The 72,089-nt window shown below is 35.1% G+C and overlaps 1 protein-coding gene across 1 annotated transcript; it reads right to left on the bottom strand.

Annotated features, from left to right (window-relative positions):
* Nucleotides 1–39,261: 39,261 nt before the first annotated feature.
* LOC129903244 (uncharacterized) lies at nt 39,262–46,326 on the bottom strand. Its single transcript, XM_055978749.1, has 7 exons — nt 46,012–46,326; nt 45,768–45,914; nt 43,504–43,602; nt 43,061–43,252; nt 42,702–42,821; nt 40,127–40,198; nt 39,262–39,652 (listed from the first exon to the last, which is right to left on the bottom strand). Exons 1-7 carry the CDS (start codon nt 46,282–46,284, stop codon nt 39,428–39,430), a joined length of 1,128 nt encoding a protein of 375 aa, XP_055834724.1. The 5' UTR covers nt 46,285–46,326; the 3' UTR covers nt 39,262–39,427.
* Between the last annotated feature and the right edge of the window lie 25,763 nt (nt 46,327–72,089).

Below are 72,089 nucleotides of genomic sequence, written 5' to 3'. Positions count from 1 at the left end.
TTCCAGCAGGAGTCCTCTTATAACGAGCTTGTCCACAAAACTTACAATTTTCTAATTCACTATTAGTCTTGTAGAACAACATGCAGCCATTAACACAACAATGAATTCTATCATACGACAATCCTAACTTGGAAACCAATCTCTTTGCCTGATAGAAGTTCTTAGGTATGTTAAACTCAGGATTAACTAGTTCGCCCAAAAGATAAACCATTGAGTCCATAGCCGCATGAGGAACACTCCAATCTAATTTAGTATTCATTAACCTGACTGCAACTGACAAAGCAGAATGCAGACTCCCTTCACATAGTGGACGACTAGCCTCTTCTAAATGTTGATAGAAGCGGCTTGCTTCTTCATTAGGAGTTTCATCAAAATATTGTTCGGGTTCCATCCCACCTTGAACCCCGAACGCATCATTAACCATTTCATGAACTCTATCATGTTGAAATGTATAATGTTGAACTCTATCATGTAGAACCCTATCATGTTCAACACTAATTTGACCATGTGGTGCAAGCATATTATATTCATCCACGGGCAGCAGATTATAAAATATATTATTCAATAATCTATCTATTTCTCCATGATCAACCCATACAAAATATCTAGGCTTAAATCAATTACCATACAAATGAATCATAACTATATCTGGATTAAAAAATTTCAAGCACCTACATTCACGACAAGGACACCTAACCAATCCATTTCGCTTAAAAACATCAAGTGTCATGGCATGATCGATTAAACTTCTTACACCGTTAATAAATTCAGGTTTCAAACCACCACCAACTTCATAATGCATGTTATACATCCACAAACGATGATCCATCTACAAAATTACATATATTTAAGCGTAATTAGTTCATAAGGACTACAATTCATCGAGACTACAACTGACATTAATTCAAGTTATAATTAATTAATTCATATAATAATTCATTTCAAGTTATAATTAATTTAAGTTATAATTAATTAATTCATATAATAATTAAGTTCAAGCTCTACTTAATTCAAGTTATAATTAATTAATTTATATAATAATTAATTCAATTTATAATTAAGTTCAAGTTCTAATTAATTCAAGTTATAATTAAGTTCAAGTCCGAATTAATTCAAGTTATAATTAAGTTCAAGTTCTAATTAATTCAAGTTATAAATAAGTTCAAAATCAATAATTCAAGCAAGCAAATCCCAGCTATAGATTACCATTTAGGAGAATTCCAGCCAAAAATACCTTCAATCCAACAAACCCCATATAAAAAAAACAAGACGCTAAAACATAAAGGGAAATCAAGAATTCCAAAAATTCACAACTAAAGATTCCAATTTTGAGGGATTTCTACCATTAATAACTTCAATCGAGCAAAGCCCGTATCAAAAACTACAAGCTAAAACATCAAGGTAAATCAAGAATCTCAAAAAAAAACACAGCTAAAGATTTCAAATTTGAGGAATTCCAACCAATAATCAAGCAAAACCCATATCCAAAACTACAAGCCAAACCATAAAAGGAAATCAAAAATCTCAAAAACTTAAAGCTAAAGATTCCAACTTTAAGGAATTCCAACCAATAATATCTTCAATCCAACAAAACCCATATCATAAACAGCAAGCTAAACCATAAAAGTAAATCAAAAATCTCAAAAAATCACAGCAAAAGATTCCAACTTTAAAGAATGCAACCAATTATAACTTCAATCCAACAAAACCAATATAAAAAAACTACAAGCTAAACCATAAAAGGAAATGAACTACAACAAACTAAATGTAATCACCTAATTAACAAATAACAAATAAAAAAAATTAAAATTTAGTTTTAGGTTTAAGCCCTAACCTCTTGAAAATGAATAATAGTCCAAAAGCTCCACAAGACGGAGACGGCGGCGGTTGACTAATGGAGGACTGAGAGACGGTGGTGGGACGATGGTGGGACGGTGGTGGGATGGATGGATTTAGAGAGAAGGCAGAGAGAAATAGAGAGTTTAGAGAGAGAGAGAGAGAAAACTGAAAAAAATACGTTCTGTGTTGAACATATTTAACAAAAAGCGATGGACAGAGTCTTTAAGTCTGTCGTTTTTTTAAAAATATTTGACCGCCATTTTGACCAAAAAGCGACGGACAAAGCGACACCGTCCGTCGCTATTTTAAATATGTTGACCAAATATTTTGACCAATAGCGACGGACTTAGCTGTGACACCCCGGAAATAGTTTTTGCAAATAATCAAACATTTCTTCACGTGTGGGTAGACTCGGGCCGGAGGACTTGTAATTATACATGTGAGTTAGGATTAATTCCTAAGTATTTGAAGTGTGTTAGATGTGTTTAGGGGTCATAAGGGATCTCTAACACCAAGTAGAGTCCAAAGAACTCCAGTCGATTATGTTTTCGGACGAGTTAGTATAAGGGTCAACTTCAAACGACCATATCTCCTAGGATATAAAGAACTGGGTGGACCACGACCTACCAAATTAAATGTCTTTGAGTCTTCTTTCCAACTCCACCAAGATTGTAATTTTTGGAGTTTGGAGTCAAACGTTATGGCCATTTTACTACGGACTAGTACTGCAGGAATATTCAGGCCTGGGCGAAATTCAGGCTTGGCGCTCCAGTGGCGCCCCACGCCACTATAGCGCCAGAAAACAGCCTCAGTAGTTTGGGGATTGGCGCGATGCGCCACTATTAGGTGTGCAGGGTTTTAAGCCTATTTTTGGCTTGGCGCTGCAGTGGCGCGACGTGCCACTATAGCGCCAGCAAGACTTTTGCCCAAATTTCTAGATTTTTGGAAGAGGGGCAACTTGGACTTTTTCCAAATTATATATACACCATCCTTGAGCATTTTGGACCATTATTTTCAGCTTCTCTCTCTCTCTAAAAAGCCCTAAATATTTTCCCTCTTTTCTTCTTCTTCTTCTCCAAATCCATCTCCAACAAAGGGTGTCTTCAAGAGTTTCAAGGATTCAAGTCTTCCATTGAAGACCTAACATCAATTTCCTTCAAAGTCTTCAAACAAGGTATGTAAGGCTAACCTAAAATATGGATTTAGTTCTTCCATATGCCCATAGATGTGTTGGATAGAAGCTGTGAAAGAGTTGAACCTTCTAAGAAGGTTTTCTTGAAAGTTTTCCTAAACTATAGAATGTTTTTAAGTACTATTAGTTGATTGATGTTTTTAATGAATTGAGTTACTAAATAGTTATTTTTCATATTATTAACTACAAATGTATCTTTGTATATAGATTTATAGGTATTGACGATATTCTTGAGTTGAGTTTTGTTGAGAGTATGGATTCATGTTTCATTCATATGAACCCAAGATGAGATTTCTTTGGTCATAATTTGTCTTGAGTTGAGGTGGATGGTTTTGTGTATATATGTATTGATTGGAATAAAAAGAATGAATTAGATAGTTAAGAATGTCCTTTTTGCTTCTATAAAATGAACATAGAACTAAAATAAGGATTTTGGAGTAGATGTTTGACGATTGATGTGAATGATGATATATAATGATGAAGTGATGATAATGTTTGATGATGATGTGAATGATGATATATGATGATGATGTGATGATGATGTTTGGTGATGATGTGAACGAAGAGGTGATGTCGATGAGGATGGTGTGTGATGAAGTAGGTTGGAGTCTAATGTGATTTTGTGGTAAGTGAGGTGCATAATTTGAGTAGATTGGAGTCTTAGAAATATTTTGAAAATAAATGATCTTTTGAGGAGGATCTTTCAATAAATTATTTGTGAACCTTTTTGCATAAACTATTTATACACTATTTTGAGTCTAAAGAATTATTAGTTTCATCTTTGATTTAGAAAGGAGCTTAAGTATGAGTTGAGTATGAGGAGCCTTTAAATGAGTTGAGTATTTCTACATTAAAGTATCTATTTTGAGTTTGAGTTGAGGAGTTGAAATTATATTTTAATGTACATAATATTTTCTGCATTCATTGAGTTGAGATTGTATAAATGTTTAAAGAGAAGAGTTTGATGATTTGAGATGAGTCGATTTGAAATAAGGTCCAATTAGACTTGTCACTATGAGTTAATTTGAGTTGAAATGAGAACAGAGTTGATGAGGTGGCAATGTTCCATATGAAACTAGCCGTGAGGGCTTGTTTGAGATGATTGGAGGAATTTTATGAGCATGGAGTTATGGGAGGAGTATCGAGCACCGAATTGGGCAAGAGTATAGTCCATACTCGAACCCAATACCTATGTTACCAAACATAGGAGGGATTGAACCGTTAAAGTCGGATGCTTCCCCGAGAGATTTGTCCTGACATTATAGGACTTGGTTGGATTGGATCCATGAGTGTTTGATTCGTTCATACCCTGGCAAGGTATGAACGGGCACGGCAACAACGTCATTTTGTTGTACCTTCACTTGTTCATAAGTGATGGTTGTCGGTTAAGAGAAACTCCCATTTAGGTCTTGATAGTACTCTGAGTCAGTTGAGTTGAGTGAGTTGCTATATGCTTATGAGTTAGTCCTGTCTAAATTATTTCTTGTTAGACTTAGGACACTTGAGTGAGTTGTTACATATTTATTGAGTTGAGTCCTTTGAGTTGAATTGTAAAGCATTGCATAATTTAATTTGCATATTTACTGAGTTGGGTCCTTTGAGCTGATTGTTGAGTTGAATGCTGAGTAGATTGTATATGGTCGAATTAGAATAGATGAATTGTGATTGGATTGAATAGAATGGTATGTGACTAGATTGGATTTGATTATTGAGTTGATTGTTGAGTTGAGTGTATATAATCGGAGTGTACATGATTGAAAGGGATCGAATTGTAAATGATTTGATTGAACTGTATTGTGTATGATTGGATTGGACTGTATGGTATATGATTGGTCTTTGTCTAAAAATGTATAATTACTTTAGACTTATGACGCCTTGTTGAGTCTCTCTCATCTTTCTGAATTGAGATATGTGGACCGATGTTATTCTTCCTTGAGGTATGTTTCATTCTGCCATTTTACATACCAGTACATTCCACGTACTGACGTCCATTTGGACCTGCATCGTTTTATGATGCAGAGACAGGTTTAAGAGATCGTCAATAGGAGCATCATTGGGGATTTATTCGCACTCAGCGTATTGGTGAGTCCTCCCCTACATTCGGAGGACACCGTCTGTGTATTCTCGCATCGAGTTAGCCCTTTTCATTTTGATTTGAGGTAGCCATGAACATGTCATTGGCACCAATTAGATAGTAGTGATAGAGGCTCATAGACTAGATAGTGATGAGTCGATTGAGTATTTCTATCCTTGAGTATTTCTTGTCAAACTATTTTTAAATGACAAATATTTTAGTTGATCTGTCGGCCCATGGCCTTTATTCTTTGAGTTGGATGGGTTATTTGAGTTGCCCGCTAAATTACTCTTTATTTTTAAACTTTCCGCTGAATGAATGAATGAACGGATGTGTGATCAGACTATGTGGTTCGCTTGGGAGCCAGAAATGGTTTCTGAGTGCCGGTTACGTCTAGGGTACCCTCCCGGGGCGTGACATTAGCGACCCAGTCCGTCGCTACGTTAAAAAAAAACAAGCGACGGACGGCGTCTTAATATTTAATTTATAAATAATTATTTTTTAATAAAATATATAAAATATTTATATAAAAATAATATTTAATTTTAGCGGAAAAATCTGCCAAAATAAGCAACGGACTAGGCGTCACTGTCCGTCGCTCCTATTAAAAAAAAATTTTAAAAAAAAAACGACGGACAGCGTCGTTTTATCCGTCGCATTTTATTTGCGACGCAGTCCGTCGCTTTGTGTTCTGTCGTTTTTTGGCAGTTTTTTAGTAGTGTTGGCTTTTTAACTTCAAGAATTGACAATCACAAAAGGCATTTTGTGTTCTCTCACGAAAAGACCACTTCACCAAAGCAGAACGGGACCTGATAGAGTCGTTCAAGAGATATCTTTTCTTGTTGCTTTGTTGTCATGTTGAGTCTTATGTATAACATTGTAAAATTAGTTTATGTCATGTAAAGGAACATTCATTATTTCTCTTTGTATTGTGTCACTTCGACTTGATTGTTAGAGTTAGCTTTGAAGTGGTTAGAAAAGTCTACATTAACTGAGAGGCGGTTGTGTAGTGGGCAATAGACAATTGCTTAGGCTCAAAGTCTTTTAATAGAGGTATTTCAAGCAAAGGGCTGAAGAGGGTTAGTATCTCATTACAATAGGTTGTAACAGATTACTTTGCTCTTGCATCTTAGTGAAGATTGGTTGATAAATCCTGTGGGACAGGTCGTGGTTTTTCCTCCCTTGAGCAAGGAGGTTTTCCACGTAAAATCGTGTGCAATATCTTTACTTCTAAGTCTGTCTTAACATACATAATTCTGTCAAGGAACCAGGTTCATTGACACTGTGGTGGACTCGTATAAAGCTATCAGGGTAAGTATTGAGCATTGTTGGCTTGTGTATCAAGCATTTCTGGAGAAAGTTGGGTAAGTATTGAGCATCCAGTTTCTCTTGATTCATTATTGGCTCTTGAAGGACGGCATATTCTCGAAATATTTACATATTACTTGAAAGATTAGAAGTATGTTACTAAAAATGCACGTAAGTTTGAATACAACAGCTTTGTATTTGTTAATATTTTTTAGGAAGTAAGAAGTGGACTTTTTTTTGGCTTAAGGAATTCTATGAACGATCATGAAGGCTTTCTATGAACCGAAGGATCTTATAAATGAGAATTTAGTAAGACTTGAAAAGTCACTATGACGTGGACTCAAGTAATTTTATGTCTTTAAGGTAGTAATTATATTCCTTTATACACTAATATCTGTAATTTAACTTATGTGGTCGGTGCATTTCTTTGCGTGCAAGTTCAATGACGTAACACATGGCATGGAAGTGAGGATTGATACACAAGTCATTCATAAGAAAGGAAGTTTCAAGTATCTTGGATTTGTTATCCAAGGAAATGGGGAGATTGACGAGGATGTCACTTACCCTACTGGTGCAGGGTAAATAAAATGAATGCTTGAATCCGAAGTCTTGTGTAATAAGAAGGTACCACCTAAACTTAAAGACATGTTCCACAAAGTGGTGGTTAGATCAATCATGTTATATGGGGGAGTGTTGGTCATTCAAGAACTTTCACACTCAAAAGATGAAAGTTGTTAAAATGAGAATGTTGTGATGGATGTATGGACATACTAGGAGAGATAGGATTAAAATGAGGATATTTGATATAAGATGGAAGTGGCTTCGGTAGAGACAAGATGTGAGAAGTGAGGCTGAGATGGTTCGAACATGTGGAAAGGAGATGCATGGATGCCCTAGTGCTGAGGTGCGAGAGGTTGGCTATGGATGATTTGAGGAGAGTTGAAGAAGTATAGGGAGACGTGATTAGACATGACATGATATGACGAAGTTTCATCTTATCGATAACATGACGTTGGATGAGAGGTTGTGGAGGACACAAAGAGATTAGTAGGTAGTAGTGTGTTGTCTTGTTATCTGCTCATGCTAGTAGTTGTAGTATTGCTCCTGTAGTTCCTTGTCCTTTGATTCTATTACTATATGATGCTTTTTGTATTTAGATTATCGTATTATTTGGTCGTGGTTACTGTTCAGTATGTTGTGTGATGCTTTCGCTTCTGTTTATTCTCTTTCTACAATGCTTTAGATTCTTTTTTCTTGAACCGAATGTCTATCTGAAACAACTTTTCTACCTCTGAGAAAGAGGTAAGGTCTGAGCACACTCTACCTTCACAAGACCCCACTTTGTGAGACAATACTGGGTATGTTGTTTCTTTTGTTGGTTGGTGCATTTCTTTAAAGGAGCGAAAATTCTGAAAGAGGCATTCTTATTCAATAACTATGGTAACTTCTATTACTGGTGATTAGTCTAAAACTCGGGGATAATGCTCTGTTGCCTCCTTGTGAATAAGTACTCACAAAGCTATTTTCATAATAACAACTCTGTAATATAAATAAATTTGAATTCATTGTTTTAGAATTACCTCCTGACGTAGAAAAACTTTCCTTCAAGAGTTTGATTTTACCTGTCCTTTAATTTTTCACAATTTTCATCTATTTTTGGCCTTTTTACTTTACGTTTGTGCTTACTGTCCTTTCTATTTTGAAACTATCAATAATCTGCCCATATTAAATTGAGTTTTATTAGTAGATATATTGGTTTTGCTTAGCTACTGGATTAATCTCGAACAATGGTCTATATTGCCTAAGGTCTTATTCCTTTCAAGGAAAAGTTGTTATAGTTACAGCCTTTGTGCTCATCGCCTCGCTGATAACTTAGGCAAGTTGGTTGACAAAATCTTTTTATTTTCAGTATCTAATGGTGAGTGGCATCCATATAAGGCATATATTCTGTAGCTGTCCCAAAGGGAATATGTTGCTATAAAAAGTATTGAAGACATATACGCCAGATACTAGCGTAAGACGCCCAAATTTTGGGAATGATCCTTTATGGCAAGTTCAGTTTTCACAATCCCAAACAGGATTAGTCTTCTTTACCCTCCACTCGACTGTACGATACATCCAGATCTGCATGAAAGAACCAGTTTAGATATGAAATGCAGAAAAGGGGCAATGTGGCATTCAATCAGCAGGTTCCAGAAAAAGTTCTAGATTGGAAGATTTCGATAGAAACAAAAACCGCATATTTAATTTGTGTTTTTTTTTCTACACATTGCATTCTGTAGTCCCATATAGGAGGATTTGTATCTCTTCAATAAGAAGACCGCGATGGGAGACATCTTTGTTTGTGCAATTAATACTAAAAGAAATTAGCAGCACTAACGTCTAAAAATGATCAAAGCTTCGATTAAGACGACTGACTCAATTTAAGCCAGACCATAGACGGATAATCTAATTACCAAACACCCCTATAAATCTCATCCCATTTGTGTTGTTTAAGGCACACAATCCACCTTAGTTATCCTCAAACACTACCTCTATAAAGAAGATGGCAAATGCTCGTATTGCTAGGTTTGTTACGGAGGTAGCACCACCACAGTTTGTAAATGTCATGAGACACCGCGCCTCTAAGATGCTAGATACCATCAAAGAGGAGGAAAGAGAAGCTAGCACAAGCGAGTTACTTTCTCTAAAGAGTTCTTCGCCTTCGCCTTCTAATGCAAAAAATTCTAAATATTTTCTCAAACAAATTGAGAGGTCTTTTTCTGTATTTGGCAGATAAAGTCACTACTCAAGCTTGCTTAGAGGAGTGCTTTCAAGTTTTCAATTTCCTGACCAGTCTACTGATTGTTCACATTTTATCTCTTTTTGTAAATACTACCAAATTAGTTACTTCAGTACGGATATGAATTTGGTTTTTTTCTATCTGCATCTTTTATATATATTATTCTACAAAACAAGCATTAAGGAAGGGATATGATAAGCCACTATACATATAGATATAGGTCAGTATATTTCCACATATATTAGGAATTGTTCAGATGCAACTGACTCACTCTCTTACCTTCTTCGTCCATTGAACCAACATGAATTTATTGGAATCTGGTAGCTTCATAAATTACCAGCCAGAGCAGCACTAGATGAACAATATAATTAAGATTAAAATGCCATTAACTAAAGGTTCTTCATCATACAAACAAGTTAAGACATGGATGTTGACATTAGGTTATAACGGTGATAAGTAGAATTAGAAGTTTTATGGCCTTCCTAGTCATTCATCTTTGTTGTCTTCCAAAAGTTGCTCAACTTTGGGTACTTGGCTTTCATAGTCTCAGTTTCATGGTCTTGAAAATATAATTTTGGATTGATCCAGAAACCTGATTTATTTATATCTAAAGTCCAAAAACCGAGTAAATCGGAACAAAGTAGAAACCAAGTCTGGAAAAAAATTTAAAAAATTCAAGAGACTGGGCCCCAAAAATGATCTGATCCGAAAGAATGGTATGTATCAATTGTTGAGACCTCAAAAGCGCATCCAACACACTACTCTTGAGCTCAATTTTTTACTTAATGACATGCAACTATAAATTTTCAGAAATGTTTTTAAAAATATTTAAATTAATACTTAATTATTGAGTTCTCACTTCTCAGTTAATTTTTTTTAATCATATTTTCTTATTCTTTAATTTATTTCTGATTTTCTTTTTAATCTTGGTTAATCGAATTTAACATGCATGATTTTATATTGAGTATGAATATTTTACAAATATTACGAGATATACTCAAATAGTTAAATTCGTATTTTCTATAACTATTATATTATCTTATGTTAAATTTTTTTAGCCCTTCCTAGGAGCTCCCACCTTTTTGCTCCATCGGTGACTCGAATTCACAACCTTCGGATTGAAAGTGAGGAGTGTTTACCATCCAAATAATTCCCTCTTGTCATTATCTTATCTTAACAGTTCCCTAATTTTTGATTTTGTTTTTCTCTTAAGTTATATTAAAAGCAATATCTTATTAATTTAATTAATGAAGAATAACATGAGAAAAAATAAAATAAAAATTACGGAATTGTTAAGATAAGATGATATATTCAGCTATAGTGTTACGACCCAACCCCTTAGGCCGTGACTAGTGTCCGAGCTGGGCACTGGTATACATATCTGTTAGACATCGTCAAACTGAAATCAAACACAATATGGAGGCTTTGTAAAAACAGGACGTCATCTCAAGCGTTACATACATATATCAGGGTAACCTGTCTCCTGGGGAATCACAATCAAATTAACACATCATAATACACGAGCCGACAAGGCTGTCATTACATACAACATCCCAAGATATGTACGTACGCAAGCCGACAAGGTTGCCACTACAAATGGGAACGTCCCAACATACAAGTCATATAGGCACAACCGAACACATATACACACAACCCACACATATGTCTATAGGCCTCTAAGAGTACCATCAATATCATAGGGCAGGACAGGACCCCGCCGTACCCCAGAATAAACATATATACACATCAAAAAGGGTCTGTACCAAAAGTCTAGGCTCCGGGACAAAGGAGCACTCCAAGACAGCTGAATAGAAGTCCTAAGCTGATGGATCGCCGAAGCTAGCATCTATACCTACGAGCATGAAAGGCAGACCCTCCTGAAGAAGGGGTGGTCAATACGAGATATGTATTATGTATGTAAAGCATAAAATACAATAAGAAAGATCATAACTGAAGTAGAGAGTCTAGGAGACAAGTATGATAATCAAGAACTCATTGTACCTGTGTCTTACGAAACAAATCATGCATATCATTATCACATACCGTACCCGACCCATTATGGGACTCGGTTCCATAATCGTATCATTATATTATCATATCATCATATACATATACCGTACCCAACCTTCTAGTAAGGAACTCGGTGAACAAAGTCGTGCGCATGTATACCGTACCCGTCCCATCGTGGGACTCAGTGCCACAACCATATCATTGTATCATTATATCATCATATAGCATACCCGTCCCCCCTAGTTGTCATGCCCCGGAAGGGTACCCTAGGCATGGCCGGCACTCGAAGGCCATTTCTGACCTCTGAGCGAACCATCTGGTCCAGTCACACATTCAATCAATCACATTCTCTTAGCAGATAAGTCAATTAAAGAAATAATATTCATATATAGGGCCGAAGGCCAAACATTTACAACCCAACAAGGCAATAAAATAAGACTCCTCAAAATAATCGTTCGACCTCCTCACACTCCAGTCTATGAAGCCTCTATCACAGTCTAAGAGGTGCCAATGACAAGTCCATGGCTACCAACAATCAACGTAAAGGAAATGTCAACAAAACTGTACATGAAGGCTCAACATCCTCCGAAAACTAGGAGGACTCATCAGCTAGCTGAGAGTGTATGTGGATCTTCAACGGAGCGCCGGTTGATGACCTCTGGTACCTGTCTCTGCATCATGAAACGATGCAGGCCAAATGGCGTTAGTACATGGAATGTACGAGTACGTAAAATGGCCGAATACAACGAACATCAAGGGAGAATCAATCAACTCGGAAGCTCAACTCAAGAGGAATACCAACTCAATCAAATATCCTAAGTCTAAACAATAATATGAGTTAGACGGGACCAATCACATACAATTCAACTCAATCTGACTCAGAGTACTATCAATCTTATTTGGGAGTTTCTCTTATTCGACAACCATCACTTATGAGCCAGTGAAAGTACAACAAACCGACGTTGTTGCCGCGTCCGTTCATACTTTGCCAAGGTATGAACAAATCAACAAATCATGGATCCAATCCAACCAGGTCCTATAATGTCAGGATAAATCTCTTGGAGAAGCATCCTACTTTAACGGTTCCATCCCCCCTACGTTTGGCGACGCAGTTATTGGGTTCGAGTATGGACTATACTCTTGCCCAATTCGGTGCTCGATACTCCTCCCAAGACTCAATGCTCATAAAACTCCATCCAATCAACTCAATCAAATCACATCAATAAGTCTTATTACAACCTTGTCAACTCATCAACTCTATCACAATCGAATCTCTTCTAATCATACTATCCGATCAATCTCAATCATATCTTCAAAAGAAATTTAAATGCACATATATATCAACATCTAGATATAATCAATCATTTCCTCCATCCATATGAGAAATCTTTGAGACTCATCACAATTTCAAGACTTTAAATTTACATTTTTATAATAAGCAACATTTTTAAGAAACTAGCATCCTTTATCAAAATCTACATAGTCAAGAAGATCAATAGAATATATTTAACAACCCATTTTCATCAACTCATACTCACATAGAGGCTTATTTTGGGAACTTTTTAACTCAACAACATCAGTACAGATAGAATCAATTAAATAGGGGACAAAACTCATTTTAACTTAGACCATACCAAGAAACTCCATTTTTCATGAACATCTAACCTCAAAGCAAGAATAGGGCACATGGGTGGACTTAACATATGTTTTGGATAGACTTACATACCTTAGTGAAGACTTGAAGAAATCCTTGTGGTTGGGTCTTCAATGGAAACTCAAACCTTGAAGCTCTTGGAACTCTTCTTGTTGGGAAAGGATTTGGAGAGGAAGAAGAGAGAGAGAGAGAGAAGAGGTTTCTAGGGCTTTTAGAGAGAGAGTGGGGGCTGAAGAAATGATCCCAAAATAGTCTAGGGTGATACATATATAATTTGGGGCAATTCCTAAATTGCCCCTTCTCAAAAGTTCTGAAAAATAGACAAAAATGCACCTGGCGCGATAGTGGCGCATCGCGCCATTGCAGCGCCAGGCTGAAACACGCCTAAAACCTGCACACCTAGTAGTGGCGCGCCGCGCCAGAGACCAAACTACTGATGCATGTTTCTGGCGTGATAGTGGCGCATCGCGCCCTTACAGCGCCAAGGCCAAATTTTCTGGGTTCTGGAAATTTAGCCTGAAAAACCCTGCACAACTTTTAGTGGCGCATCGCGCCAAGGACCAAACTACTGAGGCATGTTTCTGGCGCTATAGTGGCATGTCGTGCCCTTACAGCGCCAAGGCCATTTCCCCAGCAGTTGCAACCCAGGCTAAAATGAAATTCCTGTCGTGCTAGTTCATCTTAAGATCGTCATATCTTTTGACTCCGAACTCCAAAATTTATGTTCTTAGTGGTGTTGGAAAGAAGACTCGACGACCCTTACTTTGATAGGTCGTGGGCCACCTAGATTGACGTCCTTCAAAAGATAGGGTCATCAAAAGTCGACCCTTATATGAACTCATCCTAAACTTAGCCATGACGGATCTTTTGGGCTTAGCTCGGTCCTAGGGGTCCTTGGTGACCCCACATCACCTCTAACCCTGCTCAGTCCCTTAGAGACTCCTCTTAACTCACGAATATATTTCAAGACACTGAGTTCGACCCCTCCCGAACACAAAAAGGGTTCGAATCTTTGGAAACATTTGAGGGGTGTTACACTAGTGAGGGACTCGGTGGATAATGTAGTAAAATGTGTGTGATAACATACCCGGCCTGGGACTTGATGAGAGATGTAATAACAGTATGCATGAGCAGAATAGTTAGTAACCATATGCATTTAGATCATCATTTGACACCTAATAGATAAGTAGACTAATCAATACTTGAGTATAAGGGCGATAGACATGTTCAGTACTCTTTGAATATCATTATGAACTATATTAAATAAAGCCTCGGGGATCATAGATACGTATCAAGATAATGCGTGACAGCCTATGAAAGTTAAGGACATTAATCATTATAGAGTCTTAAGAATAGGAAATTTCACATACCAACTACTGTCCAATGTATAGAAGACTCAAAGGTAGTAGCTCAACTACTTTAAGAGTTTTAACGTCAAGAAGTGAATAAGAATCATGAATCATACTCGGAACCTATGAACGGAATTACTCCAAAGCTCATATCATATATCACTTATATCTAAGACATGCCAAAAGAAAGAAGGGATAACTTTACATACCTTCAATCCTTATCCGTAACACAATACTTATACATTGCCTGCAGTGTCTCAACCTATATTGAGATGTCAAGAACTGTGGTTAAGCTATGAGAAGGTTTCAAAATGTACTCCAATGTTAGCAGCCCATTTCTAGAAAATTATGCGACATTTCCCTTATATTCAAACCAACTACGTAACAACCAAGTCAACATCAACAACCACGCGTTCATGTTCTATATCAAAGTTAGCCAAGGAGTAATTCAAGAATGTTCCGAAATAGTCCGCACAATATGATGTTCCATAATTTTTAACATAACGACTACGACGTAATCAAGTTACACTTAATAATCTATAGCCACAATACTTCATCGAATGAACTTATAATAGTCCAATAATTACAACAATATTATAGCCTTAACTACTCTTAGTCCTTCAATTCAACAAGAAGAACAACACACCCAAAACAGTCCCTAACTAGCAATGTAAAGAGATGCCCGATACTCTCACGAACACCTACGAACATGCCAAATAGACCATCTACATTCATTACACATTACTTAATATATTCTTTCTGTCTAAGTTCATAAACTACACCAGCAACCACCTGTTAACAACATCACCTTCTTATGTGCAAGAAAATTACATTAACATCATATAAACTTCTACAACAGCCCACACAACAATTACAACTTCCACTTTAACTATTTAATTCCTTCATTCTCATTACATAACCCATGATAATAACAACAAAATATTAATCCAATTCAACTCACCGACTTCAATTAAAACAGCCCATACAGCTTCAACAACATTCCAACGCCTACATACATAATTTCATACATCCAATTCAGTTTTACACATTCACAACACGTCTAAATTCATCCTAAAATATATAAAAAATGACTAACTCTTACCTTAACAAGTTGGCTTTTTAAGTTGGCTAAAACTTGTGGATTACACGTTAGGCCTTATTGCTACTCCAATGATTAGTTCACGTTGTTAATCACTTTCAATTGATCAAAAACTACCTTAGAAAATTTATGTGGGGATCGGAATTTGGGAGCTTGATTTGCTCAGCCATGGCCTTGAGTTGCCATGGATTGAACTCTCCTTCTTTTTCTCTATATTTCCAATGGTTGAAGATGAAAAAAATGAGCTTCTTAGTCATCAAATTGGGTATATATAGGTTGTTTAGGTGTTGGACATATGTCCACCCTTATGACATGTGTTCATTGTTGATATGTGTCCCATTATCATCCACACACCAATTAGATTCTGTACATGTCTTGGTGAGGCCCACTTAGTGGTCTAATTAAGTTAATTAATCATAATTAATCACTAATCCCCACTTAATTCTTGCCACAAGTTTGTAAGTAGTTGCATCACCTACTTGACCTTTTATTTAAAATACAGCCCACATATTCCAAGTAGGTGCATCACCTACTTGTTATTTTCGTAGGTTAGAAATTAGTCTTACCTTAAAAACCTATGTTATACTTGCTACTTAAGCTAGACGTTTAATTAAGTAGCTTAATTATGTAAGACATCCAAACTAGTAGCTTAAGCAAGTAGGTCGATTACTATGACAAATTATTTGTCCTCGAACCCTTTTTAAATCCTTCCAAACTTATTTCAAACCATCACTACCTACATAGAACTAGTCTACGCAAAATATGAGGCATTACATCCTCCTCTCCTTAGGATTATTTTGATAACGTCATGGATAACATGGATCACATGGCAACTTTAGAAAAGCTTAAAAACGTTCCAATGTACAAAAGTATGGAATATAACATCCCTCCCCCCTTTAGAACATTCGTCCTCGAATGTTAACTAGCCTTATAAGGTCTTACAAGTATTCTGGAAAGTCTTTGTAATAGTTATCTCATATAGTTTTCTTATTAATCAATATAACCAATGTAGGGGTTTAGAGTACCTGTGGGTATAGGGAACAAGTGAGGATATTTGTTCTTTATCTTCTCTTCGGCTTCCCAGGTCATCTCTTCTCTATTCTTGTTTTGCCACAATACTTTGACGAAATTCACATCCTTGGTACGCAACCTTCTGACTTAGCAATCAAGTATAGCCATAGGGTTTTCCTCGTAGGATAGTTCCTCCATCACTTGGACATCATCCACAGGGAATACTTAAGAGGGATTACCAATAGATTTGCGAAGTATCGACACATGAAAGACTGGGTGCACTACTTCTAAATTAGATGGTAGGTCCAACTCATAGGCAACCTTGCCCACCCTACGAATAATATGATAAGGCCCAATGTACCGCGGGCTAAGTTTTCCTTTCTTGCTGAATCTCATTACCCCCTTCATCAGTTACAATTTTAAGAACACCCAATCCCCAACTTCAAACTCTAAGTATCGATGTCGATTATATGCGTATGACTTCTATCGACTCTGGGCTGCTAATAGTCTCTCTTGAATAAGTTTTACTTTATCCACAGCTTGCTAAATTATGTCTGGGCCTATTAGTTTAGTCTCACCAACATTAAACCAACCAATAGGTGACCTGCATTTCTAGCCATACATAGCTTCATACGGTTCCATCTGGAAGCTAGAATGATAGTTATTATTATAGGCAAACTCGATAAGTGGCAAATGATCGTTACCCCTGAAGTCAATAACATAGGCCCACAACATATCTTCTAATGTCTAGATAGTACGTCCATCCTGCCCATCAATCTGAGGATGAAATGTGGTGCTAAGACTCACCTATGTCCCCAATCCTTCCTGAAATGATTTGTAGAAGTTAGTTGTAAATTGAGCTCCTCTGTCTGATATAATAGATATGGGGACCCTATGAAGTCTTACTGTATCCTTGATATATAACTTTGCATAATCCTTGGCTGAATAAGTCATCCTGACTGGAAGAAAATGGGTTGATTTTGTCAGCCTATCTACAATAACCCATATAGAATCATACCTCTGTGGAGTGAGAGATAGGCCTGTAATAAAATCCATATTAATTGATTCCCATTTCCAAGTCGGGATTTCCATCTCCTGTAATAGTCCACCAGGCTTCTGATGCTCGATCTTAACCTATTGGCAATTCGGGCACTGGGCTACGAACTCGGCTATGTCTTTCTTTATGCCATCCCACCAATATAAACATCTAAGATCATGATAAATTTTTGTTGACCCTAGATGAAAAGAATAACGGGCATAGTATGCTTCCCCATAACTTGTTGTCATAGCCCTGCAATCTCAGGTACCATAATTTTCCCCTATACCTCATCACTCTGTTAGGTGTGATCTCAAATGGGTTCTTTTCCTTTCGAAGGGCTACATCCCTATACTGTGCCAGAATAGGGTCCTCGTATTGGTGTCACTTTACTTCTCCCATAATAGAGGATTCAGCATCTCCTCTAATAGAAACTCCACCATTATCGAAATCAGCCAAACAGACTCCAAGGTTAGCTAATTGGCAAATCTCACAGACTATCTCCTTCCATTCTGGTTGTACATCTGCCAAGCTACCCATAGATTTATGGCTAAGTGTATCTTCTACAACATTTGCTTTCCCTAGGTTGTATAGAATGTCAATATCATAATCTTTCAGCAATTCTAGCCACCTTCTCTACCGTAAATTCAGCTCCTTCTGCTTAAAGATGTAGTGGAGACTTTTGTAATCCATGTATATATCAACATGTATGCCATATAAATAATGCCTTCATATTTTCAAAGAATGAATTATTGTTACTAACTCCAGATCATGAGTTAGATAATTTCTTTCGTGCTTTCTGAGCTGCCGGAAGGCATAGGCTATAACTCTACCATGTTGCATCAATACATAGCCTAGACCAACACCGAAAGCATCATAATAAATGACATAGCCATCTGATCCTTTAGGAAGAGTTAGAACAGGGGTCGTAGTCAACTTATCTTTCAGCAACTGAAGCTTCATTCATAAGCATGGGTCCACTGGAACTTAGCCGCCTGGTTAAAGGTGCTGAAATCAAAGCAATCTTCTCTATGAATATCCAGTAATATCCTGCTAGCCCTAGAAAATGACGTACCTCAGTAGGTGTCGTAGGTCTAGGACAAATCTTTACGGCCTCAATTTTCTATGTATGTACTCGAATACCATCTGCTCTAATAATATGCCCGAAGAATGCTATTGAAGTCAACTAGAATTCACATTTTAGAGAACTTAGCGTACAACTTCTGGTGTTGGAGCTCCTCGAGTAATGATCTGTATGATCCTCTTATGATCGTGAATAGACTAGGATATCATCAATAAATACAATTACGAACACCTCTAGGAATAGCTTGAATACTCGGTCCATTAGATCCATAAACACTGCTGGAGCATTTGTCAGCCCAAAAGACATCACCCTAAATTCATAATACATGTATCGGGTCTTAAATGCAGTCATTGAAATATCTACTTCCTTTACCCATACCTGATGATAGCCTGACCACAGGTCTATCTTTGAAAAATAATTAGCACCCTGCAGCTGGTCAAATAGATCATCAATCCTGGGGAGGGGATATCTATTCCTTATTGTCATTTTGTTCAGCTGCCTATAATTAATACACATTCGCAGCGACCCATCTTTCTTTCTTACGAATAGTACAAGTGCTCCCTAAGGTGACGAGCTAGGCCTAATGAAACCTTTTTCTAACAAGTCTCTCAGCTGCTCCTTTAATTCATTCAATTCTGCAAGTGCCATTCTAAGAATAGATATGGGTTGAGTATCTAGCAACACATCTATAGTGAACTCTATCTCCTGCTCAGGAAGAAGACCTGGAAGTTCATCTGGGAATACATCTGGAAATTTGTTAACTACTGGCCCTTTCTAAATCATCTCTTAGTGTCACAAACCCTTCCAAATTATCCTAGTATTTCTTTTTACCATATTGATATCCTCATAATTACTATTACTATCAATTCATCGGTTAATCTTTATCTCTTAAAGTCAGACATACTTGTGACTTAGTCAAATCTTATCGTTACTGTTGGCGCAACTTTTGCAAAAATATTATGAACTTATATGTCATTTTCTTGTTAATCCTCAGAGAATTTTGGTAGAGTTTTCTTTGTATTTTTTACTATCTGAAAACTTACATGCAAAAAATACCAACAACTCCTCACAGGGCCAATGTACATATATTATATCATATCGTAGCTGCACCGGGCTTCCTATATCAATCACAATATGAAAATGATGAAATTGCCCTGTATATCCAACACAAACTGTACTTGTCACTCTTTCCTGTTTATTTGCCCTTTCCATCTTTAATTGCAGGTTTCAAACATACTGCAGCATTCGTACTATGTCTAACATATATTCCGTTTATAGTTGTTGGTTCCTTTAGCTTCTTCTATGCACACTTTCTAACTGGACTTATTTGTGATATATACACTCAACCCGTTTCCTTACTATACTTACCATAACTCACCAAAATGATGGCCAATTTGCCATTCCATATATATAAATTCCCATTATGTTCCCTTGTTATCCAATTGTAATATGTATGTGCAATTATTCTCCATCCAAGATTTCAAAATTCCCATGGGTGGGAACGTCTTGGTCACTGTTACTCATAAATACTTGGTTGTTGACTCTTTTGATTTCCCCTTGCCGCTATTAGGTAATAATCTATAACAAATGCACATACATAGGAAATTTTGATAAGCTCTCCTATACCTGTAGTCGATCAGTCTCTAGTCTGATCCGGTGATCTAGAAAGTGAAGTGTGCTCATCTTCATCGTCTGTCCACTATCTACTCGTCTGACCTTCATCGTCTTCTTCATCTGAATCCAGGGAATGTAGATAACCGGGTAACTCCTAGTTTACCACTGAACAGGACAAGGGGCTAGAATAGTCTGTAATACTTACTGGGGCAGCCGGTCTGACTTGGTTCCCTGGTAGGGCTTTAGGGACTGCCTCCCTAGATATTAAAAACTCTAGAGGAATTTTTGTTGGGTCCTCTAAAGGGTCAATCTCAATAGAATAACTGAGGCTCCTCCTACTCAATCCTGGAGCCTGAGGTCCCAAATTTACCCTAAGGGCATTCTTAGCACCCCTATTATCTAAATCTGGCCTCTTCATCACTCATAAATATGCACCTACATACAGAAAAAGATGTCAGAAACAATCTTTCCTAGGTTCAGGATCTATAGCACGATCTAAAACAAAAGGAAAGGTAAAATCATAAATGTCTTGTAGCCTTCAGTTTATTGATTTGGTGCACAACACACCGATAAACAAGACTCTACTAGACATGACTTATAGATACTCTGAGGATGAACTACTTTGATACTACTTTTGTCATGACCCAACCCATAGGCCGTGACTAGTGCTCGAGTTGGGCCCTTGTATACATATCTGTTAGACATCGTCAAACTGAAACCAAACACAATATGGAGGCTTTGTGAAAATAGGACATCATCTCAAGCGTTACATACATGTATCAGGGTAACTCCTGGAAAATCACAATCAAATTAACACATCATAATACATGAGCCAAAAAAGCTGTCACTATATACAATATCTCAAGATATGTACGTACGCAAGCTGACAAGGCTGCCACTACGAATGGGAACATCCCAACATACAAGTCATATAGGCACAACCGAACACATATACACACAACCCACACATATGTCTATAGGCCTCTAAGAGTACCATCAGTATCATATGACAGGACAGGACCCTGTCGTACCCCAAAATAAACATATATACACATCAAAAAGGGTTTGTATCAAAAGTCTACGCTCCAGGACAAAGGAGCACTCCAAGACAGCTGAATAGAAGTCCTAAGCTGGTGGATCACCAAAGCTAGCATCTATACCTGCAAGTATGAAACGCAGCCCTCCCCCCTAAAGAAGGAGTGGTCAGTACGAGATGTGTATTGTGTATGTAAAGCATGAAATATAATAAGAAAGATCATAACCGAAGTAGAGAGTCTAGGAGACAAGTATGATAATCAAGAACTCACTGTATCTGTGCCTTATGAAACAAATCATGCATATTATTATCACATACCATACCCAGCCCATTATGATACTCGGTGCCATAATCGTATCATTATATTATCATATCATTATATACATATATCGTACCCAACCCTCTAGTAAGGGACTTGGTGAACAAAGTTGTGCGCACATATATTGTACCCGGCCCATTGTAGGACTCAGTGCCACAACTATATCATTGTATCACTATATCATCATATAGTGTACCCGCCCCTCTAATGAAGGACTCGGTGGATAATATAGTAAAATGTGCGTGATAAGATACCCAGCTCGAGACTCGGTGAGAGATGTAATAAAACTATGCACGAACAGAGCAGTGAGTAACCATATGCATTTAGATCATCATTTGAGACTCAATAGATAAGTAGACTAATCAATACTTGAGTATCAAGGCGATAGTCATGTTCAGTACTCTTTGAATGTCATTATGAACTATATTAAATAAAGCCTCAGGGATCATAGTCACGTATCAAGATAATGCGAGACATCTCATGAAAGTTAAGGAGATTAATCATTATAGAGTCTTTAAGAATAGGGAATTTCACATACCAACTACTGTCTAATGTATAGAAGACTCAAGGGTAGTAGCTCAACTACTTTTAAAGTTTTAATGCCAAGAAGTAAATAAGAATCATGAATTATACTCGGAACCTATGAACAGAATTACTCCAAAGCTCATATTATATATCACTTATGTCTAAGACATGCCAAAAGAAAGAAGGGATAGCTTTACATACCTTCAATCCTTATCCGTAACACAATACTTATACGTTGCCTGCAGTGTCTCAACCTATATTGAGACGTCAAGAACTGTGGTTAAGCTATGAGAAAGTTTCAAAATGTACTCCAATGTTAGCAGCCCATTTCTAGAAAATTATGCGACATTTCCCTTATATTCAAACCAACTACGTAACAACTAAGTCAACATCAAAAACCACACGTTCAAGTGCTTTATCAAAGTTAGCCAAGGCAAGATTCAAGAGTGTTCCAAAATAGTCCACACAATATGACGTTCCATAATTTTTAACATAATGACTACAACGTAATCAAGTTACTCTTAATGATCTATAGCCACAACACTTCATCGAATGACCTTATAATAGTCTAATAATTACAACAACGCTATAGCCTTAACTACTCTTAGTCCTTCAATTCAACAAGAATTTACTCCTACAATTCAACAAGAAAAACAACACACCCAAAATAGCCCCTAACTAACAACGTAAAGAGATGCCCGATACTCTCATGAATACCTACGAACATGCCAAATGGACCATCTAAGTTCATTATACATTACTTAATACATTCATTTCGTCTAAGTTCATGAACTACACCAGCAACCACACTTTAACAACATCACCTTCTTATGTGCAAGAAAATTACGTTAACATCATATAAACTTCTACAACAGCCCACACAACAATTACAACTTCCACTTTAACCATTTAATTCCTTCATTCTCATTACATAACCCATGAAAATAACAATCAAAATATTAATGAAATTCAACTCACCAACATCAATTAAAATAGCTCCTACGGCTTCAACAACACTCCAACGCCCACATACATAATTTCACTTTTACACAGTCACAACACGTCCAAATTTATCCTAAAACATATAGAAAATAATTAACTCTAACCTTAATAAGTTGGCTTCTTAAGTTGGCTGAAACTTGTGAATTACACGTTAGGCCTTCTTGCTACTCCGATGATTAGTTCACTTTATTAATCACCTCCAATTGATAGAAAACTACCTTGGAAAATTTATGTGGGGATCAAAATTTGGGAGCTTGATATGTTCAGCCATGGTCGTGAGTTGCCATGGCTTGGACTCTCCTTGTTTTTCTCTATATTTCCAATGGTTGAAAATAAAAGAAATGATCTTATTAGTCATCAAATTGGGTATATATAGGCTACCTAGGGGTTGGACATGTGTCCACCCTAATGATATGTGTCCATTGTTAACATGTGTCCCATTATCATCCACACACTAATCAGATTGTACCACATGTCTTGGTGGGTCCACTTAGTGGTCTAATTAAGTTAATTAGTCATAATTAATCTCTAATCCCCACTTAATTTCTTCCACAAGTTTGCAAGTAGTTGCATCACTTACTTGCCATTTTCATTTAAAATACAGCCCGCATATTCCAAGTAGGTGCATCAACTACTTGTTCTTTTCGTAGGTTAGCAATTAGTCTTACCTTAAGAAACTGTGTGATCCTTGCTACTTAAACTAGTCGTGTAATCAAGTAGCTTAATTATGTAAGACATCTAAACTAGTAGCTTAAGCAAGTAGGTCGATTAGTCTATGCAAAATATGAGGCGTGACATCCTCCTCTCCTTAGGATCATTTTGATAACGTCATGGATACATGGATCACATGGCAGCTTTAGAAGAGCTTAAAAATGTTCCAATGTATAAAATTATGGGATATAACATATAAAAAATACGTATTTGATTATAACTCATAATATATCTAAAATATTCATACTCGAACCCATATTAAAATAAATTAATGAAGAACAATAAAAACAAAAATTGACTAAGAACTCAATAATTAAATATTGATTTTACAATATTTTTTCTAAAAATTTATATTGTCACATTATTATATAGGTATTGAAAACTCTATATTTTTGAGAATAATGTCCATGGAAGCTAACTACTTAGCGAAGTTTAGTAACTTTAGAAGATAAAACAAAGTAGGGTGACTTTTTGGTAGACAAAACAAAGTTGAGTGACTATGAAGGCCATTTGCTAAAAATTGGGTGACCATCTAAGCTTGTAAATCATGATGATAAGCAGTGGCGGAGCCACCTTGTGCCGAGGGGTTCATCCAAACCCTCTTCAGCAGAAAATTATATTATTTATACATGATTAATATAATTTTTCTTATGTATATAAAGTAGAATGTCGAACCCCCTTCGACTAGCTCATGTGTCTACTTATTCAGATTTTGAACCCTCTTATTTAAAATTCTGGCTCCACCACTGATGATAAGTAATATAGTCAAACATCTATATAATGACAGACTTTTTCTGAAAATTCTATGGCCATAATAAGGTGATGTTATATATGTATACTAACATTTGATGTTTAGATTTTATTTAGCTATTATAGACTAAGATATGCAACTCATTTAGTTATTATAAACAAAGTGTGCAAAATAAGAAAGAATATGAATGTAAAAAAAAAAACATCTGTAGTTTTTCCTCATAAAGTTGTAGCCATAACTTATGGGCACTATTTAAATATAATTCATTTACTTTTAGATATTCGTACTTGAAATTTACTATATGCATGATATTGATTACCATAAATATTTCTATATATTATTTTATACATAATATATTTCTTACCAAAATATTTTAACATAACATTTAATTTAGTATGATTGTTATAGAGGGATAATTTTTAAAAAAGTGTACTGCTATAATGAAAGACATTATATAACATGAAAAAAAACTTTTGGAGAAAATCAGACTATTATATATAGTTATAACGAATGACCGTAATAACGAGTTTTGATTGTATCTGAAATATAGATTTTATAAATATTTTATACGAAATAAACAAGTCTCTAGCAGATAACACACATAGAAGGATTAAGAGATCATGCTAAACAAATTAAGTTGCCAACAACAATTCTAGAAAGATATAAATGATCTCTAGTGCAACCCCTTGTTACTAAATGCAGAAAGGGGCATGTGGAATTCAATCAGCAGGTTCCAGTTCAAAATTGGAATCGATGGTAACAAAACCGCATATTTAAGTTATGTTGTGTGCTTTTTCTTCTACACATTGCATTCTGAGGTCCCACAAAGGAGGATGTATATCTCTTCAGTAAAGATGACCATGATAGGAGACATCTTTGTCTGTTCAATAAATAGTAAAAGTAAGTGGAGGCACTAACAACTAACTTCAGATTAAGACGACTGATTCAATTTACGCTAGAACATAGAAGGATAATTTAATGCAAAACCCTAAATATATTGAAAATCTGATGAAAAATATTTGATCACGAAATTTGTAGAAAATTTTCATAGCTTGAAGCATGTTAAAGATATTTTCATTAAGCATATTTCATTCGATGTAGATGTACTCAATAAAATTCAAAAATCTCTTCTAAAATATAATTAGGAGCACTAGAAACTAACAAATTTCAACTCTTTTTATTAAAAAAAAAAGAAAAGAAGTGAAAGAGTATCTCCATTATCCTTCTAACAAAAGTGAAGTTGAAGCATAATATATAGGCCATCAAATAAGGGGCTAAATGTCACATCCTTAATCTTGAATTAAACGCATGTGTGACACTTGACAACTTGCTAACATTCTTGTACTACTTGCTCAAAATTGTGATATGTCAATAGCCTAAGACACTAGGAATAGCTAAGACAGGGATAGAGAGAACACAAGATAATCGCAATGAAGGATAGTATTGGAGATAACTAGAATTATTTGCTTCATGATTTTACAAATGAATATCCCTCTATTTATACTAATCACTTACTGGCTAATATGTAAATAATAATTATTGTGCAAGTCCCTACATATTTATAAATAAGTTCTCTTTGTACAATACTCTAAATGTTTAGAATATTTCAAGGACTTTCAATGTAAATCTATGATATTCTATGATCTACCATGAAAAATTTTCACATTTCTCTAGAACCTTCCACTAAGGACTAGTCTTCTTCCTATGCAAGTCTTCCATATGGATAACTTTATGCCACGTGAAACATATGTGTCATAATGACGTAGTAGGTCATCATTCCCTCCCCTCAGTTGATATTGCAACGATCGCAACGCATTGGTACTGCTTTAACCTTTGGATCTTGTCTTTAAATTTCCACAATTTTTCATATTTCTCCATGTGGCTTCTTCTGGTGATTTTCCCTTTCAATGGAAGAGGAACACGACAATAGATTTGTTTCCTTATTTTTTTAGTGATCTGGTAATCAATCATAGCCTCAATCTCCCAATCATGTGAGGTGGTGATAATAATAGATGCATGAGTCGATTGGACTTTATTTGGATCATACTTGTCTTTGAGGTATGGCTTAAGAATACTGGCATGGAATACAAGATAGATCTTAAAATGCAGAGGTATGTCAAGCTTGTATGGGATCTTGCCCAGTTTAGCAAGGATCTTAAATGGACCCTTGTACTTGTGAAATAGATTTTGGTGCATTGCCCTATAGTGCCTTGAATAGTCTACGATTAAACTTCACCATGATCATATCCCTAATAACTATCAAGATGCTCATGATGTGGTTAAAAATGTGACCGATGTTAAAGGCAAAGAGGCATGTCAAAGCATAATGAGTTACCTCTCAGACCAATACTCAAAATGGAACTTTTTGATGTTTGTGGGATTGATTTCAGGGGACCTTTCATAAGCTCATACAGAAACATCTATATTTTGGTAGCAGTACACTATGTGTCCAAATGGGTCAAAGTTGTACTGTTGCATTTCCTAATAACGACGGAAAAATTGCCATTGTCTTTCTGAAGAAACACATTTTTTCTAGATTTAGTACCCCCGAGAGCCATCATAAATGACGGAGGCTCACATTTTCACAACAAAGAATTACGCAGCTTACTAGCCAAATATGGGGTGAAGCACAAGAAATCCATTCCCTATCACCCTCAAAAAAGTGGGCAAGTCGAGGTGTCTAACCGAGAGATCAAATCAATTCTTGCTAAGACCGTCTAATTACACAGATTGGGCAAGGAAGTTAGACGATGCCTTGTGGACATAAAGAATAGAGTTCACGACTCCTATAGGGATATCCCCATATCAGATGATTTTTAGGAAAGCTTGTCACTTGCCATTTAAGCTAGAACTCAAATCTACGTAGGCCTTGAAGAATATAAATAAGAATTGGTCAAAAGTGGCACGCGCAAGAGTAGATGTTCTTAATAAAATTGATGAGTTCCTATTAACAGCTTACGAGAGTGAAACAATCTACAAAATACGAATAAAGCATTTTCATGATCAAAAGGTTTTTAAGAGAGAATTTACCCCATGTGATTGGGTCTTATTGTTTAACTCAAGATTGAGGCTATTTTTTAGAAAGTTGAAATCAAAATGGTCAGGACCATTCAAGATATCAGAAGCTCATAATAATGGAGCGGTTGACCTTATGGGAAAGAATGACAATATTTTTAAAGTTAATGGTAGAGTGTCAAACACTACTTGGGTATTAGAAGAGATTCCCTCAATTAAAATGCTCTATCTAGAAGAACATTGGATGTAGATCCATATCATCGTATTGCGACGTTAAACTAGGTGCTTCCTGGGAGGCAACCCATGTCAAGAGTCCACTATTTTCCTTTTCCCCCAACGAAAATATATGTATGCATGCCTTTTGAAAGGTGATAAAGAAGAAGTAGGTATCAATCTAGAAGGTGCACTGAAAAGGCTAACACATTATTTCAATTGTGAGGTGCCCAAGCAATCGCACTCCCTCAAAAGATTACTGCAAGGAAATATTAGTGACTGGTGTTTCAGTTGTGATCCCTCTGGAGTGATACCAGTTGGGTCCATTCACACGCAGTCTCAATCCAGATTCACCAAAAAAAGGAGAGATATGTCAAGAGAAATATATGTTTAACTTGCGAATCACTAGCTTGAAGATGGAAGCCGCCCATCTTAACATCGATCCCATACAGACCACTGAAGGTTCTTCTGAAATAATTCACCAGAATCAGCATCCCTAGAGTCGCCGATCAGGCATTGTGAACTCCAATCTAATCCCAGACATGAACTAGAACACTAAAACTTCACAACCTTATTTCCCTTGCATTCTACGCTTAAGCAGTTAACACGGATAGATAATTGGCGTCTCGCCAATCGCTGCAAACTCAATACACTTTGTTTACGGTGTATTCACTATGAGGGAATAACGTATTTTGAGTTTGGGGGATAAAAATATTTTAGTTATCTTTAGTTAAATAGTAGTAAGTCAAATGTTTCTAAGGGTTTTCTTTATACCGTAGTTCTTTTCCAAGGAGCAAACTATTTTATATTCATTTCCTTTTATTTATTTTATCTTCCAAGTCTTTTTGTATCAAAACGAATTGGTGTTTCCCAATGATAGATTGTGAGGAAAATTTCTTTAGATAAATGCCAAGTTTTTGTGTTGAGTCGATCTTGTGTCACACCACCACCAAAAAGTTTGATTGGTAAAGGAAAAAATTTCAAATGATTTAGAAATGAGAAAAGTAAACTAAAGGGCAATCTCTTGTCATGGCTCGTACATTCTTACTTTTGCTTTACGACATACAAGTGGGCATCCCCATTGTAGTTTGTCAAAAGTCATTTGATTCAATTGATTTTGAGACTAGCTTGTGAATTTGTTGGAATGAAATACCTTGTGCGGAAAGGATTGATTCATTCTTGTATATATATGTTGTCTAGACTTTCCCCAAAATGTATTTTAAGTCCAAATTCTATATTTGACTTGGTTTGAAAGATGAACCTAGGCCCTTTTTGAATAGTTACTCGATCCCAAAATTTTCCTCCAAATGATATGATCTTAGTGATCCCCTTGAGCCTAAATCAAATTCTTTGGCCACCTTATCACATACTTTGAACCATTACAATACTTTGTCTTGATACCCTCATGCCTCCCTATGTACCAAACAAATTGTGAAATAGGTTAAAAATCTAAGTTTGGGGGAGAGAAAGAGAAAAGATGAATGATGAAAAATGTAGGCAAAAGCCTAAATTTTGGGAGTTGTGCGAAAAGAAAAACAAAGAGGTTCGAGCTAAAAAATAGAAGGCACCACAAGCTTCAAAAAACAAGTGTTGAAATTAATTCATGGATGAAAGAATGCAAGAAAGAAACAAAAATAAATAGGTGTTAGCATGCATATACCTCAAGTGGAAAGAAAAAGGAAAGTTGAAAGTAGTGATCATTAAAAGGGAGAAATAAGGTGGATGAAAAAGCCAAAAATATGAGTGGGTGTTCAAAGTGAGAAATTAAAGCATTAGGGAGGCATCTTAGTCACTTGACCAAATGATACCCTACCTTTTTTCCAAGCCTAAGCTAAACCAGCAAGTTCTTGGGAATTTTGAGACTTGTCAATCTACATTAGTGGCAATCCACATATAGGTAAAGCCTATGGGTTGATGTGTGTATACCTGAATTCATTTACGAAAGTGAGTGTTTTCTCATAATCTATAATCCCCTGAAATCATATTCTCAATTGTGTGTAGGATTCTCTTTTGTGTTAGTGGCATTTCATCATTTATATGAATAGTGATGTATTGATTTCAATTAAGTTGCATGAATGTGATAAGTTCGTGTGAATCTTTAGGAAAACTAAGAAGGTTGATGTTAATGATCTGAGGTGTTCTTAAATTGTGCTTGAATGAAAAAGTATCCCAAAATGATGCTTTAAAATATTTTGTTGACCTTTGCCTAACGAATAGTGGTGAAACCAATAGTGAGTGGTGCTTATTTTATAGTCATTTTATTTTGAGTCTTTTGTTTTTTGTTTTTTTCGAGGTAAGTATATGATTGTGCAAATCCTATCTTGGGTACAGCTTAGCTTTAATCCTATGCTTAGTGAGCGTTTTGCTTGAGGACAAGCAATAGTTCAAGTTTAAGGGTTTGATGAGTTGGTATTTTACCAATTTATTGGACTTAAATTCATGAATTATTACCTGTTTTAATGTTAATTGAAGGGGTTTTAGGCCCTAGTTCTCTTATGTGCAGGCATTCCTTAGAAAAATCAAGTTCAAAGAATTTGGAGCTAAAAACTACTGAAGCGCACCGGCAAAGGAATTGGCGCCTCATAGAAGCTGACAGGTGTCTCACCGACTAGACTAGAGCAATCTATCTTAGTACCTGCACTACAATCGGTGCATTATAATAGATGATTGGCGGTTTGCCTGTCGAAATGCAAAATCTCCTGAAAATACTAAAGGTTGAAGTGAGGCAACGAATGTCGTCTTACAATGATGGATCATCGTTATGCCCGTCCAACGCAAGTCTCGATGCAGAAACTGATGGGCCAAAATACAGTTATGAAAATTAGTGCGTTCATTGGAAAGTTGTAAGAACCAAAATCGAAATTTATGAAATTATGCACCATTATTCTCATAATTTAATTTACCAATTGGAGAGAGTTGAGAGAATTTTCTAGAGAGATAGAACCTTCAAAACCATAATGAAGAGGTCTTAGCTTGTAGGCAAAGTGTAGCTTAGACTAAATGCTATCCATGTACCAAACTCATTTTTTGGAACTAATCTTAGCCTATTCGAGTTGAAATCCCAATCGATATACCCACACCCCTAGTCCTTTAAAATATTGATAGACAAAGTTGTTATAAATCTCTATGTTTAGTACTTGATAGTGATAAATTGTAGTTGATAGCTAAAAGCTCCACTTTTATATATACATTTTTGTTGAGAACTATGATTGCTAATTTATTTGAGTTGTTTAATAAATCAAAGAGAAGTCCCATCTGCCAGTCCTTGTGGATCGACCTTGACTTCATAAGTTGGGCATTATTTTGCAAACTACCGCCTATGCTCTTGTAAGACCCCGAAAGTTGAAAAGTTGAAACAAAAAAAATCCCTCCATGTGTGACTGTCTCTGAGTCTATGACTCCCCATACGACTCATTTATACTCCTATGACTCATAGGGAACAAGTCGTAGAGGGAGCTCTGGAGACTTTTTAGGAACCTTCTCAGAAGAAGCCCAAGGAATCAACTGGCCGAGTCATAGTCCTGTTGACGATTCATAATATTGACTCATATCAAAACTTCAGAGATAGGGATTTTGCAGGTTTTTAGAACCTGCAGGACGACTAGGGCCTATGACTCATAATCACTTTGATGATTCATAACCACGACTCGTAGGAAGAGATCAAAGACCCCAAATCTCAAGATCTCCTCAGGCCTGCAGCATGACTCAAGTCTACGATTCGTAGACTTGAGGACGAATCGTAGAAACAAACTCGTAGGTCCAAATTCAGTTTTAATGAAGGGTAACATTGTCTTTTGCCAAGTTTGGTTCAATGACACTATTATGGTCAAGTTCAAGCCTATAACTACCCAACCCTTCAAAATTCCTCCTATTCTTATTCATTCTTCTAAAAATCTAAGGCAAGATCAATCAAATTCCATCAAGGTTCTCTCAAACTCTCCTACAAATTACAAGTTAGGTTTCCAAGTTTATTAAGTTTCTTCTTCAATTTTGGGTTGATTTCACCAAGGTATGTGGGGATAGAACCATGGATTCCCAATGTTTTCTAACCTTAGTTATGATTAATTTCATTGGATGATTTCAATTTTATTTTTAATTATTATTAATGATCATTCTAAGCATGTTTTTATATTAATTGCATGATTTCAAGTTGAATTATGAATGCCAAAGCATTAAGCTATTTCAATCATGATTATGAAGTTCAAAGATGAGTTACATGAATTTTTATTATGAAGTCCTATGATTTTCAAAGAAAAGCTTTTATGAATGAAGTTGAGATTTATGATGGAGTGATGAAAGTTATAATGATGATGATGATCCAATAAATTTATTATGGTGTAATAAGTACAATTCTTACACAATCATGTTTAGAGGATGATACGGACAATTCTCACCAAATTTATAAATTCATGTGAATCACTAAAGTTAATGAGCTGCTCTAATGATCACTTCCATGATGAAGTTAACGATGATGTTTTGATGTTTCTAATGAATTCCGTTAGAATATTGACTAAGCATCGAGGGGAATTTTAGGTGGGGTTCGATTCGGTAACATAGTTAGTTACCCAAGGGAATCCTAGTAGCAATCTAAAGTCCCAAACTACGTTTTCTCTGTATGTTGCCTTTATGGCCTAGCTAGTGGATCCACATATAACTCTTGAAGTTAAAGTTGTTCTCAAGTAGTCTTTCTCTTCTCGGTGTAGGAGTTACATCAGATTCCACGTTATAGCTCGCATGGTCTTAGTTGTTGGTTAAAGGTCATATCCCACACAAGTTCTATGAAATGATGTAAGTTTTACTATGAAGTTTATGATGCATTGACCATAAGTTTTCATGATATTTCAAATGCTTTTAAGTTGTTTCATGCTCATTATGATTCGTCATGCATACTATGCCATATTGCTCATGTTCTATTCTTTGTCCATGAATATCTCACATACTTAGTACCTTATATGTACTAACCCATATTTTATCCACATTATCTCATAATGTAGGAGCTGACGACCACGTTCATCCTACTCGTGGCTAGAGTTAACTTAGCACTCTCAAGTTGTCATTGGTGAGTCCTCATTTATCGAGGATGGGACTTTCTTTTATGTTGATTACTTTGACTTTCTTCTGTGATTTGGGGGATCTAGGAGCTTGTCCTAAGCCCCCATCAAGTATAGACTTAGAGGCATGTTTAGACGATTAAAGGGGTGTAGTCCATTTTGGACATTGAGTTGATTTTACTTTCTCTTTTGACATCTATGTTGGGTTGTTTTCTTCCGCATATTTCATTATGTTTAATTGTCTTATGTATGCTATGTATGCTATGTATGCTAAAATGGCTTGGTTGGGATCCCTCGGGTTTTCGATCACCGTGTCACGTCTAGGTCCTAGGCTCGTATCGTGATAGCTCTGAAGTATGAGATACATTTGAGCGTTCATTAACATACAACACACAATCACTATTAGCCCGAACAAGCACAAGTTGTCACTAAATACCTTTACCGACTCACTTTCTTGGACTCTAGTGATTATCTGAATTGAATCTTTTGAATTTTTAGGCTCTGTGAATCAATACACCACTTAGACTCTATGGTAAATGTAATTGTTACAATCACTATTAGCCCGAACAAGCACAAGTTGTCACTAAATACCTTTACCGACTCACTTTCTTGGACTCTAGTGATTATCTGAATTGAATCTTTTGAATTTTTAGGCTCTGTGAATCAATACACCACTTAGACTCTATGGTAAATGTAATTGTTGTTTCGTAGGTACAGTCCGCTCGCCTCATAGATATGATCTATCTAACAAGTATGCTCAATGTATTAATCAACCAGTAGGCTCCAAAATCCTATAGTGTTATTGTTTTTTGTGCTAGAACAAGCTCATAGATTGCATTCAGCTGATAAAAATATTACAACAATAGCAAATAATCACAGGAAACCTTAATACAATCATAACATATTTTTCGAGGTTACTAAGTAAGAAATAGATGGTTGTTATTAGACACTATAACATGTTGTGATAGCCAACTCAATAGTATAAGGCCACAAGTTGATAGCGATGAATATAACCCATAACAAGTTTGGGCCTTCAGAGTCATGCCAGAAAAGCAAAAAAGAAGCTTTAACATACCTTTCAACTGAAGCTCAATCAATCAATCGTAGCACAACAAATGCAAGAATCAACAAGATTGTAAGAACGATTCATAGTCAATCGATAAGACATTAGGTTGGCAAACAACCGGCCCACTTTAATTCAACAAATGACATCACAATCTCTACCAACCAACAACTAATAACAGTACTAGAAAATTGTGAATTACATAAGTATTTTCTTGGGGATTAAATATGAAAATTCTCAAGGAAATTTTCTTGGAGATTTTTCTATCAAAAAATCCGATGGTAAAATTTTTGTAGATAATTATTTTCCGTAGATTTCAAAATCCCCAAGTAATTTACCTATGAATTTAAATTTTGCATGTAAATTACTTCCGAATTTTCTTGCAAAACATATTAAAAATACCAGAATTTTTTTTGATAAAAATTAAGAAAAAAGGAATTTTCTTACAAATCTTTTGGTAAGTAAAGCCGCAAGAAGATATTTTAATTAATCTTTAAGAAAAATTCTTGTAAACAATATTAATTATATTATCTCCTAATTATTTATTTTTTCCATTGAACCCAGTTTAACGTAAGTAATTGCTCCTTGAAATTTCATTATGCTAATGTTCTTACTCATAGCATCATAAATGCTAAACTTTTGGTGTCTTCCTCCAGTGTAGAACAAAATGTACCAGTGACACCGCCAATTTTTGGTGTCTTCTTCTAATTTAATTAATTTTAAAGTTATATTAAATTAATTAAATATTTAAAATATAATTTAGATATTCATAAATTAAACAAAAAATACTATAAATTCATTTCATATCAATATCATAACAAAATATATCTTAAAATGTTGACTAAAATTCATATAATTTGACTCTTAAATCTTGGCAAAAGTTTGCTACCAACCAACATATCATGCAAATTTTATGCTTACCCTTCCTATGAGATAAAATCCATAACTAATCATATTAAACGTAGACAAAAATTAAATTATACATAGTTCTTATAAATAAATAATTGAAATACAAATAACTTTATAAGTTTAAAGTGTAAGAAAGTTGTTAGCAATAATTGATAGTATATCTTGTTAGGTTTTTGTGTTATTTATAATTTTAATTCATCTTTTAATAAATATTTTAACATACTTAATTATATTTGCAAATAAATATCAGTTAATAACATACTATAGAGAAGTTATATCATTTTTAATGCTGTAAAAGAAGATATATCAATTGGATATGCTAGTAAAATTTATTTATTTTTCATTTAATACAATTCTATCAACGAGGGGTAATTAAACTTCACCTTAATAATATATACAATCATTTTTTTCTCTTCTGAAAAATAACTAGCCATATAATTTTAATGATTTGTATCTTTCAAATCAAAAAAAATAAAATAGCTTCATTTATTTTTAGTGAGATTAAATATTAATTATATATAAGTTAAAAATATTGAAAAATGTCATGGCATTTGTGGTAATGTTCCAACACCGTATTTGATTGATATATTGTATAGTAATTTACTTAACCTAAAAGTAGAGTAAATATTTAACAATAAAATTTATTCTAATGTAATTGTCATTTTTTTATAATTTTTTAATTTGTTAAATATATTCTTAAGGAAATATTTCTCAAAGACTCCAAATAAAAAAAAACCTTAGATTCCAATAGAAAACTTCCAGTTAAATTATATCTATTTTTAAAAAAATTTATCAAGATATCAAAAAACAAATTCAAGTGCATATTTCCAAGTAAATCCCTCAAAAATCTCTAACCAAATTCACAACAATTCCCAAATAATTCTTCAAGTAAGAAAAAACTTAAGTAAATCCTCGAGAAAAAAATCCCCAATAATATTTGTAGAACACGAATTCCTAGGTAATACTACATATAAACTTATTTCTAAATAAATTCTCAAAGTAATTATTTCTAGCTAAGTTTGCAAATAAGTTTATTTAGGGATCTTCTTATAAATAGACAAACAAAAAAATCATTACTTGCGAATAATCTAGGAAAATGGTACTTGCAAAATTTTGCCCCAAATAATTTCCTAGGTAATAATTTTGCGAAAATGGCGCCAAATTTACCTACCAATTTTTCTGGGAAAATATTTCCGCATATAAAAAAATTTAGAATTTAGGATTTTCATATTTTCACTTGAAAATTTGTAGGAATTTTCTACTGAAATAATCCCCAAGTAAATTCCCCAGGTAACTTACAGTTTTCAGGTAGTAAACAAAAACAAGAAGCTATCAACATCTCAGAAGAACAGTGAGCTCTTAAGGCAATATAACAAGGCGTACTTTACATCATTCAATCAGACAATCATCATACGCGAATCTGAAGAGAAGCACACCAACCTCCTAGTCCTGACCTCCTTACACACAACATTTCAATATAACTAACAAGTTGTCGGAGCCACGGCTTTCTATCACCATCCTGTGGCTAGATAACCGACAAAAATCAATATGATATCTTAAAAATATGATGGGAACATTAAAAAGAAAATTTACTGGATGAAAATAATGCCAGTACCAATCCTCACATTCTGCCTTGAAACCTCCGAGAAAGAACAAGAGCGTAGCATCTACGAAATGACATGCCAACATGGACCCGATGTAAAAATTGCTTCCTCGAATTTAAAATCATAAATTTTTATGAGAGAAACGAGGAATCTTTACCTCAATCAATAGCTAAAAAAATCACAATCTTCACCATCTGCCTCAAGATGGAAACACAGCCACGACGTCCTCGTGAAACCTCCAACGCAAGGAACAACTTTTGAACTTGGGCCCCTTATGTCTCAAGAAATCTGAAAATTTATGAATCTTAAAAGAGTTGAAACCCAATCCGAATGCATTTTCTTTCCAGATAGTTTGCGGTAAAATGATCATAATATTTTATTCTTATGTCTAATCGACGGACGGTTTAATGTTCATGAAAATTAGACTCAAAAAACCTTTAATTTTATATATAATAGGCCCTCTAACTGTTTGTAGACCGGGAGACATGCTCATTCCAAGTCATCCATCAACAAGATTACATAATAATTTTCCTATAATAAACCCGTCAATAAGAATTTTTGTTTCAAAGTTATCTTTCGCCTCTAACTTTCGTCTAAAATTTTCAAGTAATTTGTTACACATATTTCTTGGTACAATCATTCATTTAAACCTTTCACTACATTTTTCTTTTTCAATTTTACCCTAATTTTTTATTCTTATAATTTAAATTATATTTTAAGTTCTTTTTTTTAGGAAAAGTACATTCAAAGAACCAAATATTATTTGCAAAAACTATACAAACACAGTTTCATCTTCAACTCAAACTTAAAATATTTCAAATAAAGTGAAAAGTATTGTAGCAATATGTAGTAGCTTGTATATGACATCTAATCTATGACATTATGTGACTATTTATTTTGAGATATTATTCTTTTAAAGCAAATTTATTATATGTTTGAGGTAAATTAATCAAATTGGGTGATTTTATTAATTTTCAGAAATGGGGTGATATTAAACCATATTTAGAAAAAAAAATCTTTAAAAATCTAATTTTTTTTGCAAAAAATATAACCACAGCTCCAACTAATCCCAAATAAAGTTAAACAAAATTTGTTAGCATAGGCCCCCCGAGCTTAAACCTCAACCAAAACTCTCTTTCCTAGTTCTGTTAAATATCACATATTTCAAAGGTTAAACTCATTAGTGACATTCTAAAATTGGCACCAATTTTCAGTTAGACATTTTAAGTACGTTTTGTTTATTTTAAACAGCTATAGTAGGATTTTGTTGTGTCATTTTGATACTTTTTTGACAATCAGCAAAAGTATTAAGGAGAGTCTAATTCACTTGCTGATGACATATCAAAGTGACGAATTAAATGAAGACATGTGGTATATATATATCAAAAATAATTATTAAAAATAATTGTGAATTATAATTTAATAATCTTAAAACTATTTAGTTAATTACTTTTTTTTCAAAAAAAGAAGAAGAATGATACATTTCAATAATTAAAAAGGAAAAGAAATTACAGCAACATCATCCTTTTTCTTCTCACAATTTTCATACCTCCTCATCTAACTTAATGGCTTCCTCGTCATTTCACTGCAACACCCCCTTCCCCTATCTGTCTCCTCTTTGTTGAACTATCTCCATCTCCGTCATCCCCACCTTTTTTTCTTCTCCAGACACACAGTCCTTCCGCCATCTCCATTTTTGAATTGATGCCAGCATATATATGAAGAAAAATTTATTGAAGATGGTTGAATAGGATTTGAAATTGTGAAGAAAAGAGATGAGGAGAAAGATGGATTTAAAACAATTAAAAAAACAGATTTGAAAGAAAAGTTACAAAATTAAAAATGGAAATGTGAAAAAAGACGTAAAGAAAAAAAAATGACGAATTCATTCTTTGATAATGTTAAAGGTTTCTTCTTCTTTTTTTCTAATACAATTTAATTTTTTATTAGATTAAAACACCAATTTTTTTATTCTATTAATTTTGTCAATTTTTTATGTTAAGGGTTTGTACTTCTTTTTGAAATGTTTTTGTTGTTGTAGTGGGTTGTTTGGGTTATGAAATTTTGGGGTTTCTAAGTGATAATTAAAGGTTTTTTATATGCTTCTTTTGTTTTGGTTCTTGATAATGGAGAGGTTGTCGAGTATTATGATAAAAATGTTGAGATGAATTTTTTGGTGATCGGTGGTGATGAAGTTTGCTAGATTTTATTACGAAAGATGAAGAAGGTAAGAATATATGTTTAACTATTTTTATTTTCTTTTAGTTAAATGAAAAAAATAGCAAAAAATAGTCAAATTTTAGCTTTTCATGTGCTCAAAATAAATGTAAAATACATAATGTGCCAAGACAGCAAAACTCAAAATGACACAACGAAACCCTACTATAAGTGTTTAAAATGAACAAAACGTACTTAAGATATCTAAGTGAAAATTGATGCCAACTTTAGGAAGCATCAATGAATTCAGCCTATTTCAAACCAAGCAGAGAAGACAACACGAATCAATCTCCAGCCCAGCCTGACAATATTAAGTAAAGTGGAAAGATAAACACAAAACATGAGCAAAATGATGAATATTAAGCTAATCTTTCTCCAGGTTTAAATCTGAAAGCCACCAAAAAGGGGTTTGAGCATAAAACAATTGCTTTAGATATGATGTTAAATAAGAGTGTCCATAGTGGGTATGTGACGATGTTAACTAAAAGCCTAAACACACCATGTTGGGAAACTCAAACTAAACATCTCACGTACCAAATTAAGTCTGTACGATCAATGGAACAAAAATATTGCTACCCCTTCCGTAAAACATTTTCCTTGAAGGGAAAACGATGCATATTACAGTTCTCTGGAATCATGACTAGACCCAAACCGCACAACTGATTTTGTGACCAACTTGTAGACACCAAAAATACCAAAAAAATGCTCTTGAACAACAATGAAATCTATTCTCTTTTACTGCAACTGCAAACATAACAATGGGCTGTAAAAGTAAAAAGATATCTTCAGAATATGCAAAACTGTCTGGCTGGTCTTGTATAGTTTTTTTTAACCTTTAGTAAATTCAACGCCAATTTGCTATTTAAATGACAACCTGAAGCCATGAACAGCGATAATGTTAAATCACAAAGAGATGATTCAATTTCTGAAAAAAACAGCTTATAAAATCATTTCTGTGCCTAGAGCTTCAAAGCTGCTTTTGCCATTGCGAGTGCTCCTTCATAAGTTTGATTACCTCCAATAAACCCACTCATATGGACAAAAACACAACCAGGAATTCCTGTTTCCTTGGAGAGTTCATCGTCTCTTAAACCTCGCCACTGAGATGGAAGGGCTTCCCTGCTCTCAAATCTGTCAGGAGCTACAGCCACAGCTTGCACTCGCCAACCTTTGCTCCTATCATCCTACGGATCATGAGGTCAATGTCACTTTATGTTCTAGTAAAATATAGAAAGAACAATGACAGACTTAATTCATTCAGGGAAATGGTCCATGTCTCGAGAAGCTGTAGGGTTATTAGCTACTCTCTTCTAAGACAATAAACACGGGAAAGTGTAGCAACATTATTCCTGAGTATTTTGCCATTTATATGACATTGAAATTTAACAATAAGGCAGATCTTGAGGAACCAATTTAATGTGAAAGCCCACTTATTCGGTCTAACCAACTGATACAAGCAGAAAGTATTCATGGGTGATCAAGTTTCCAGAAGTGAACTAAAAGACAACCCCCACACTATTACCAATCATGCTCCTTATTTTTCCACTCCTCGCATAAAAGAAACCCAAAAATGAAGAATTTAAACAAAAACATGAGACAAAAACTAAATGTGGCATATCAAATGAAAAAAGATTGAAAAAAGAAAAGGATTCAGGCACCTCATATAAAACATATTTGATAGGTGGATCAATCTTCATCTCTTCTTCCAGCTCAAACAAATGAAGCTTCCACTGTTAAACAGAAAGGTCAAGAATAAGTATTCTCAGTAAGGAATCAGGCTAGCAGTGAATATTATTTTTCTCTTTCTTTACAAATCGAACAATTTCATCAATTAAGTACACCATGTGGGTACGAAGTGAGCGACTGGCTAATCAACCCTATCATATATGGAACATCTTTTACACCTAAAAATACATGAAACACGGGAACCTTTCTATACCACTTATGGGATCTCGTTATTCTGGAATAACTATCCATTTCTTCATTCCAAACAATTCAAAAGATGTGTTTCTATCTACATCATTCTATGTGTCCTGCTCATGATTGTCTCCTCCAGTCCTTGATATTGCCCAGCAAGATCGGATGATGAACATGCAAAATTCTGCAACTGCATAGTCATTTTGCAGTGTAATAGGATATGGTCACTTCAGTGTCTTCCCCACTTCCTCTACACAGAATATTAGCTCACTACCGTTCTCTTCCTTGGATTATTCGCAGTCAATATAGCATCCCTCATGGCACACCAAGTGAAGAAAGCTATTCTTTGGTGCTATGCTTCCACAACATTTAATTCCACACATCCCTCCTATTCCCCTCTCCGGCTAACCCCATGTAATATGATTTCACCAATAACAACTTCACCATCTGTAAGACCCCGTAAGGCGAAAAGTCGAAACGAAGGAACAATTTTTGGAAAATGAACTGAATGAACTCAGTCTACGAGTCCTAGAAACTCCTACGAGTTGTAGGAGTGACTCGTAGAACTGAGGTTGAGGTGGACAATTCGGCTAAGGGAAGGAGTGGGTCTACGAGTCCGTGTTACGACTCGTAGAAGAGACGACGAGTCGTAGAAACAACTCGTCAAGAAACTTCGGAGACTCAGTCCTCAGGGGTTTCTCAGAACCGCAGGACGAGTCAATTCTACGAATCGTAGAAGTGTCGTAGAGGATGTCCTGAGGGTCAGTTCTCAGGGTCTTTCTCAGACCAGTCGTAGGGTCAGTTTTAGCCAGTTTTAAGAGGGGTATTTTAGTCTTTCCCTACGTTTTAGTATTAAAGTGAAGTCATTTTGGGGACTGAATCTAGTTTATCTAAGTGACCCTAAGTCTTTCCCAACTCATTATTCTCACACAAAGTTCTAAGACTCAAAACCCTATCCTCTCAAGATCTTCTTCTTCACCAAGGAAAGCAAGGGTTTCAGCCCAAGTCTTCAAGTCTCCATTCTCAAACTTGTTTTAGGGCTGTTTTCCCTAAGGTATGTGGGTCTCATTCATGGGTTCTTCCACCCATGAAGACAAAGTATTTTCTAAAGTTAGTTACGCAATTTCAAATGGTGAATTTTATGGGTATTTATATCATGATTCCAAATGCATAGATTATTGCGTATTTGAAGTTTATCGACCTATCTTAGCTTATATTGGCTCTTAATTTCATGGAATTGATGGTTTATCAAAGGTTCTTATTTGAAGGCATGAAAGGGGTTTTAAAGTGAATTGGTGGGTTGTTTTAAATATGTTTAATTGGTACATTCCATTACTCTCATGCATGCTAGTGTTGATGTAAATGATTTGAAGTTGAATTGGCTAAACTCACCATGTTTTACCATGACTTTTAAAGAATGTTGAATCGATTGAAAGGGGTTCTAACCCAATGTTTACAAAGGTTTACTTACTACGAATGTGAAGGTCTTTAATGAATGATTGAATGATGATGAAAGGGCTTCTTAGCCAAAGAATGGATTCTATGTGATAAGGAAAATTCTCACATTTGAATCATCAAGTTTTAATGAGCTATCCACTGAATGATGAATTGATATCTCAAAGCATATGTATGTTTATGATTCTATGATATTATTATTCCGTGGGATTTGACTTAGCACCGAATAAGGCTTGAGGTGGGGTTCGGTAAAGGAATCCTAGTAGGAGCCCTTGTAGGCTTAGGCTAGTGGATCCACAAATAGCCCTAAATGTTAAAGAAATGAATGAAGTTGACACCATCCCATCCACCATCATCCTTATCCTCTCCGCTCTCTCATACTACCACTGATACATGACTTGGGTTCTTCACAAAATCTTCCATGTATTCCTAGTTTATAAGTGAAAGTGAAATACAAAAAAACTAGAAGGAAATACCTAGTAGAAGGGTTCTTCCTAGTAATGAACTATAATATCTACAACTTAAAAAGATACAGGAGGATCTCTGTTATTTTTAGAAAGTACATAATATTAACAGATTCGAGTAAAACTAGAGAAACTCCACTTTTTCAGGCATACAAGTGACATAAAAAAGCTAATATGACGTTTAAAAAGTTTGTCCATGCATATTAGTCACTGTGAAAGGAAATTGATTAAGAGGTTTTTCTTATAAGGAAAAAAAGGCTAATATGTAGTTCCTAATCTTCATTTACATTAGCCATAAAAGTCAAACTTTTGACCATTAGTCTATAAGCAAAACAATTGTAATGATGTGCACACTACCTGATGCAAAAAGCCTTCAGGCTAAGTATTCAATACTTACTGGACAAAACGTAGACCAAACTACAATCTCTCCACTAGGATCAATCTTGTGCCTTGCAGAAACGCACTCCAATACGATTGAATGCGCTGGTAACCATGATCTTGCATAATAGCGGACACTCTGTGTGTATAAACAAGCATGTTAACTCAGGAAAAAGAAAGTGAACCATACGCTTATTTTAAAACCTATATCTACCAGAATAAAATCAAGCTGATAAATGTATTGTGCAATGGACCAAAGACCGTCAGGTGCCAAAAAGAGCATAATCTGAGAACCAACCATTATGCGGGTAAACTTCATATTACAAGCCAAAGACAACAGTACGAGAAAACTTTTTAGCTCTTTTGAGAAAGTCTTACATCCAAGAACTCACTGCCAGCTAAATCCATTGCACGTTGGAAAGCTTCATTTTCCCTTTCAGAAGACTGATCTGGTTCAGTCCAGTCCAAGTTAAGTTTTCCAACTCGTGGGGACAAGTGGGTATTGTTTACATATCTTGGTGGCTGGTCCGTATCGTACTGATTGATTCCATTATCGATTGCATCAATTGCCTGTGCGCAGTAGGCAAGAATATTAGGCTTACTTCTATTGGAGACATGTTAGCTTGATCCTTAAATTATATCATGAAATTAGCTCCCGGATGCGAGAGTTTAATAAGTAAAACTTGAAAATATTTGTAATAGTATCAACTACTAAAGAAAAATAAGAATCCAATCACAACATAGATTCAGTAGAAACATTAGCTAGCTGGAAATGAAAAGAATCCAAGAAAAATTTATCATTTCTCAGACACAACAATCACCTCCATGAAGCTCTTGTAAACAGCTAGAAACAACTTATGCACGTCCGGATGTTCTTCATCAACTTGGAGCTCCTTTGCAATGATCTCCTTTCCAAAATGCTAAGAAACATGAAAAAGACAAGTAAATTGAAATTAAAAAGTATATATGAACTTAACAAATATAAACTAGATCGAAGTGATTTTCCAGCCAAATCAGACCAGCTTGGATGTTATATATATCTAATCAACCATCAATCTGACATATTTTCTTAAGAACTCAAGGAAATGAGACAGATAATGCATCAGCAGAGTCGATCAGGTCGTGACTAGGATATGCAACATTTGTTGAATTTAAGCTCACTACAGATTAATTGTTGTACATTCAAAGGATTTAAAATATATCTAGCCAATCATCAATCCGACAATTTTTTTCTTAAAAGCTCAAGGAAATGAAATAACTAAAGCATTTCCCTCCGGAACATACCAATTGGTACGAAGGGTGGCTAGTCACCTACAGGATTTGCATTGAAGAGAACAAATCAACAATCCAAGCTCTAAGGATTTAAAATATATTTCCAGCCAATTATTATTTTTTTGAAACTGGTAACTTAAAATCAAGCCAATTATCAATCTACAAAAACGTTTAAGAGCTCAAGGAAAAGAAACTACAAAAGCATCTGCCATCTGAACATAACAGGACTCGGAATAAGGACATCAAAATCTATAATTCAAATAAGTTCAAAGGATATAAAGTATATCCAGCCAATCATCAATCTGACAAAACAAAATTTTAAGAGCTTGAGAAAAATTAAAAAAATAAAGCATATGTCATCTGAACATATGAATAGGTATGAAAGATGGCTAATCACTTACAGGATTCAGAAAAAACAGATCCAAATCTACAATCCAAGTAACATACTGAGAATCCATCATAACAAGCCTGTCAGGTCAAGTAAATCAAGGCAAACATTCCTAGCAAAAAGATCTACACACTTTTGTCTTTTGGATAAAACCAGACTGAAATGTAGGCTAAGTACATTTTCCAGCCTAATGATGTTTTCACAAAATCATTAATCATGGACAGAAATACTTCTTGGAGAAAGATTCAGATTATCTGCTGCAATAAGTTCCTGGTATTTTGAAGAACAGACTCTTACCTAAGCTTACTTGTTTTCTCAACCCCCATGAAACAGATGTGATGTACATAGCAAAATCCTTCTGTTTTAGGATCAAAATGAGTAACCCAGCTACACTTTTTTTTTAGGATGGATGAGTAATCACCTAAATGTTTCCTCTCAAGAGTTTCTTAAGAGTTAGCAAAAGAACCAACTTTAATTTGCAATTAAAATGCTTAGCTCGTACTCAACAAACAATCTCCTTAAAAAGAAAGTGTATGCTTGAGGACACTCACCTAAATGTTTCCTCTCAAAAGTTTCTTAAGAGTTAGCAAAAGAACCAACTTTAATTTGCAATTAAAATGCTTAGCTCGTACTCAACAAACAATCTCCTTAAAAAGAAAGTGTATGCTTGAGGACACTCACCTAAATGTCATGTACTTTTTTGCCCCTGTCCCCCTTAACTCCCAGATATCTACTTTGCAAATAAGCAATTTGCTTCATAATTGCAATGTCAGAGTGAGGACCTTAGTCCATGAGTGTTGCATGGAAATGAAAACCAACCCGATAGTTAAGTAAAGGAATTGAAGCAATTCTACTTACCAATATAGTAATTCATTCGGCTCAATGCATAGGATGCTTGATGTTTAATTAATTTGTTACCCACCTCATTGTTTGATAAAGTGATCTGTCACCAAACTCTTTTTCTGTTACGAGTAAGTTGCTGCTCAGCTCTAATACAGATATAACACTACAAATATATTTTTTCCCTTCTCCCATTCTATTGGGTGTCGGTGAAGGGACTCTTTCTCTCTCTCCCCTTGCGTTGGTTCAATACAGGAAGAAATAAACACAAAAAAGGTCCTTGCTATCAGTCTATATAAATCATATAAGTTCAGTGTAAGAAGGCCAAGAGAATTCTAAAAGAGTGCTAAAATTTATCAAATTCAGTGATCCACCAGGGAGTACTCCTCCATCCCAAAAAAACTGTGAAATTTCCAAAATTAGATCGTCTATACCAATTTTGCTAATCCTTTTATAATTTAAAGGAAATATTGGATTAATTATTACAAACCTCATCTTTTCTTAAAATGCGAAAAAAAAAAGACCAGGTGACAATATTCATACACTAGACAAACGCAATTGAAATTCCAAACAGAAAGACATTACCTTGTAAACAAGACCAGCACTACTAAGCTTAGTAGTAAATCCATGTCCAAAGACTTCTTCAAACCCTTTTTGGTGATGATCATAACGGTCTCGACTAGGATCATAAACTCCACCAACATCAAGCACGGCATCAAGCGTTTCCAAAACCTTTCATTCATTCAAGTATTTCATCATACACATCTAACACATCACCTCCGTATGCCCCAATACTATAAAAATGCAACTTAAGCTATAAATATCTTACCTGTGTATCACGAGTACGTACAATCTGAGCATTGCAGTACTTATTTGTAAGACGAATCATGAAGCATCCAAGAGCTTCATCACAGTGGAAGCTACCATGGTGGGTACCTACTCGCTTTTGGGAAACATGGTTTGAAGGGGACGATACAGGTGAGAAAGACGAAGAGTTAGCAGTAGCCATTAGAGAGAATGCGAGAGGATTTTGGTGTTTAAGAAAGTTGAAGGTGAAGAGTTTAGGGTTTTGGAGTAGTGCTCTCGTCAGAACAGAAAACATTTCTTAAACCCTTTGTTTTAAGAGTGAATCTATGCTTAGTAGTAAGGTACATTTCTTTTTCTGGACAACAGTTACAAAAATATATATATTTTAAAAATTATAATAGAAATTAAATTGTAAAAACAGAAAAAGGCAAGCAAAGTAAAATTAGTCCTCAAAATGACAGCAATGACGATGAATTTTGTAAATAGAAAAAAATGAAAAAATTACCTACAATATTTACACATTTTTATTTATCATATACAATACTTCTCTCTCCTCCAAACTCACGTTTCCCTCTTACTTTTTGCATCCTTTCAATTTCTTCCTATTTTCACTCCCACAATCTTGACAGATAATTACAAATTTGAAATTCAAATTAGTTCTCTCTCTAATAAATCTATATCAACTTCCTCAATAGGTAGTTTTTCTTTTTCTTCAACTTACAATTCATATTTTTTTTTGTATATTCAAAGTCCTGAATACATATGGATGATTCTCCTTCTTTTAGCATTGGTATTACCCAATTAAAAATAGTTAACATTGATCGTATTTATGGTTCTGATGACAATGGTTGGGCTGAAAACATATCCAACCAAGTGCACGATCAATTACATCAATTAACAATGATGAATCTGAATGTTGTTAAGGAGAAGTCGAAGAAGGATACGTCTTCTTCTTCTAAACTAAATGTGGAAGACCCCCTCAAAAAGGGGGTAGAAAAGCTAGATCTATAATTTTATGGAAAAACTCTTCTTTACCAAAGGTTTGATTTCTAATGTATCTAGTGGTTTTTACTTTTTCAATCATGTATAATCTGTACTTTTCAACGTCATGATACACTACAATTTATAATGTAATGTATCGTGTTCAAATATTATTTTTGATACATAACCCTAAGTTTTTGAATCATAAATTTTCATGTATCATGTTGATAGTTTTATACTAGATACATATTTCTTCAAATTTAAGTAAAATTTGGTACTACATACATTCAACTAGTATCATTCACAAACTTAGGGTTATTTTTGATACATAACCCTAAGTTTGTCAATCATGAAATTTGTATCATGCGTATGGTTTTGTACTAGATACATAAATGCTACAAAATTAAGTATAAATTAGTATCAGATACATTCAACTAGTATCATTCACTCACATGGGATTATTCTTAATACATAATCCTAAGTTTGTCAATCATAAAATTATATGTATCATTTTTATGGTTCTTGTAACACCTCCTAAAACGTTGTATGTGGTGTTTTAATTCTCGACGAAAATGATATTGCTTCTGTATTTTGGACATAATTTTTCATAGAATAGTCTAAATTAGGTGATTCAAATTTCTAAATAACCTCAACGGCATTACCTACAACTTTCAGAAAGACCATATCTTAAGATTCGGAGGATACGTAGGTCAAATAAATTAATTTTTGCAAGACATAGTGATGTGATAAAATGGAGTATTTATAGAAGAAAAATTATATCTCACGGTAGGATGCTCCAAATCAGTTTATTCTTGAACGACATGAAAGTATACTTCTATATCTACAATTCGTATGAAGACATCAAATCCTAATTAGAAAGTTATCTTATTCAGACGCAGCTCCGAAAAAGGGTATTCCATTAAAAGAAGGTCCATCTCACCAACCATGGAAAAATCTAGATCCATTTGACATCACCCATGACATCAATAGTCCTCCATTTGACATTATCCATGAGATCACAATCCTCCATTGAATTTTCAAGATTATCTTTTGTAATTATTTTTATTTATTGTTAGGTCCTTCCTCCATACCTATAAATACCCACCTTATTTCCTCATTTTATTCATCAAGCCTTCTTAGGCAACTTTTCTCTCTATACACTTCTTTATTCATTTTTAAATATAGTTTTATTTGTTCGTGGCTACTTTCCCATAAACTCTAATTGATTTGATGTTCATGAATATTTTTTACACGTGTTTTGAGTAAAGATGTTGGCTTTTAATATTTATTGAATAAAAGAGTAATTTGAATTAATACTTTATATATATTTTATTGAGTTTTAAAAGAGCAAAAGAATTGAGTTTAAATGAATTTGAGTAAATGATCTTTTGAGCAAGATGTTTTGATGAGATGTAAATAATGTGTTGAAGTGTAATAATTGATGAAGAGGTAATAAGATGAGTTTGATGTTTTTCCAATAAGGCTAGATGATGATGTTAATATGAGCACATATTTTGGGAGTAGTATTGAGCACCGAGTTGAGTAAGTGTTTAATTGACTCAAACTCCAAAACTACGTAGCCAGCATAGGATGGAGGTTATACCTCTTAAGTCCCAAAAAGAGGACTTTGATGATTGGATCCAAGATGGTGATGTCATTTACCTTGGCAAGGTATTGGATGGATGTGTAAATGACATCGCTTTGTTATATAGTTCATAAGTTATGGTTGTCGATTAGAGAAACTCTCAACTGAGTAAGTATTGCTTATTTTTTAAAAAAAAACTTACATTACATATTGATGTTGAGATGATGTTGAGTTCTGAGCCGAGTCTTAATGAGAGGAGTTTCTTGATATATGTCCTTACTTTCCTGCCATTTTATATACTCGTACATTTCATGTACTGACGTCATTCGATCTGCATTGTTTTATGATGCAGATACAGGTGTTAGAAATCCTCAACAAGCGCAATGTTGAAGATCATTTCTTTCCAGCTATTTGGTGAGTCCTTCTTATATTCGGAAGAACTCTTTATCCTTTTATTATTGGTAAGTATTATGTTTCTTTTGAGATAACCATGGACATGTCATTGGCACCGTCTGATAGTGTTAGAGGCTTCATAGACAGAGTTTAATGATGTAATTGGAGTAGTTCTCCTTCGAAACTACTTCTTCTAAGGATTATTTCTTTCATTTGATGTTGATGATGGCGAGCCCACATAAGTATTCTTATTTTCACTTAAGTCTTCTGCTGATGAACGAATGCGTGATGAGATCAAGTGATTCTCTCGGAGGCCAGAGATGGTTTCTGAGTGCCGGCCACACCTAGGGTACCTTCTCGGGGCGTGACAGTTCAGTACTTGATACATAACTATTTCAAATATAAGTAAAAGTTTGTGACAGATACATTCATCTAGTATCATTCACAAACCTAGAGTTATTTTTTATACATAATCTTAAGTCTGTGAATCATAAAATTTTATGTATCAGGTCTATGGTTCTGTAATTAATACATAACTAATACAAATGTAAGTATAATTTAGTACCAGATATATTTATCTAGTATCATTCACAAACCTAGGGTTATTCTTGATACATAACCCTAGGTCTGTGAATCATAAAATTCTATGTATCATTTATATGATTCAGTACTTGATGCATAACTGCTGCAAATTTGAGTACAAGTTCCGTTAATGCAGAGTATGAAGTATGTGATCAAAAAAATTCCATCTTTTGGGATAGATTGAAAGAAGAGAATTTAGGAAACTGAAAAGAAAAAAATGGATGAAGAAGAAGATGAGAAGAAGAAAATTTGTTATGACTTAGGATAGATTAGGGAGAAGAAAATTTGAAATTTGAATTGATTGAAGTTCCTAAAGTTTTGGGAGAGATTGATATCAATTTTTTTGCATAATTGGTGGAACTCATATTTAATTTTACTTTTAATTTCCTTTTTAAATGTAACAACCAAGTTGTCTAATGTATCAAAATTAATGTATCCGGATGGCTCCTATGTATCCGGATATGACAAATTTGAAGGAATTTTTGTAGATTAAAAAGGGTAGGGATAGGATGTAATTTGCTCATTACACTATGAGATTTATATAAGTTATACAAATAAAATTGACCAAAAAAGGTACGCCAAAACAAATATGAAATATGTTTCCTAAAGTCTTAACAAGTAGTACACAATTCAAAAAAAAAAATTCCATCTTGATACAAAATTGATTTAAGAGGTTGAGCTCCTAAAAGACAAAAATAATTAAGATCATCTAAAAATAAACAAAGCTAAATAGAAATTCAAAAAATAGAATTTTTATAAAGTTAAACAATTAATTTTAGGTAAAAATTATTTACACTCTTCAATTGTAATGATCCGCTCCGTCGTCATTAGAAAGTTTGACAAATAACTCCCAAAAATTAAAATTTTGGGTACAAGTTCTGTCTTGACCCTATTAAATTTCTAAAACTCAAGTGGAAGGATTAAGAGAGTCTACTGTAGTGGACATACATCGCCACAAAAGACTCGTTGCGTCAAAGGTCCACTATTACTGCTGTATACCGTGAGGCAAAATTCAAATTTTAATTATTTTATGAGTATTACTCCTACTTTAGTGAAGGGTTTTCAAAAACAGGGTCCTAAGTTATATTTTGAGAGAAAAGAGTTCAAGTAAGGTGGGAGGAAGGACTTTCCATGAAAAATAGTTTCGTTCTTTCCTTCAGATACTACGTAAGAAATTTGATTTGTAGGCAAAAGCGGAGCTACTTGGGTGTTAGGGCAGCAACGTGGCATTGAGATAGGCTATGATTTACTTATATGTATAGACTTGGTTAGTGATACATATGTATAAATAGAATGGATGGAGACAACATGATTAGACATACGAACATGATGTTTTGGAGGTCAACTTTCAGAATAATATTATCCAGATAGCAGAAATGTGTGTGTCTTGTATGTGGAGATAAATATGAATAGATTTCAACAGGGCTAATATAAATTGTTGATTTGGAGTTACATGTGATTAATTCTTATAAGTAATATGAAAATAAATGTAATAACGGTGGAAGTAAGCTTATGAAGTTTATTGAGTTAAACCATATATGTTTGTGTTGTATTTCATAATTAATAATGTGGTATTGCTAATTATGTGGGGGGGGGGGGGGGGGAATAAAGGGTTGTCTAGTAATTATGATTGGATAAGGTGAACCCAAGAAGAGACTGTACTAGTACTTGATATGTCTCTAAAATACGACATTTACGATGCTCAAAACATGGAATTATTGCAAGTTCGCAAGCGCATTTTGTTAGTTTGATATGTGTTTTTGTTTAAGTTTCAGGAAAATTAAAGTGCGGTTGAGTTGATAATATTTGGATTGGTTTAAGTGGAAATTTGATTGAATTTGGCTTAAGGTGATATGTTGGTATTGAGAAGAGATCATAAGGAAAGCAAAATACTCAAGAAGTTCTAACTTGACTTGATCTTGGTGGGGCTTTGTGACAACTTGCAAGGAGAATTCAAGGAACGAACTTCACCATGCCATAAATTATTTTGTATTAGATGTTTGGAGATGAAATCAACATGTTTTGATCAGGGGTGCAGACCGCGAGACCCTTCAAGGGCCGTGGTTCACACCACTACCTATGAAGGGAAGTCTCCAGTTGTGAAGAAATCTCTCAGGAAGGTAGCCAAAATGTGGCTAAGGCACACATCAAGAAAGCACCACCACGAGCCGTGGTGCTCACCACTGGCCGTGGTGGCGTGACCTACCACCAAAATCCAAGTAAAGGACCACGCTAAACCACCACGAGCCATAATGCTCACCACTGGCCGTGGTGGGTGTCCGTTCAGATGCAATCCGAATCCCAGCAAACTATGTTTTTCTACTTCGTTTAGGACTAGTTTTAGACTTTTATAAATACCCACCTTTGTTATATTTTTAGGTATGCTTTTCTTATTATATTAAGGTTATATTATACGACTTAAACTATATTTTAGAGCTTTGATTCCTTGATCAAAAGCTGCTGGACAGTAGCACAAGAACACAACTTGTGTTTCTTGGCTAGTTTGGAAGATTTGAATAAAGTTTGGATTGCTTGTTTACATTTTTTGGTTCTTGTGTTGATTTTTTATATCTTTGTAAGTATTATTTCATGAGTTATTGTCATGACCCAAGCCTAGGATCTAGACGTGACATGGCAAATGAGTAACCTGAAAGTACCTCAAACAAGCTTCTTAGCATTCTTTTAGCCTTTCATAGGTAATGACAATAAATAAACAAGCGGAAATCATAATAGAAAATCTTCAACTTACATATGTCCAATAATACCTCTAACTTTTAGATTTAATCGGTCTAAGACAAGTCCCTAGCTCACCCTCAATCTTAATAGAAAGAAATACCATAGTAAGTGTCTAAAGATCTCAACATATCATAAGCTAGAAAGATAAAAGAGTATTGTTCCCGGAATATGGAAACTCACAAAAAGTAGTCTTCAAACGAGATCTCAACTAGCCACATGGAGGAGAACGAGGAGAAGCACTGTCCCTACATGGTGATATCATGTAGACAAAAGAGTATACGTTAGTACTTTGAATGTACTAAGTATGTAAGCATGCATGAACATTGAGGAAACATTAAAATATTTATGTAATATGAAATATATTGTAATGCATGCATAATCAATCATAAAGATAACCTTTAAAACATTCATTAGTGGGAAGATGACCATAACCGACATTTAAGACTATGCGAGTTATTACATGGAATCCAACATAACCACCTACGTTGGTCGGAGAGACTACTTGCCGGGTAGAATTCCGTCAACTTCATTCATTTCTTTAACTTTAATTTTAAGGGCTTTCATTGATCCGTTAGACTAAGCCTTCAAGGGCTCCTATGTTGACACATAGTTAATAAGACAAGTGGTTGCTACTAGGATTCCCTTATCGAATCCCACCTCAATGACCCATTCGGTGCTAAGTCAATCCCACAGAATAGTTTAATACTTCAAAATAGTCATAGCATATAGCTTGAGAATTTAAAACATCATATTCGGTAGAATAGCTCATTAAAACATTTGGTAATTCAAATATGCAAGAATTATCCTTATAGCATAAAAAATCTATCATTCATAGCATTTCATTATTCTTTTATTTTATAAAACTCCCTTTTTATCATAGACATTGCTTTCATACATATTCATTTGGAGTCAAAACTTTTAAGTCAAACTTCATTGAAAATATAGTAAAACTAGGTGGGTTCAAATCACTTCAACTTGCAAACATGTATGTAAATAAATATGCATAAATACTTTGAAATCCATTAATTAAAAATCATGCTTTAAACAACCCACCATGAATTTCAAGAACCTTTAAAGAGATAAATAGATAAATTACTTGCAATCCATCAATTCATACATATGAAATCATGTTGCATCAAAATAGACCAATCATCATTAGTTTAACCATGATTCATGCTATTAAGAATAAATAAGAATTACCCATAAGCAAAAATTACTTGAAATCAAGAGATTTAATTGAAAGAAATTTTGGACTACATGGGTGAAAGAACCTATGGATAAACACCACATAACTTAGAGTAACGCTTAAAGAAAATAAATATAATTTATCATATATTTAAAATACTTTAGGCATAAGAGTGAAAGAAATACTTTCATTGAAGCTTTACATACCTAGAATCCGAGTCATTACTCAGAATTGAAGGACTTAATGAACACTCTTGAATCCTAGCCTTTTCTCCTCGTCGGAGCATTTTGTGTACTACCCAAAGTATATTAATCACCGGAATAGTATTTCTACACTACTAAGAACTAAAACTATATTTTCAGAATGAGTAAAGGAGTGTATAGAGAGAAGAGTTACTTGAGAAAGCTTGATGAATAAAATGATGAAATAAGGTGGGTATTTATAGGTGTGAAGGAGGGACCTAACAATAATTAAAATAATTATAAAGAAAAAAAATCTGAAAATTTAATGGAAGATTGTGATATCATGGGTGATGTCAAATGGAGGACTATTGATGTCATGAATGATGTCAAATAGATCTAGATCTTTCCATGGTTGGTGAGATGAACCTTCTTTTAACGGAATACTCTTTTTTAGTGCTGTGTTTGAATAAGATAACTTCCTTATTAGGATTTGGTATATTCATATGAATTGTTTCTCTAGAAGTCTAATTTCATGTCGTTCAAGAATCAACCGATTTGGAATATCTTATAGTGAGATATGATTTTTCTTCTATAAATACTCTATTTCATCACAACACCCTCTCTTACAATAATTAATTTATTTGACCTATTTAACCTTCGAAATGTAAAATATGGTCCATGAAAGTTGTAGGTAGTGATGTTGGGGTTATTAAAAAATTTGAATCCACTAATTTGAACCATTCTATGAAAAGTTATTCCCAAAATACAAAAGATGTATCATTTTCTTCGAGAATTGAAACATCATATACAACGTTTTTAGAGGGTGTTACATTATCTCCCCCTTGGGAATATTCGTCCTTGAATGAGGAAAGACTTAGGTTGAGTAGAGTAAAGTGTAAACCAAAAAACCATCATTATTGCAATAGTGCAATTTAAAACATCGTTCAAAACATATTTCATAATTTTACAAGCATATGAAAAGAAAAGTTGAAATGCAAGGATTTCAAGTAATTGAGCAAGGACAACTTAATACGTTAGGTTTGGGTAGAGGGAAAAAGATGAGAGTATCACTTAATCATATCCGCTTCCGCTTTCCATGTAGCACTTTCGATTTGTTGATTCCTCCAAGGAATTTAACAGATGCAACTTCTTTGTTCTTTAATCTCTTAACTTATCGGTCCAAAATTTCAACCGAAACTTCTTCATAGGTCAAGTTTTCTTTAATATTCACTACTCCTAAAGGTACAATGGAAATAAGATCATCCACACATTTTTTCAACATAGACACATGGAACATCAGATGAACCATGGTCATTGCCAATGGCAACTCCAACTCATATGCAGCCTTGTCAACACGTCTCACAATTTTATAAGGCCCTACATATCTAGGGCTCAATTTCCCTTTCTTAACAAACCGAACCACACCCATTATGGGTGAAACTTTCAGATAAACCCAATCGTCCACATTAAACTCAAGCACATTAAACTCAAGATCCCTTCTTCTAGTGTCAGAGTAGGACTTTTGACGATTTTGAGCCGTCTTCAACCTTTCTCTAATAATCTTCATCTTCTCTAAAGTATCAAGTACCAAATTGGAGCCCAACAAGGTCATCTCACCTATTTCGAACCAACCAATCGGGGATCTATATCATCTCCCATACAAGGCCTCAAACGGCGCCATCTCAATACTTGAGTGGTAACTATTATTATAGGCAAACTCGATGAGCAGTATATGATTATCCCAATATCTTTTAAACTCCAACACACAAGCCCTTAACATATCCTCTAGATTTTGAATCATCCTTTCGGCTTGCCCATCTATTTGAGGATGGAATGCGATGCTCAATTTTACCTTAGTACCGAGGCCCTTTTGAAATGATCTCCAAAAGTGAGAAGTGAATTGGGTACCATGATCCAAAATAATGGATAATGACACACTATGCACCCTCACCAACTCCCGAATATACAATTTGGCATAGTCTTTGGCACTATAGGAAGTCTTAACCGGTAGGAAGTGAGCCGACTTAGTCATTCTATCAACAATTACCCAAATTGAATTATGATACTTCCGGGTATGAGGCAAACCCACTACAAAATCCATTTTCACATCTTCCCACTTCCAAGTAGGGATTTTAATGTCTTGGGCTAGGCCACCCAACCTTTGATGTTCGGCCTTCATTTGTTGGCAATTCGGACATTCGGACACAAACCTTACTATGTCCTTTTTCATGCCACCCCACCAATAGAACTCCTTTAAATCTCAGTACATTTTCATCGAACCAGGATGAATGGAGTATGTAGAATTATAAGCCTCCATCAAGATCAAACTCCTTAGGTGATCAACATCCAGAACACATAGTCGACCTTGGTAGTATAGCACCCCATCTCATCCTTGGGAAAAGACCTCTATCTTCTTTTCCTTCATCAACTTCTTTAACTCGATAAATGTTGGGTCAAGATCTTGCTTTGATTTAACATCCACCACCAAAGAGGATTCAGATCTATTTTGAACAACCATACCACCATCATAAGTACCACACAACTTCACCCCAAATCTAGCCATCTGGTGAACATCTTTCACCAACTCCCTCTTCCCTTCATCCACATAGGCCACACTCCCTATAGACACTCTACTAAGTGCATCGGCAACTACATTGGCTTTACCCGGATGATAGTGCACACTCATGTCATAGTCTTTAAGTAGTTCTAGCCATCTCCTTTGCCTTAGATTAAGGTCCTTTTGGATAAACACATATTGAAGACTTTTATGATCGGTATACACATCTGCATGCACCCCATAGAGGTAATGCCTCCAAATCTTCAAAGCAAAAATAACAGCCGCTAATTCAAGGTTATGGGTAGGGTAGTTATGCTCATGCACCTTTAATTGCCTAGAAGCATAGGCTATGACCTTGCCATTTTGCATTAAGACACAACCTAAACCAATCTTTAAAATATCACAATAAACTACAAACCCTTCTAATCCTTCTGAGAGTGTCAAAATAGGAGTGGAGGTAAGTCGATCTTTCAAGGTCTGGAAACTCTTCTCACACTCATCCATCCATATGAATTTGGCTTTATTTTGGGTCAATTTTATCATAGGAGATGAGATAAAAGAAAAATCTTCGACGAACCTTCTATAGTACCCCTTGCAATTGATCAAACAAGTCATCTATTCTAGAGAGTGGGTACTTATTCTTAATGGTCATCTTGTTTAATTGTCGATAGTCTATTCACATTCCAAGCGACCCATCCTTCTTTCTTACAAATAACACGGGAGCACCTCATGGCGAAATACTTGGTCTTATGAACCCCTTTTCTAACAAGTTCTTTAATTGTTCTTTTAACTCTTTCAATTCTCCTAGGGTCATCCGGTAATGAGGAATAGAGATAGGTTGGGTATCGAGGAGGAGATCGATACCAAAATCAACTTTCCTTTCGGGAGGGACACCGAGAAAGTCATCAGAAAAGACATCGGGGAACTCATTGACTATGAGAACCGACTCAAGAGGAGGAATTTCAGAGTCAACATCCCTAACCCTCACAATATGGTAAATAAAACCTTTAGAAATCATTTTTTGGGCCTTAAGATAAGAAATGAATTTACCCTTCACCACTGAATCACGACCCTCCCATTCAATAATAGGCTCATTTGGAAATTGAAACTTGACTTGATAAGTCCTACAATCTATGGAAGCATAAGATGCATGTAACCAATCCATCCCAAGAATGACATAGAAATCTACCATGTCAAGCTCAATGAGATCACAAGGAATAACTTTATGCAAGATAGACACGGAATAACCCCTATAGACCTTTCTAGCAATAACCGATTCACCCATGAGGGTAGATACCAAATAGGGCTCTAATAACATTTTAAGTTATACATCAAACCTATTAGCAAGGAATGGAGTAACAAATGATAAATTTTCACCCGGATATAATAGTGCATACACATCAAAAGCAAAGACCTTTAATATACTGGTAATGACATTGGGTGCGTCCTTAACCTCTCATCTCCCATGCAAGGGGTAAAAGTTGTTGGTGCGTTGGACACATCCGTGGGCTTGTTGACCATGAGCAAGTTGGCCTCGTGGCCTACCACCACCATCTCTACAATCCCTAGCATGGTGGCCCAGCTTGCCACACTTAAAGCATGCATTGGAGCCGGCTAAGTATTCCCCTTTGTGAGTCCTTTCACACTTCTTGCAAGTGATGAAAGTTTGAGCAACAACATTCTCTTTTGGAACCATTAGTTTACTACCCTTGTCCTTGTTGAACCTTGGAGGAGGAGTATTAGTGGAATCTTGTCCCACAAATCGTTGCCCACCTTGGTGTTTGTCATGGTTACCATAACCGAACCTTTGAGGGTTAAACCCTCCACCATCCACTCTAGCCTTTTTGAATCCCCTTGATCTCTCTCTCAGATTATTTTCTTCAATTTGTTCTGTGTAAGTCATTAACCGAGAGATGTCCATCTCCTTGATCAATATGGCCATTTTTCACTCCTTGGAAACCAAGCTTGAGATACCAAAAATAAACTTGCTCATCCTAGCTCTTGGGTCGGATACCATAAAGGGAGCATACTTTGACAACTTAGTGAATTTGAGAGCATACTCCCTCACGCTCATATTTCCTTGACGGAGGTTGATGAAATCTTAGATTTTGGCCTCCCTTAGCTCCAATGGGAAGAAGTGGTCTAGGAAGACACCTTTGAACTCTTCCCATCCTATCGACCCTATTTCTTCATCTCTCTCAACAACCCATTATTCGTACTATACTCGAGCCACACTTTTGATTGATAGGCTACTAGCTTGGCCTTCTCATTCGGTGGTACACCCATGATAGCTACAATCCGGTACACCTCATCAATGAACTCCATAGGGTCCTCATCTAGTTTAGAACCATTGAACTCGGGCGGATTCATCCTTTGGAAATCCCAAATCCTAGAGGCTAGATTTTATATTTAGGGAGGAAGAACACCGTAATGCCTTTGGTTGGCTACAACTTGAGCCAACAATGTAATAATATTGCAAAACTCGGCATGGGATACCTCTTCCTCATGATGTGGGGCATTAGGAACCGGAGGAGCTTGGTCCTTATTATCAACCCTTGCTATTGGAGGTGCTCTTCCACAAGTCATTATCTAGAAAACACAAAATGAGTTGTTAGTTAAAGGAAAGCTAAGGACACTCTAAGGCACAACATTAATTTGAAAGAAGTGAAAACTTTCCTAAATGTCCCATAGTCTCATATTCATAGTTATGGAGCGCTTCACAACCATGAATAAGATCCTATTTGACGCGGTATGTTGGACTCCAAGGACCATTCAAAACCTTAGGCTCTAATATCAAGATTGTCACGACCCAAGCCTAGTGCCAAGATGTGATATGACGAATGAGTAACCTGAAAGTACCTCAAATAAGCCTCTTAGTATTATTTTAGCCTTTCATAGGTAATGACAATAAATAAACAAGTGGAAATCATAATAGAAAATCTTTAACTTACATATATCCAACAATACCTCTAACTATTAGATTTAACGGGGCTAAGACAAGTCCCTAGCTTACCCTCAATCTTAATAGAAAGAAATACCATAATATGTGTCTAAAGATCTCAATATATCATAAGCTAGAAAGATAAAAGAGTATTGTTCCCAGAACATAGGAACTCACCAAAAGAAGTGTTCAAACGAGATCTCAACTAGCCACGTGGAGGAGAACGAGGGGATGCACTGGTACCTACATGGTGATATCATGTAGACAAAAGAGTATACGTTAGTACTTTGAATGTACTAAGTATGTAAGCATGCATGAACATTGAGGAAACATTAAAATATTTATGTAATATGAAATATATTGTAATGCATGCATAATCAATCATAAAGATAACCTTTAAAACATTCATTTGTGAGAAGATGACCAAAACCGATATTTAAGACCATGCGAGCTATTACATGGAATCAAACATAACCCATTATGTTGGCCAGGTAGAACTCCGTCAACTTCATTCATTTCTTTAACTTTAACTTTAAGGGCTTTCATGGATCCATTAGCCTAAGTCTACAAGGGATCCTATGTTGGCACATAGTTAATGAGACAAGGGGTTGCTACTAGGATTCCCTTATCGAATCCCACCTCAATGACCCATTCGGTGCTAAGTCAATCCCACAGAATAGTTTAATACTTCAAAATAGTCATAGCATATAGCTTGAGAATTTAAAACATCATATTCGGTAGAATAGCTCATTAAAACATTTGGTAATTCAAATATGCAAGAATTATCCTTATAGCATAAAAAATCTATCATTCATAGCATTTCATTATTCTTTTATTTTATAAAACTCCCTTTTTATCATAGACATTGCTTTCATACATATTCATTTGGAGTCAAAACTTTTAAGTCAAACTTCATTGAAAATATAGTAAAACTAGGTGGGTTCAAATCACTTCAACTTGCAAACATGTATGTAAATAAATATGCATAAATACTTTGAAATCCATTAATTAAAAATCATGCTTTAAACAACCCACCATGAATTTCAAGAACCTTTAAAGAGATAAATAGATAAATTACTTGCAATCCATCAATTCATACATATGAAATCATGTTGCATCAAAATAGACCAATCATCATTAGTTTAACCATGATTCATGCTATTAAGAATAAATAAGAATTACCCATAAGCAAAAATTACTTGAAATCAAGAGATTTAATTGAAAGAAATTTTGGACTACATGGGTGAAAGAACCTATGGATAAACACCACATAACTTAGAGTAACGCTTAAAGAAAATAAATATAATTTATCATATATTTAAAATACTTTAGGCATAAGAGTGAAAGAAATACTTTCATTGAAGCTTTACATACCTAGAATCCGAGTCATTACTCAGAATTGAAGGACTTAATGAACACTCTTGAATCCTAGCCTTTTCTCCTCGTCGGAGCATTTTGTGTACTACCCAAAGTATATTAATCACCGGAATAGTATTTCTACACTACTAAGAACTAAAACTATATTTTCAGAATGAGTAAAGGAGTGTATAGAGAGAAGAGTTACTTGAGAAAGCTTGATGAACAAAATGATGAAATAAAGTGGGTATTTATAGGTGTGAAGGAGGGACCTAACAATAATTAAAATAATTATAAAAAAAATCTGAAAATTTAATGGAAGATTATGATATCATGAATGATGTCAAATGGATCTAGATCTATCCATGGTTGGTGAGATGAACCTTCTTTTAACGGAATACTCTTTTTCAGAGCTGTGTTTGAACAAGATAACTTCCTTATTAGGATTTGGTATACATATGAATTATTTCTCTAGAAGTCTACTTTTATGTCGTTCAATAATAAACCAATTTGGAGCATCTTACAGTGAGATATGATTTTTTCTTCTACAAATACTCCATTTCATCACTGCACCCTTTCTTACAATAATTAATTTATTTGACCTACTTAACCTCCGAATTGTAAAATATGGTCTTCATGAAAGTTGTAGGTAATGATTTTGGAGTTATTAAGAAACTTTAATCACCTTATTTGGACCATCCTATGGAAATTTGTATCCAAAATACAGAAGATGTATCATTTACTTCGAGAATTGGAACATCATATTCAACGTTTTTAGGGGGTGTTACATTATCTCCCCCTTGGGAATATTTATCCTCGAATTAGGAAAGACTTAGATTGAGTAGAGTAGAGTGTAAACCAACAACCCATTATCTGGGAAAGGATTGGGTAAAATATCTTAGTTAAAGCTGGTTTTCCTTTTATCCAAGATGTTAAGGAGTTCTTAGGACTTTTCAAAACTAAGTTCGAGTAAGTTGAACTTTTCAAAACTAAGTTCTAGTAGATAATTTTGGGAAAATTTCTGAGATTTTATCCTACGTCAGTCGCTACAGTGGTTAGGACAATTCCCTCTATAGTAGACAATTTCGCTACGACAGCGATGCTATAGTGAGATTAGGCCGCTATGGCGAGATTAGTCGCAGTAAATGCATAAAATTTACCAAAACTGTTCATTATTACTCAAAAACATTTTGGGGAAGTTCAAAGGCTATCTATGGCGCGTTCTTCGAAAGGGTAAGTAATTCATTTCTCCAACTTGGTACTTTAATTCCTATAACAACAACAACAAACAACAATAACAAACCCAGTATAATCCCACAATGTGGGGTCTGGTGGTACTTTAATTCCTATGCCTTAAAAAAATATTTGTGATCCTAGGGGAGGGTTTGGGCTTAACCTAAGGTGGAAAATAATTCTGTGTAGCAAGCATTGTGGGGTGTAAAACCTTGGATTTTGATTATAATTTTGTTCATGATTTTATTAGCATAATTTGCTAGTATAACCATAAAGTTGATAGTTCTAGACAATTTATTTATGGAAAAATCCTAGGTTAGGTGGAATGATCATGAGATTAGCCCGGGGTTTGGGATTAAGATATAAGGGGATTTTTTTGGCTATTTGAGGTTGAATTTGTGTTGTATTATTATTTTTAAGACTGAGAACAATTAAAGCTTCATAAAAGGGGAAGGCTTAGGTTTCGTAGAGCATTTAGGCTTGATTCGAGGTAGGTAATGGTTGAATTATTTCCCAATTTACATTATGTGTGCATGTTAACTGCTTCATTAGTATTGCTTGTACATTACATGTTTAGGGAGTAAAGGGATGAATGTGAAATGATATCTTGTTGTCAATCTCATGCAATGAACTTGTCTTAATTGCTTATGGTCTTACAAGTGGGGTTGCATTCAATTTATTTGTGATTATATGATATCTGTGATTTCCGATTATCTCGGATAACATGCCTGGTATAAAGTATCGATTGGCTCGTGTACTAGGCCTAGTATGGTATATTTATCAGTTGGATAGGTTACTATATAGTTAGTTCGGGTACAACGCTTGATACATGTCTGATTGTTCTCCTATGTGTTGGTTCCATGAGTGAACCGAGTTGTTTTGTTGATGACGTTAGACATGTTTCATGTGGTTGTCAAGTCAGATTGGGACTAAGAGTCATGTTTGTTGCTAACTTGGTTTATAAATGTGTTGTCCTACAATTACTATGTTATAGTTATTTGTTCATATTTTGTATTTTGGAGTTGGCCAATGATTCTACATTACACTGTTGTTCTTGTGATCAGAAATTGCACTTACTCTTTGTTGTTGAGTATAGAGCATATTTTGACGGTTGTTGTGCGACCTCAGTTGTAAGTCCCACATTTTTCGAATCTAAGGGTGAGCTGCTTCTTTTGGACTGCCAAAGATTCGTCTTTCCTTTCTGGTCCATTTTCTAGATTTAGACTCTTTTGTTTTTTGGGTTGCATCCCTAAATTCTAGACTATATAGAGGTTTTGATGCATGACTTTAAAATTTTAGGGAGATTATTTTCGCGAATGTTTTTTTTATCACAACGTTAACTATAAATTTGGCTATTTATTAAAAATAATGTTTTAAAATTGTTAGTTTTCTTTGTGCTGGTTTGGATAATTGGTTCTCCCTTCAGGGGTTCATTGTGGGTGACTCTAACGGTGATTTAGGTTGTGACTAAGATGGTATTAGAGATAGGTTTTTGATTTCATCATACCATAATAGGTTTAGTAGAGTCATGAGGCATGGTACACGGTACAGAGACGTCTATACTTTTTTCGAAAGGCTATCGAAATTTAAAAACTATCTCATCTTTCTTCTTTTGTGCTATAACTTGATTCCAATTTATATTTGGTAATCTAAATTGGTATCTAACCTCCTTAATTCTTCTGTTTGTACATTCTTGACACCACGCAAAATGGGGCTAGGATAGTAGGCAGAGAAAGGGGCAGGGGCAGAGGGAGAGCAATACCCACCATGGGTAGAGCTAAGGAAGCGACTAAGCCAATGTCGAAAACCCTCCCCCACCCTAGGATCATGTTGAGGAGGAGGTTGAGGTACGACGATGGTGCGAATCTAGAAGTTGCGGCATCGGGTGAAGATATAGGTACCCAGGGGTGTAGGTCTTCACCATGTGCTGGCAGAGGTTATTCAATAGGTGCTAGCATTCCTAAGTAGGTTGGCATGTAGTGGAGCCACTTCCACTATGCCGGCTACTCAAGTTCCTAGGGGCCATCCCACCACTGCCATAACCTTCAGGATGGATGAAGCTTTAGGTACAAATACATTGTTCCATCCGGTACTAGGCCCTATCATGAAGCTTCAAGTGTGGATGTATTCTTCTATCCAGTACTAGGCCCTGTCATAACCAGAATCAAGCATAAGTTATTTATAAAGTTCTTAAAACTAAAGCCTCTACCATTTCATGGTACAGACAATGAGGATGCCTTTGAGTTTATTCTGGATTGTTATGAGAGATTGCATAAGTTGGGCATTGTACATCAGCATAAAGTAGAGTTTGTTACCTTTTAACTGTAGGGTGATGCCAAACAGTGGTGGAGGGATCAAGTGGAGTGTCGTTCGTTGTTTTGCCTCCTATGGATTGGGCCCAGTTTTTACTCTTAGGGATTGTTAAAATAGCGAGCTTTTGGCCCTTGAATAGGACAACATGACTGTTGCAACTTATGAGGTGAAGTTCAATGCCTTGTCTTGCTATGCTACCCAACTATTAGGCAATATGGAGGAGAGGATTCGTCTATATGTTAAATATATGAATATTGAGTTGCAAGCTCTTTCTGCTCACATGAATTTTGTAGGGAAGAGCTTTAATAAGGTGACTGATTATGTCAAGAAACTGGAGGGGGTCTGGCAGGTTAGATAGGCTAAGGTATTGGCTAAGAAGAGTAAGAGTATGGGTAACTTCAGTGGTTCTTACTCCATAGGTACTAGTAAGAAAGTTTATTTTGTTTGTTCTATTTAATCTGCCCTGCCAGCTTTTACGGGTGGCCATTAAGAGTCATTCAGTAGTCTTCATCTCCTAACAATCAGTGGGCTTCTTATGCTTCCTCCAGTAGGCCCTCTCTTGATTGAGGATGTTTCAATTATGGTGAACAAGGTCATTTTAAGAGGGAATGCCCTTTTAGACATGCAGGTAATCATATACAGCAGTAGACTAAGATTGTAGTTCCAGCAAGTAGATGTGGCAATTGTAGGGTACACCCATAGGGTGGGCGTGGTAATAATCAGAGAGGTCGTGGAAGTCGAGGTAATGGTAACTTGGCGATGGGAGCAACACAACCAGTTAGAAGGGTTGCGATGATAGAGCCTAATATCATGCCTTTTCAAGCAAGTCTGGGGTCGAGTCATTGGATGTTGTGATAACAGGTAATATTCTCATCTCTGACCGGATTGGTTTTATTTTATTTGATATGGATCCACATATTCTTACATATCTGTTAAATTTTCCTTGGGTCTTGACATGATTTGTGATTTTCTTGATGCACATATTTATGTTTACCATGGTTGAGGAGCCTATAGTAGTGATCCATGAGTATAGTTCATGCTTTATGGTATTTGTGGGTTTTCAGACTTGGGTAGATCTGGTTACTTTGGATATTCTAGACTTCGATAGACTAGAGTGTGAGGGTGTGTATAGTCTTAAGCCAATGAAGATCATATTCTTTATTCGGGCTAGAAGGTTAGTGTGGAAAGGTTGTTTGGACTACTTGGCTCATCTCCAGGATGTTAGTACGGAGTCCCCTTCTCTGTAGTCAATCCTATTAGTTTCAAAATTTTAGGAGGTATTCCCTACATATCTATCTGGTATGCCTCCGGATAGGGATATTAAATTTTGCATAGACTTAGAGCCAGATACTCGTCCAATCTCTATTCCTCCTTATGTATGGCTCCGACAGAGTTAAGAGAACTCAAAAATCAATTTAGAAACTTTTAGATAAGGGATTCATTTGTCCCTGTGCTTCACCTTGGGGTGCTTTGATCCTATTTGTGAAAAATAAGGATGGTAGTATGAGAATGTGTATAAACTACAAGTAATTGAACAAGGTTACCATCCGAAACAAGTATCCATTGCCTCATATAGATGACCTCTTGACTTTCTTAACTTGAGGTCAGGATACCATAAGTTGATAATTAGGCAAAATGGGCTGATTTCTAGTAGTTGAAGAGGTTAAGTTTTGATGAAAGGAGTTCTAGTGTTTTATTAGATTTTCCTGGTTTTGTTAGTTGACTTGCTGAGTACCACATTGTTGGTACTCACTCTTTGCTTCTACACTTGTGTAGGTTCTGAGCTATGACAGTAAATTAGAGTTTTTCCTATTCATCCGGGCTTTTGAGAAGACTAGAGAGGTAGTTGATTGAAGCTGGGGATCTCCCTCATCCCTTTTATTATATTTTGTTTTATTTGAGAAACATAGACATCACGACTTATACTTATCTTTCATTTTTATTTTAAATAGAGTCTTGTACACATGACAACAATATTTAGGGGGTTATTTGAGATTATTTAAGTCTTCCGCATTATTTCTGCTTTTATTGGTGTAGGCTTACTTGTCCTGGTGGGATAGGACCAGTTCCATCACACTCAGATTTTGGTCGTGAGAAAATATTATCAGAGCCCTAGGTTTATAGGTCTCACGTATGTACAAGCCAAGTCTAATAGAGTCTCAAGGATCAGTACAGAGACTTGTACTACTTTTCTTCGCGAGGCTATGGTGAATTTTAGGAAAGATTTTTAATATTTGATTCTATATCATGCTTTAGTCTGATATAATTTCCATCACTTTGCTCCGTTCTCTTACTCATAGTGAAGACTCGTGCTTGGTCCTTTATGTGTGTAGTTGAGATATCATTGCGTGGTTTTTGTGCTAGATCTAGAATTGAGGTGAAAATGATGGATTTATGAAAAGTGAGTGTGAGTAGACTTGGAATGCTCTAGGAATCGCGGAGATGAAGTGATGTTATAGTTCAATGATGTATTTCACGGGGATTTTATGGGAAGATACATAATGGATCGGAGGATCTTATGGACATCTTTATCTCTCTGGTTAGTGGTCAGCAGTAAGAATGGTGCTTGTGTGGCCTATCCGGTGTCTGAAGTGGTTCAATAATTGAGAATGGTGTAATTAAGGGAATGACTATGTTATGAGCACTGTGACTTTAGAGGCAACAGTTAGTGAAGTTTGTCATAAAAGGGATGGTTTGCGTAGTGTATGATGAGTATAAAGTTGTGCCTACCGAAATTAGAATTTCTACTTCGATTTCATAGAGTGGGTGTATATCAGGAAGGGTCATAATATGATCGCTATGATAGTACTTGTGTTCACTTGGTTAGGATTATGAGTTGTGTTGCTTTTGCTATCAACATGGCTTATGGGGTAGTTCATATCACTTTCGGCTGGAGCTTGAAATATTTTGATAATGTATTATAGTTACTTAATAGGTAGAAAGGTGTGGACTACTTTAGTACAATCTTCTCAGTGTATATGATCTATTCTAGTGGTGGATCTAGCAGATGTTCACGATGTGGTACTAGTGATATATGGAAGTGAAGACATCTAAGGAGTTATCAGCTATTTCACCTACTCAGGTAATGAGGTTTCATATTGCATTCTCATTTGAGAAATCAACTAGTTGTTACTATGAACACTTGAGTTAAGCATTATTTAAAAGGAAAGTTATTGTGGTGGATCGAATATATCGGTCCTGTCTTGTCTCTTTAACAAGGTACAACACTTGGGTTGATATGATTATATTATGGATTGATGTACATGGAGTGAATCAGAATTCAGGTTTTTCATTGTTAGTCTACATTTGTGGTAGTACGATTTTTTCAAGGTATGGATTGGTAAGGTAAGAAATGATTGATTATGTTGATTATTGAACATTTGGAAAGACTTATGTATGATTTGGGTTGTTGAGTTTGTTACGTTTGATTGTTAAAAAGCTTAATGAAGTATTTTATTTAAGGATTTTGGTTTAGATAAAAAGGTAATATGCTATGGATTTTTGCCAAAAGAATAATAATGATGATGAGTTAAGGAAAGGAACAAGAGTCTTATGCATCAAAGAGTTCAAGTGGGATGCAGTCATGAGTATGAGTTAAGAATTTAAATATCCTAGCAGCATTGCGTAAATGATACAAGTTAACAAGTATGAAGAATAAGACATCACGTATAGATCTTTGGTTCAAAGTTGAGGATTGTACGGATTCCCGCCTTTAAGTTTAGATATTACAATGCAAGGTGGGCTGGTTTGACACAGATTTATGAAGGGTTACCAACTACTTTTCTGAAGAATTAATTTTGGTTTGGGTGAAAACTAGTGATGTATGAGAGATTCTATATTTTTATGTTAGTTTGGATTGTTTAAATTATAGTAGGTGACTTATGGGTGAACTATAGGAAGGATTTCTAGTTCTACATGGTTATTGAGGATTTTAGCTGGATTTATACTACTTTTTTTTATAGAAGCTATATAGATTGTTATGATGAGTCATATACACTTGGTGGTGAATAAAAGTTATGCACTTATGGTATAGGGTGATCAAGGGTTTCTCTAAGATTTTACATGTGAAGGGTTGCATATGATTGATATTGGTTTTTGATTTAATAGCTGTAGCTCGATAGAAAAGCACTAACAGATTTGGAATTAGTGTTATTGGCCTTGGTTAGGGCCAATTTCCAACATGGAATATTTAGAGTAGGCTTGGGCAAGATAGAAATTCTTTCTTCAAGAAAAACAAAAGTCATAATTCGGAGTTACGGGAGAGTGTCAATATGTTTTCTTAACAATTTTGGTACTAATGACAATTTTGGAATCATTAGTAGAGGATTAGTAAAGTCATGATATTGGATCAGATTTTTGGTTTAAGTTGCTTGATTATGGTGAATATGTTGGATTTTGATATGTCGAGTATGTTTTATGTTGTGTTGGTTAGCAAATCAGATATCGTAGGCAGAGAAAAGTGAAATAGATGAGAATCAAATAACTAGAGGAGTTTTAACTGTGAATACTAGGGATGGAGTATTCTGAGTAAGACAAAGGAGAATTTTTAGGGCAGTAAGGGTATACTAGTGTTATTGCATGTGCGAACCTCGTTGAGTGTGTTTGTATGAGATCTATCATGGGAAATTAAAATTTCTCTATAGTCTTGGTATTTGTCTTATCATTTAGGGAAAGTTTTAGCTAGGCGTGATTGACTTTGAGGCTATTGGGCCTAGTTCTACCATTTTCATGAGTTGTCTACAACTACAACTACTTTTTTAGCATCCCGACAATGCTATTAGAGCTTCTGTATGCTTGGGTGTATTGTTAACTGGGTGATAACTTGGTCATCTTCTTCTTTGGATCAAATTAGTTAGGTTCTTCCTTGATGAGTATACATTGTCTAAAGATCATGTGTTTTCAGCTAAAGCTCGTGGAAGGATTATGTTAAGAAATGGAAATTCAACTAAGATCAGTGATGGATTTGTGCATTATGCATGTTTGGTGGTTGGTTCTCAATTCACTTCGGGTTTTAGTAGGTAGTAGTTCAGAATCTTCTAATGGTTATGTGGGAAAAAAGGTTTATTTTGATGGTTGTGATGTGATTTAGAGAGTTTCGGTTCAGGTTTGGAACATGGATTAGTTTGTGGCTTGGTAATCACTCTTGGATTATAGATTTTTCAATTTTGGTTCAAAAGTTCAGTTTTGGTAGTTCATCCTGATGATACGGTCTAAGAATAATTTCACTTGGGGAAGCAAATACCGAATTTAAAAATTATATCTCGGGCTCGTAGTAACGTCAAGTATTCTTCTTTCTTTTTTTTTATGTTCGAGGACGAACATGATTTTTAGTGGTGGATGATGTAATGACCTTGAAGGTTATTTTTGGTAATCTTTTAAGAAAATAACCATTTTACCCCTCCCATTAGTTGCTCCGAGTCATGATCGATTAGTTCTCGAAGTTAGTTTTGGAAAATTCTTGGAAAAATTGAGTTTTTGGAAGTTTTGAGATTTTAAAGGCATGAAGTGTTCAAAAGTGCTTTCTTGTACAAACCGAAGCTACAAGTTTCAAAATGAAATTTCATCGATTTCATCAGTTCTGGAATTTAGAATTTTGTCTAGGAGAGTTGACATAATTAGATTTGGATTTGTAACGTGAATTTGAGGTCCTAAGTTGGAAATTCTTGAATTTTTGAATATAAAGTTGACTTTGATCAACATTCAAAGTTTCAATGCTCAAAATAGAATTCCAAAAACTCCATTGGATTTGGAGGATTATTTTAGGCCTAGGAGTGGTCTTGGTTGATTTTTTAGAGGTCCCGAACTTGATTTGGTATTTTTATGCATAAAGTTAGTTTAGTTGCAACTGATTGGATTTCAGGTCAATGGGACCTCAAATTCAAATTTCAACAGTTTCATTGAGTGTGAAATATCATTTTCAAGCTATTAGCATTTTGATTTGTTTTAGGAAAGTTTCGGATGAGTTTTTGGTGAGTTTTAAAGCTTATTGGGTGCTTTGGCGCTATTTCGGCAAATTGTGACAACAAAAAGGTTCATTATTAGTTTTAAAGATCGAAAAATTATTTGGAAACATCTGGAATTTTTATCAAGAATTATAGGACTGATTTGTAAATTTTTTTGCATTTTTTCTAAGGTGATATTGGACTTTTATTATAAAATATAATATAATTATTTACTGAGCAGAAACAACATTTGACTGGGTAAACGATAACAAAATTGAGTTTCGATTAAATAAAAAGGTCCATATCATTATTTAAGACATTGAAAAAAAATAATCGGGTCATTTCACTACAATATGAGGAAGTTACGATTCTTTTAGTGAAAATTTAAGTTGCTGGTTTTTGGTGCAAAATAGAGTTGTTCAGTATATAAATTTCAGATTGTGTTCATTTGATATTTTGAGTATATCAGGAGTTCAAGAGCTCGAAATAGAGCGATTCTTGCGGCTTTCTTCTTGATATATTATGGGGGTTAGTATGCAATCCTGAATTCAACATTTTCTCATCATTTCTTCATTTGTTTTCTTTCCCTATCTGTAAATTTCTTGAAGATAATTGGGGTTTTATCGATTTTTACTTTGTTTTTGATGAAAAAAGTTTATTTAGGATCCTTATGTTATGGGTAAACTAATTTTTGAATAAACTTATTGATTCATTGATTATTTCATCATATTAACCGCGTATAATTTGGGTTTTCCGGTAAAGTAGAAGTTTGATATATTGAGGATTTCAAGATTGATTTTAACTCCATTTTTGATTAAATTTCATATTTGAACTTTCCTAAATATGGGTAAGGTATTTTTCAAGAGATATTTCAAATTTAAGTTGGGGTTTCGGATCCGAGTATTAGGATTTTCTCAACAACATGGATTTTAGTAAAATTGATGATTATGGATCGATTTCAACTCCATTTTGGAAATGGTTTTCACCTTTGGTTTTCTAATGCTTTTGGTAAAGTATTTATGTATTAATTTTTAAATTTACCCTTCATTGTCGAATTTGATTTTTGAGCCATTTTGACCCTTTTACCAAAATTTTATAAAATTGGTGTCGTTAGTTCTGGAATCTAATTGTGAATTATTATTTAATTATATTGTGATGTTTTGGATACTATTCTGAAGGGGAAGGCTCAAGTGTTTGATTTATCATGATTTACTAAGATAAGTGAACTTCTAAAACTCCGCAAATCTTGTAGAATACTTGAATATTTCCTTTCGTATGTGTGTTGGGGAGTAATGGGAACAAGATTTGAGACTTTAATCATGTGAATTGTGTTTAATGAAAGAAAGGGCTTAATAAAAAGCAATGTTTTCTATGATTTTGATCAGAAATGTGAACTTCCTGACTTGAAATTGATGTGAATTTGATGAAATGCTATGATGCCCTTAGTGTGATTATGGGACTTGACTTGAAATACTTGCTCACCAATTGATCCTAATCATGTGATAAAGGGGTAATGAAACAGTGACTTTGATGACTATAATGATGTGAGTGATGTTACTGTTGATGTTGATATGTTATTGCTATTGTGATTTGAATTGCATTGTGATTGTGAACATCATCATATTCTCATTATTTGTGTGAACATACCTATTTGCATTGGTTCTAGAACGCTGTGATGAGACTCGATTGTTGTTTATGATGAAGAGAAATAGTTCCGGTGATTGTTATTTATGCAAAGGGAAATAGTTTTGGCGATGAAGGAAAATGGTTCCAATGATTGATATTGATGCCGAAGGAAAATGATTCTGGCGGATACATTGACAATATGCATCTTCCATGGGTTCCGGCCTGGCAGTCAATGGATGTGTATCATTAGGACAGACATGCATCACTTTACTTGACATCACATTGCATTACATTATATATGTCATCATAAAGTGTGTATATACCCTTTGTTATCTCTATGGCTTACATACTTGATATTGATATGACTTAATTAGTGATGCTAAAGAGCTATTGTTGACCTATGTACCATATGAATTATGTACTCTAGATTGGACTAATTTCTGTGCTGGTTTGTAGTTGAGGAGGTTTAGTTTTGATAAAAGGAGTT

This window comes from Solanum dulcamara, chromosome 9, assembly GCF_947179165.1.
Source record: "Solanum dulcamara chromosome 9, daSolDulc1.2, whole genome shotgun sequence".
NCBI classification, from domain to species: domain Eukaryota; kingdom Viridiplantae; phylum Streptophyta; class Magnoliopsida; order Solanales; family Solanaceae; genus Solanum; species Solanum dulcamara.
The sequence above is the reverse complement of the archived record's forward strand: the minus strand, read 5'-3'. Positions and strand labels throughout refer to the sequence as shown.

Excerpts from the sequence above, each read along its gene's own strand:
- LOC129903244 (XM_055978749.1), bottom strand. The coding sequence starts at position 46,284 with ATGTTTTCTGTTCTGACGAGAGCACTACTCCAAAACCCTAAACTCTTC. Across the intron at positions 43,603-45,767 it reads GTGCTGGTCTTGTTTACAAG|CATTTTGGAAAGGAGATCAT; the intron begins GTAATGTCTTTC and ends CATGTTTCTTAG. Across the intron at positions 39,653-40,126 it reads TCAAATATGTTTTATATGAG|GATGATAGGAGCAAAGGTTG; the intron begins GTGCCTGAATCC and ends CATGATCCGTAG.